This window comes from Maylandia zebra, linkage group LG2, assembly GCF_041146795.1.
Source record: "Maylandia zebra isolate NMK-2024a linkage group LG2, Mzebra_GT3a, whole genome shotgun sequence".
NCBI classification, from domain to species: domain Eukaryota; kingdom Metazoa; phylum Chordata; class Actinopteri; order Cichliformes; family Cichlidae; genus Maylandia; species Maylandia zebra.
The window spans coordinates 9,054,135-9,126,223 of NC_135168.1; the positions used below are offsets into that span (position 1 = coordinate 9,054,135).

The 72,089-nt window shown below is 41.7% G+C and overlaps 1 protein-coding gene and 3 long non-coding RNA genes across 4 annotated transcripts; 2 read left to right on the forward strand and 2 right to left on the reverse strand.

Annotated features, from left to right (window-relative positions):
- The first annotated feature begins 5,576 nt into the window (after window positions 1–5,576).
- On the forward strand, window positions 5,577–21,663 carry LOC143413405 (protein NLRC3-like). The gene is made up of 5 exons (XM_076876384.1): window positions 5,577–5,631; window positions 6,211–6,266; window positions 7,767–7,962; window positions 17,231–18,591; window positions 21,565–21,663. Exons 1-5 carry the CDS (start codon window positions 5,577–5,579, stop codon window positions 21,661–21,663), a joined length of 1,767 nt encoding a protein of 588 aa, XP_076732499.1.
- Window positions 8,748–12,238, reverse strand: LOC143413533 (uncharacterized). The gene is made up of 3 exons (XR_013094135.1): window positions 12,197–12,238; window positions 9,886–10,140; window positions 8,748–8,992 (listed from the first exon to the last, which is right to left on the reverse strand). It is a non-coding gene; the product is annotated as an uncharacterized LOC143413533 (long non-coding RNA).
- A 1,304-nt stretch (window positions 21,664–22,967) lies between the features above and the next one.
- On the forward strand, window positions 22,968–23,754 carry LOC143413534 (uncharacterized). The gene is made up of 3 exons (XR_013094137.1): window positions 22,968–23,101; window positions 23,308–23,481; window positions 23,658–23,754. It is a non-coding gene; the product is annotated as an uncharacterized LOC143413534 (long non-coding RNA).
- Window positions 23,755–53,735: 29,981 nt separating this feature from the next.
- LOC143420752 (uncharacterized) lies at window positions 53,736–60,406 on the reverse strand. The gene is made up of 4 exons (XR_013100466.1): window positions 58,776–60,406; window positions 56,682–56,787; window positions 54,300–55,232; window positions 53,736–53,974 (listed from the first exon to the last, which is right to left on the reverse strand). It is a non-coding gene; the product is annotated as an uncharacterized LOC143420752 (long non-coding RNA).
- Window positions 60,407–72,089: the final 11,683 nt, after the last annotated feature.

Here is a 72,089-nt window from a genome sequence, read left to right on the forward strand (position 1 = left end):
GTAATGATGGTGAGCTCCAAGAACTATTACTGGGAAGGGCAAAACCATGATCAAGAAGATACTGACTTCTTGCTGCATTATGGCACGCTTAGTGGGATTTACTCTGTAGGCATGTTGCTTTATTGGCTTGTGATCACCCACGTCAATATCATAACTTAGCACGTGCGTTTGAGTGGGGATATCACTAAAAAGAGTTGGGTAATGGTTAATGAGCTCACGGACATCAGTTTTGGCGGGATCAGACAGATGTGCTAAATCAAGTCAGCCAAAATTTCAGAGTTCCTCAGACGTGCACCGGAAACAGAGCTGTGCCTGTCATCCAACCCATCATCGCAGGGACTATATAAGGGTTGAGAGACTGATACTGACACGAAATGTCTCTTTCAAAAGATGTAGCGGACCACGCACAGTGTGGCCAAAAACTAAATCAGCTGGACTGAACCCCAAAGACTCCTGGCATGTCTCCCTGACGGCGAACAACAGTAGTGGCAACCCCTCATCCCACTCACGGCTTGACTCAGTGCAAAATTTGCGAAGCATGTGTTTCAGAGTTTGGTGGAACCTTTCTAATGCCTGACTCTCCGGGTGATACACGCTGGAAGTGTGATGGGTGGCACCGAGCTCTGTCATGACCTGGGCAAAGATTTTAGACATAAAATTTGTGCCCTGATCTGTTTGGATGGGTTTAGGCAGTCCAATGGTAGAAAAAAAACGTAACAAGTGCTTTCACAATCCCACGGGTTTTTAATGAGCGCAATGGAATGGCCTCAGGATAACGGGTTGCAGTACACATCATGGTGAGGAGGTATTGGTTTCCGGACTTTGTTTTTGGAAGAGGACCAACACAATCAACAATGACATGCTCAAATGGTTCCCCAACGACTGGGATGGGTTTTTTTTTTTTTTTTTTTTTTTTTGGGATGGGATGGGTTTTAACGGAGCAGCCGGAATTACTTGATTTGGTTTACCGGCCAGCTGACATGTATGGCACGAGCAGCAGAATTTTACTACATCAGATTTGAGACCAGGCCAGAAGAAGTAACGGAGGACACGGTTGTATGTTTTTGTAATTCCCAAATGACCGGACATGATGTGGTCATGTGCTAAGCTTAGGACCTGGCGACGGAATGACTGCGGAACAACAATTTGCTGCACTCCCTCATGGGTGCAGCCAGAACTGGGAGTCCAGTAGTGCATCAGCACCCCATCCTCAATGAGGTAGGATGCAGATTTCCCACACTTAGGTTCCTTCACATAAGCCCAACAGGATGACAAGCTTTCATCATTTTTCTGGGCTTCTACAGTGGGGCAAAAAAGTATTTAGTCAGCCACCGATTGTGCAAGTTCCCCCACCTAAAATGATGACAGAGGTCAGTAATTTGCACCAGAGGTACACTTCAACTGTGAGAGACAGAATGTGGAAAAAAAATCCATGAATCCACATGGTAGGATTTGTAAAGAATTTATTGGTAAATCAGGGTGGAAAATAAGTATTTGGTCAATAACAAAAATACAACTCAATACTTTGTAACATAACCTTTGTTGGCAATAACAGAGGTCAAACGTTTACTATAGGTCTTTACCAGGTTTGCACACACAGTAGCTGGTATTTTGGCCCATTCCTCCATGCAGATCTTCTCGAGAGCAGTGATGTTTTGGGGCTGTCGCCGAGCAACACGGACTTTCAACTCCCGCCACAGATTTTCTATGGGGTTGAGGTCTGGAGACTGGCTAGGCCACTCCAGGACTTTCAAATGCTTCTTACGGAGCCACTCCTTTGTTGCCCGGGCGGTGTGTTTTGGATCATTGTCATGTTGGAAGACCCAGCCTCGTTTCATCTTCAAAGTTCTCACTGATGGAAGGAGGTTTTGGCTCAAAATCTCACGATACATGGCCCCATTCATTCTGTCCTTAACACGGATCAGTCGTCCTGTCCCCTTGGCAGAAAAACAGCCCCATAGCATGATGTTTCCGCCCCCATGCTTCACAGTAGGTATGGTGTTCTTGGGATGCAACTCAGTATTCTTCTTCCTCCAAACACGACGAGTTGAGTTTATACCAAAAAGTTCTACTTTGGTTTCATCTGACCACATGACATTCTCCCAATCCTCTGCTGTATCATCCATGTGCTCTCTGGCAAACTTCAGACGGGCCTGGACATGCACTGGCTTCAGCAGCGGAACACGTCTGGCACTGCGGGATTTGATTCCCTGCCGTTGTAGTGTGTTACTGATGGTGACCTTTGTTACTTTGGTCCCAGCTCTCTGCAGGTCATTCACCAGGTCCCCCCGTGTGGTTCTGGGATCTTTGCTCACCGTTCTCATGATCATTTTGACCCCACGGGATGAGATCTTGCGTGGAGCCCCAGATCGAGGGAGATTATCAGTGGTCTTGTATGTCTTCCATTTTCTGATGATTGCTCCCACAGTTGATTTTTTCACACCAAGCTGCTTGCCTATTGTAGATTCACTCTTCCCAGTCTGGTGCAGGTCTACAATACTTTTCCTGGTGTCCTTCGAAAGCTCTTTGGTCTTGGCCATGGCGGAGTTTGGAGTCTGACTGTTTGAGGCTGTGGACAGGTGTCTTTTATACAGATGATGAGTTCAAACAGGTGCCATTCATACAGGTAACGAGTGGGGGACAGAAAAGCGTCTTACAGAAGACGTTACAGGTCTGTGAGAGCCAGAGATTTTCCATGTTTGAGGTGACCAAATACATATTTTCCACCCTGATTTACGAATAAATTCTTTATAAATCCTACCATGTGAATTCATGGATTTTTTTTTCACATTCTGTCTCTCACAGTTGAAGTGTACCTCTGGTGCAAATTACTGACCTCTGTCATCATTTTAAGTGGAGGAACTTGCACAATCGGTGGCTGACTAAATACTTTTTTGCCCCACTGTACTTTATCACTTTGAATTACGGTCACATCTTCTAAGGCACGAGGTTTAGTCTGTAGAAGGTTTATTGGGGAGGGGGATTTACCCTTCCTGGTCTGTTCCTTTCTTTTGAGAATGGGACAAACAGCAATGAGGTGTCCTTGCTCATGGCAATAATAACACTCTATTTTCAATGGATGAGGTGGTGGTACGACGGGTGTTCGTTGGAGACCAGATTTTGGGGCTAACAGAGGTTGGTGGGCTGTGAACAGGAGCTGAAAACACCCCTTTGTGTGTCAACACAAACTCATCAGCCTGTACAGAAGCGTTAGAAGAGTTTTAGCCTTCTGTTCGTTTAAGTAGGTTACCACTTTTTCTGGGAGTTGACTTTTGAACTCTTCTAACAACACCAACTCACGCAAGTCATCTAAGGTTTTTACTTTTGTAGCGTGACACCATTTATCAAACAGAGTTTTCTTTTCTCTGGCAAACTCCACATAAGTCTGGGTGGCAGATTTTTTCACATTCCTAAATCTTTGCCTGTAAGCCTCTGGCACAAGCTCGTATGCACGCAGGACAGCAGCTTTCACAATGTCATAGTCCAAACTGTCCTCAAGTGAAAGAGCTGTGCATACCTCTTGAGCTTTCCCCACCCATTTGCATTGACGTAAAAGAGACTATACATTCTTTGGCCAGTGTAGTGCACCTGCAATGCGCTCAAACACTGTGAAATAAGAGTCTACCTCAGTTTCTCTAAATGCTTGGACTAATTTGATGTGTCTACTTACATCAAAGTGTCAGTGAATGCATCGTGTGTGCTTCAGGCTCCATCTAGTGGACTGAAAGCAGAGCAGCTGATGGCAGCTTCCTCTGCCTCACACTGCTGTCTGACTGCATTCAGCTGACACTGAGATGAAGCAGGAAAGAAGCAGCTGATATTTGGACAGCACACATGATAAAAGGAGGATTTCAGCTGATGTGCACATGAATGATTTGTGTTTCCTCTGCAGGTAGAAAGTGTGTGTGAGCTGAATTGAGCAGCATGGATCAGTGTGAGGACAGAGAGGAGGGAGTCCCTCCCTCTAAAAGCACTCTGTGTGGGGAACATGAGAGCCAGACCAAAGCTCAGAGGTGAGATGACCATCTCTAACTGTCCATGACTCTTCTCCATGTCACAGCTCAGCACTCACATCACTGCTGCATCATTATTCACAGGAACCCACCTGGACCTCCACCCAGCTCTGTGTCCTTTAAGAGCAAACGGGTGAAGCATTTCTTTCGTAATTTAGGGCGAAAAAAGTCATCTGACGAAAAGTAAGTTCATGTCAGTATTAAAATGTTTGAAATTTTAATCAGCTTTTACTATTTAACAATTTATACTTTATTTATACTTTTTATGTAATGTATTGGACACATTGGATGTGACACATGTTTCATGTTCACTTACTTTTAGCGTCAATCAGAAACCACCCAGCTCTGTGTCCTTACAGAGTGATGCATCTAAAGGTCGTCTCATTCATTTTAAAGTCCAGCCTGTGTCTGCTGCAGAGAGGTGAGCTGTTAGCAACATGAACTCTTTGATTAAACTGCTTGATGTTGTTGGATATAAACTACAAACACGTCGTTCGCTCAGTCCCATTTAAACTGACTTTTAAAACAAGCCTTTGGTTTCTAAACAACTGAAAACTAATGAAAACTAATGAATAATGAAGTAAATGCAGAATAAACACAAAGAATGTTAAACGCTTCAATTCAAAGAGACTTTGAATAGTTTTCAGTCTTTAACTCAGCTTCTCTGCTGTAAATACAACTTTGGAACAAACATATATACTAAAAGCTAAGTGTGCACTAATATATAATAATATATAATCTATATTACTACTGTTAATGAAAATGTTTAATCAGACTCATCACAGGGTTACTGTGGATTAATTTGGATTAATCACGATTAAATATCATTTTTAATGTAAACTAATCAAATTTCATTTCATGAGCAAACAGACTCGAGAGAAAAGGGCAAATTTACACACTTAACATGTTTATTGAACATGTAAACATTGATTAACCTCCTGAATGAGCCGACCCCCCCAGGGACAGTCCTGCATGCTAATGATGGGCTCTGCTCTGTACCTGCAGGATTCTGTCAGCCACAAACTCCTCAGCTGATCCTGAATCTGAGCCCATCTGTCAAACAATCATTTTCTTCACAGGTCTGTGGAGGTGGCGCTGATCCTGCAGCAGTCTAACACTCTCTGTCACTCTTCTTCAAGTCTTTGACACGAGGAACCAAAACTATGTCATTAACAACACTAACAGGTCTGCAGTTTGTCCACTTGGCAGTTGTGTCATCGGTGCTTTGCATTGTTGTGATATTTTAAGCTGGAAGTGCTTCGGTGAAAAGAAAATTCCTTCTGTCACAATGTGCAGAATCCTTCATGTTGGTCGGCTGGTCTGTCTTGTTATTTTTTTAATACTCAAACTTTCCATCGAGAGGTCAGTGTGTGTTTGTCATCTTCCATATTGAGCTGATTGGTTCAGCTGCCGTCACTAACAGATGTGCTGCACATCTGCACGTGTGCAAAGGTAACTCTACTTGGACAAACTGCTCGAAGTGCGTTGATAGAAACATTTCAGGGATTTTGAGTCGTTCTGCTCTCCAGATGTGTCGTGTTAAAGGTTTTTATCATGTTAATCATGATAACAGATGAACCCCTAACCCTAACCCTACATGTTAATGTTGACAGCACTGGTAAATCCTTTTTAATGTTCTTCTGTCAGATCATTGATTAGACTCGACTCCAAATACGAGACTCAGAAAACTCAAATGAAAACTCAAATCAAAGCAATGAGAAAAGGACTTCTTGTGTTAGAATGAAAACATATGGAAGTGGTCAGGTTTCAAACACTCGATGAATCTACTGCACAGTTACATTCAGGGACCTTTGGCCTCCTGAGAGCATTAGTTGATGGTTCATCACAGTTTTACCTTCCAGTGAGTGAATTTATCAGTTTGATGAAGTCTCAAAGTTTCCTCTGAGCTTCTGCAACATCATCACTTCCATCACTGATGAAAGAAAGTTCATAGAAATCTTCAGAATCTGAGAGTCTAAAACTTGACAAACTTGATTCAGATGAAGTTATTTGAACAGAAACTCCTGGATCTTTATCCTGTGTTGATCTAATCCTTCATGGTTCCTCCACAGAGTGGACCAGCAGAGCTCAGAGGTTCCCAGTGGTCAGTCTGCCCAGCAGCATCAAACACAGCTGGACTCCATATTTATGGTCTGTACATGTACAACAACTACTGTTACATCTGTTCTGTTCACAGTCATCTCCATGCTGCTCTTTGGAGACCAGTGGATCGTCTGTAGGGCTGAGAACAAAGTACAAATACTTCATTACATAACCTAATTACTATTTTCAGGTATCTGTAGTTTACTTGAGTAGTAGCTATTTTTTACTTTTACTCTGTACATTTTTAAACAAATATCTGAACTTTCTACTTCTTAAAAGTAGAAACTTCCTCCAAAGAGCTACTTTCTTTTTTACTATTACTTTTAAGTTTAATGAGTACTTCAACTTTTACTGGAGTAGTTTTTAACCCTTTAAGACCTACCATAGAACCAAGTCCACCAGAGCTTATATTATACTGTATTTTTACCTGCTGTGGAGCCATTTTGGGAGCATTTCAAGTTGCTATACATCAATACAACCATTATAGCCCAGATTTTAATAATATGTATTCATTAAGTACATAGTAATTACATAAATTGCAAAAAAAAGTGCAATAAACTACAAAAAAATTGAAAATCGTTTTTGCTTTTTTAACATATATTTGTAGTTAGAGAAATTTAAGAGGCTTATCCCTCAAAACTGTAAATACAAAAAAGTTGCACAAAATAGTTTCCCACCACAGGAAATTTATTTTGAGTGTCTTCATAGTTTTATTTTTGAAATACACCAATTTTTATACACTGCAGGAAAAACGAAAATAAATATTATACTGCAAATTTGCAAAAAAGCAGCATATGCATCAAAATAAACTATTTCCAGCAGTGCAATATGAGTCCTAAGCATCCCAGAAACGACACAGAAAGGCATAAAGTCAAAGATAACTTTTAAAAAGACCAGTATATGCCCTGAGGCCCTGATCATAAAAAAGACTACATTTCCGCGAAAATGACGTCACTTCCGGTTTCGGGCAGGTAATGGCGGAAATGCAAAAGTTCGCGCTGACGTCTATTCCAACGTAGGAAGTGTTATGAACAGCTGATCGGATTGGCAAAGCGTGTTTCTGGAATATTATGTTTTTGTTCCTGCAAGCGCTTTTTATGCAGTTTTTGCAAAGCTTTATGTGGAAGGAAACCGTGACCTAGGACAAGCTGATGGCATAAGATGTAAGTACAACTCCTCCGGTTTCATATGCAAAAAAAATTTTTGCGCTAGCTTACGTGGTTGCAGTGCTACTGGGATTTAAAAATAGTTACGCAAAACAGAGCGTGTCCGCTCCGATCGGCTCTAAAGGGTTAACAGTAGTAGTTGTCCTTAAACACAAGTACAGACTTTGTGTACTTTGCTGATTCTTACAATGATTCAGTTCTGATTCACAAATTCAGTTTTGACTCAGTCAGAAATATTATAATCATGATTATTTATCTTGGATTTCACTGTTGAAAGAACCTGTAAACCTTGTAAAGTAAAAAGATTTAATTCCAAATGATTTGAGTCTTTCTCTGCAACTACAAACTCCGTGTAAACTACTGTGGTAAAAAAAAACAAAGCTGAGACTTCATCAGAGGTTAATGATCCACACTTTGTGTTTACATGTTATCATGATTACATGATTTCACTGTGATTGGCTCATTCATAAATATTCTGTTCCAGCTGCTGGAGGACAACATCATCACTTTTATGAACGAGCTGAAGAAGATCCAGAAGGTTCTGAGTCCAGATTACCCAGAATGCTTAGAGAGTCAGAGGGAGGATGAGGAGGAGAGGAGCAGAGAAGCACTTGTGACAATCACAGTGAACTTCCTGAGGAGACTGAAGCAGGAGAAGCTGGCTGAGCGTCTCTATTGCAGTAAGAGCATTTCTGTAAGCATTTAAGCTGATTGATGACTACAACAGTCATTAAACAACCACTGTTGTCCTACCGGGAGACTTCAACGCTCATGTGGCCAATGACAGTGAGCCCTGGAGGGGCGTGATTGGGAGGAATGGTGTCCTGGATCTGAATCCGAGTGGTGTTTTGTTTTTGGACTTCTGTGCATAGTGTATGTATAGTGCAGGTGGAGCACTGCTGACGTCGACAGAGAATATTGTTGGGCGGTGGAAGGAATACTTTGAGGACTTCCTTAATCCCACTGGCTCCTGTAGAAGAAGCAGAGTCTGTGGATGAGGGGACGACTTACCACTGTAAACCTGAATAAGTTCAGTGAACTCAACATTCATGATGAAACTGATTACATAATAATTTTTAAGTTAACTTAACTAAAAACTATAAGTTCACTGTAACTTAAAAAATAGGACCTGAATAAGATCAAGGAATTGAACTACCTCCAACCTGTAACTTAGTATTTAAGTAACTTTAACTTCACTAAACTTGTATATTTTATTATATTTGAACTTTATTTCATTACTAACTTAAATATTATAACTTATATAAACTCTAATTACTTATTAAAGCACACGCTAAATCGAACCCTTCATAGACAGGGTCTTTCTGTAAAGAAAGACAGTTTTGCAATTGCAAGTTTATTTACAACCACCTGCACAAAACTTTACATGCTTCTGCATTTAAACATGGTTTTAGTGCTTATTGTACAACTTGTACAGTGAAAATTTTAAACAATATAGTGTCACGGGTTGCTTAGAGGATCCACTCGCAGGACTCCTGGGTAGCATTCAAACAGAGACTGTTTATTACAGCTCTTCACCAAGTGTATGTACAGACAGTGAGAGGTTAGTGCTATATACAAGACGTGAGGGGCAGGGGTCCAGGGGTCCAGGGAAAACGGGGAAATCACACACACGCTCAGAACAGCCTCTCTCCACTCCGCTAGCGACCTGTCACTCCTTCCACACTCCACACGGGGTCGGGTCCGGGGAATCTAGGAACAAAGGAACGCGTTAAGTCTCTGAGACAAAGGCATGGGAAACTTGAGCTGACAAGAGCCTTCACAACAATCCAGGGTTGAACAGCTGATCTCCTCCTTCTAATATACCAGCTGGTCTGATGAGGCCCAGGTGTGTACGATCCGGGAAGGTGTGGACCGAGGGCGTGAACCCGCCATGAGTTCTGCCCCGGCAAAACAGGGGAGAGGAAAAAGAGAAGAGAAGGGGGGCTAGGAGTGAAGAGATGCTGATCAGCGCCTTGCCGATCCCGCAGGTCATGACATATAGTGCTTCAGCCTTTCCTTTGGCTCGCTTTTAAAAATAATTTTGGAAACAACATAAAAGTATCAGCCTGATGCTGTTATAAAACTAATAAAAGGCATTTTTATAAACATTTAAACAAAATAAATAGTCTCAGTCTACTCTTTAGCTTTTCCCTTAAACTTCAACATAAATAGTATTTTTATAACAAATAATATAGTGCATCAGTTTTTCTCCAGTTGTTCCCTTTTAAAACTTTTAAAAATAGAAACATTTAAAACAAAAAATATGTATGAGCATTTTCTTCCATGTTTTCATTATAAGACTAAGTTAAATAGAACACCCACTATATATTAAAAAAAAAAAAAAAGAAAGAAAAAAATCTATCTAGAGGCATGTTTGTCTCAGTCTGTCTCAGGCTAAGGAGAACAGATAGCAGCAGATGTCCTAAACCTACAGATCTTTGTATGAAACTTTACTACAGTTTAGTACAACTAGTCATGCGAGGCATCAACTTCATTGGAACAGTCTGAATTTTGCCAGCAGTATAGTGCCAGCACCTGTACCCGCTACTCTGGCAGTAAAAGATTGTTTTTGAAACAAAGAAGACATGGTTTCAACTGTTTACCATCCTCAAGGCCCATCAGGAGTTTCTGGATGAATGTGTTAACCAGGTTTTTTGGATAGTCCAGATGCAAGACATAAAACAATCCGAACAACAAGACAAATGCATCAGCCACTTGGGAATGTCGCCAACCACAAGCTCATCTTCCACTACAGCTGCTGCACTGACCGGACTGAAGTGCGTTGGGCTCGTACTGTTGACAATGGTCAGAATACCAACAGAGGTGTTGCTGATGTCTGGCTCTGGTGATTCTTCCATCTGCAAAAGACAAAAACAGTTTTGAATTAAAGACACAGATTTAATAGTTACACGGAAAAAAGATGCTTAATTATTATAAATTCCAACAGGGAAGGAATGTTTTCTGCAGCATTGGTTTGTGTGTATTTGTTAGCAATTTACACAAAAATGACAGCATGTGATTGGATGACATTTTCAGCTAAGGTCAGGAATGACACATAAAAGAAGGAATTAGATGTTGGGACTTATCTGGCTCACTGTCTGGATTCAAAAATCTTTCAAAGCCGTTACAACTTAAGACCAGCAAAGGGGAGTTCACTATTTATTTGCAACAGGATGTGCTGGAGTATACAATTGTTGGAGTTAATGTGCTCAATGCTTTCTAGTTAGGTTATATTGTCTGCACATTTGGATTATTGACCAGCACAGCTCTTAATTCCATAAACATTGGAACTCCTGTGCTCCTTTTTTAATACGCATGCTTCTGTTTCAGATTTGCAGACAATGAACCTAAGACAGGACCCCATTCGGCTTATGATGTCAAATTCTGCAGGCTCAGGAGAGACTCGGAGTCTCTAGGGAACCACCCCTCACGCTCCACCTCATGATGCTTAATCGACGTAATCAACCCTAATTTGATGCAGTGTGAAAAAAAAATGCACAGAAATCAATTATTTTTCAAGAAATATTAAATAGATTCAACATCTTTCTTCAACAAAATTGCAGACTGCACAGATGGTACCTTCCCAAAGGAAAAACTACTATAGCTTACTAGGGTATATTAGACTTAAAAGTCACTATATACAGTAATTGACTTCTATTCCTTTTACATCAAATTAAAACTTTGGGTGTCAGATAATTATTTATTAAAAGCTAGACATTTTAAATGAGAATAAGAAAGAAAAGTATGTCTTTGTGCCCCCTTTTCCCTTTAATGCCCTATTGCCCCCCCCCCCCCGGCTAAACTTTGCTAGATCCGCCCCTGCACAGTTACCAGCCGTCAGCTACGTAGAAAAAGATCCTGGTGTAGAAAGTAATATTAAATAAATTCTAACAACAGCTGATCAAGCTTAAACGTGCTGCTGTTGTTCAGCCGCTAGTTTCCTCTTTCTGGTGCAAAGTGGGCCAAAAACAAACAAGAGAGATGGACTCGCGACAGAAAAGCCGATCAGCTGATCATTAAGCAGTTTCATGATTGAAGTAGCAGCAAGAAGAGGCAGTCGCTTGTTAAGCTTAACGCAGGAATGCTTTACAAACATTCAGAGATGGACTTACACACTTGCTTTACTTCTCTCGGGGATAACTTAGTCGGAGATGAAATGCCGGGTTGCTAGCGAAGCTCCAAATGCTATCCAGACCACCGACAGGTCCCGCATGCCACAGCCGCTCTATCACGTGATGCATACTGCTCCTACTGCTAACGTTCTGAGGTGAGTTACGGCGTGTTGCAAGTTTTGCAAGGTGCTTTCGTGATATTTAATGGATCGGATTACATTTATTTTTCTCCGATATCCGATCCAGTAATTTAGGTCAGTATCGGACCGATACCGATACGTAATATCGGATCGGTCCATCTCTAGAAATGATCAGTGTAGTTTACACTAGTAGCCTACCCAAATTTAACTTTTACATATTTTTTGCCTTTTATATATTTAAAATAGAAAAATAAAATAATGGCAAGCAAAAATGTCCCTTTTTGTACAACATCTTAAATGTGTTCATGAAATTTTATTGGTAATGTAACCCTACATGTTTACAGCTTTTTAAACTTGTGCCTATAACGTGTTTTAGAACATATGGTTTGATAAGGAAACAAGTGGGCATAAAACAGTGATTTTCAAATATTTTACCAGCTACACAGTATGAACAATAAATCAACCATCGCCCAAATACCGTTTTTAGTATTAAGCAAACTGTCAGGTTAAGGCTGTGTGCAGGTAGGAGTGGAAGTAGAAGGACCCAAAGTGCAGACACTCGGAGGCGGAAAGTGGCTCAAAACTCAGCTTTTATTGCTGGATGGCAAAAAAGTGGCAAAATGTAACAGAAATCCAAAGTCCAAAAATCCAAATAAACTTACATGACCAGGCAAACGGAACACACAACATAAATGAGAGTAGATCACGACCCAGACACAAAGAAACACAGGGCTTAAATACACAGAGGGAGCAATCAGGGAATGAGTAACAGGAGGGAAACACAGCTGGGGCAAATCAGGCCTAACGAGACAAGGGGAAGCAAAACCAGACACATTAACCTCAGACATGGACTTTCAAAGTAAAACAGGAAACATAACACAGACTCACAGGCAGGCACTATAACAAAGGGAACAAAGACGTGGGACCTGGGGCCTGTTCTTCGTACCGCGCTAAGTGAGTTAGCTGGATGAGATTGTTGACGATTTCGCGTGATCCTGGATCGTTCGGTTTCCCGAAGCCCATCCGGGACTTGCTGTCATAGCAACAGAGCCGTAAGCGTAAACCTGCTCGGGAGCAGGTTTACTTTATGTAAACAGGATTAGATCGCGGCCACGCAGGTATGCCTGCGTCATTCATACGAAAGCAACAGCGATATTCCACCACTGTTTCACCATAAATAAATAACATCAATGTAACTAAAGACAATGCAGCACCTGATCCATTTATTGATTTCACACAGATAGATACAGGTCATTTCCTTAAAAAGGGAAATGTACTATTAACATTCTATTACATGTATGTGATTATTACAGATGTAATTCATATTTCAGAGTAGTAATTGCAAATTACTTTGTGTAATCAAGATGAGAGACCACGGCTATAAAAGCGAAGGTGGATTTGGGAAGCCTGTCGCAGCCATGTCCTGTCCGTATACGCGAGCCACCCATTGCGGAAGGTGCAAGATTGATAAGGAGAGTCCTCAGAATTCAGCGTATATTGCGGGACAGACAGGATCCTTTAGCTCAGCGCGACAGTGTGCTCATAGAGAGATATCGATTTTCCCGTGAGGGTATTATTCACTTAACCAACTTGTTGACGAGGGGGTGCAGGACCACCACCTGTCTTTTTTTTGCTCTGCCCTTTTCTTGGTTGCTGTTATAAACAAACAGATTATTTCAGGGTCTCTTTCCAAGAGACGAAAAGCAATATAAGTGATAAATATTACCATTCTGTAGAATATTCTTATATTCCACTTTTACTTGTTCCCATGTTCTAGTGGGTCCTGTTGTGGCTCTAATGTGAAAGGGGATATAATATAACATATTATAATATAATATAATGTAATATAATATTGGATAATTATCGCGCTTTGGGTGCCTTGAAAAGCGCTATATCAATCCACTCCGATATTATTGTTATGGCGCCAGTGTCCGGCAGCCTCGCCTCTGTCAGTGCGCCCCAGGGCAGCTGTGGCTACAATGTAGCTTGCCATCGCCAGTGTGTGAATGTGTGTGTGAATGGGTGAATGACTGAATGTAGTGTGAAGCGCTTTGGGGTCCTTAGGGACTAGAAAAGCGCTATACAAATGCAGGCCATTATTAAATTACTTACGAGTTTAATTTGTCAGCAACTTTCTGCCAGCCCTCGCTCCTTGCTTTTGCAGCCTTTGCAGTGTTCTCTTGCGTTCTGATTAAACTCTGAAACTCCTGAAATCCCTCACTCAAGAGTTCTTGCTCTGCTGCCGAAAAATACCGAGCCGTGCGCGCTCCGTCGACATTTTCGCCGACCAATCAGAGGGTTGCCGATCAATGTTTCCACTATCGATGCGTAGCCCCTTTTACGACACCCAGTGATGTCACATTACTGCGTCCAGCTGTACTAATCGTCAACAGCAGGTGTGTTCGGGGAACCGGATTAGCGCGCTCACGGTTAGCGCGATGGTTTGGTCTTGGATGTTTCATTTGATCTTGGATGTAGTGAGCGACGTACGAAGCACAGGGCCCTGGGCAGACACAGACACTGACTGGATGTGGGGATACAGCAGACAGGGAAGACAGCAACTATGGAACACAGACAGAAAACCAGAACACTAAAACTCTAACCAACCCCACCAGAGAACCTAAACTAAGAATGATCCCAAAACCCATAAAGCAAAGCTAGAATATAATGAAATAAAAAAAATCAAAGAACCAAAAACACAAAACACTGGGTCAACGACCCAGGGACCCTAACACAAACTAAAACAATAGATTTTTCTCTAAACCAGGGACTAATTCTAGATGAAAAACAGCTTTTGTAAAACATCACATTAAAATAGTGCGAGAAATTTTTTTTTATGTGTATTTTTTATGCATTCAAACCAAATGGGCTCGACGTAGGTGAATGTTTACTTGGCCCGGGAGGGATTCATATATAATTTTGCCGACCTGTATTTTGTCTTCTTCAGTACACGAATAATACAACAATATTAAAATACAATAAAAAAAAAAAAAGAAAGCTTACCTCGGAGCTTGTCGATAACTGTGTTTAACCCTTTAAGACCTACCATAGAGCCAAGTCCACCAGAGCTTATATTATACTGTATTTTTACCTGCTGTTGAGCCATTTTGGGGAGCATTTCAAGTTGCTATACATCAATACAACCATTATAGCACAGATTTTAATAATATGTATTCATTAAGTGCATAGTAATTACATAAATTGCAAAAAAGTGCAATAAACTACAAAAAAATTGAAAATCGTTTTTGCTTTTTTAACATATATTTGTAGTTAGAGAAATTTAAGAGGCTTATCCCTCAAAACTGTAAATACAAAAAAGTTGCACAAAATAGTTTCCCACCTCAGGAAATTTATTTTGAGTGTCTTCTTAGTTTTATTTTTGAAATACACAAATTTTTATATACTGCAGGAAAAACGAAAATAAATATTATACTGCAAATTTGCAAAAAAGCAGCATATGCATCAAAATAAACTATTTCCAGCAGTGCAATATGAGTCCTAAGCATCCCAGAAACGACACAGAAAGGCATATAGTCAAAGATAACTTTTAAAAAGACGACTATAGGCCCTGAGGCCCTGTAAAAAGTAAAAAAGACTACATTTCCGCGAAAATGACGTCACTTCCGGTTTCGGGCAGGTAATGGCGGAAATGCAAAAGTTCGCGCTGACGTCTATTCCAACGTAGGAAGTGTTATGAACAGCTGATCGGATCGGCAAAGCGTGTTTCTGGAATATTATGTTTTTGTTCCTGCAAGTGCTTTTTATGCAGTTTTTGCAAAGCTTTATGTGGAAGGAAACCGTGACCTAGGACAAGCTGATGGCATAAGATGTAAGTACAACTCCTCCGGTTTCATATGCAAAAAAAATTTTTGCGCTAGCTTACGTGGTTGCAGTGCTACTGGGATTTAAAAATAGTTACGCAAAAGAGAGCGTGTCCACTCCGATCGGCTGTAAAGGGTTAATGCTCAAATCCCACTTCTAGCTGTTTGAACGAAAAGAAAAACCACAACTCACGTTACCATGAGACAGCTAGCTTAGCCCACATTTACCCACATTAGGTGGTTATTAGGTTAATATGTAAAACATATTTCGCCAAAACGTAATCATTACCATATCACAACGCTTATGGTGAAAATAAGTAAACCACTGGCAATTTCCCAACAACTGGTACGTGGCTGCCACTGGCGTTTTAGTCTCAATTTAGGCTTGCATTAAAATAGGGGTGGATGAGGTTTCCTGAAGACTCTGGATGTTATAGGGCTTTCTTGGTTGACACGCCTCTATACAATTTTGCTAGGGGATTTCCTCCGGTACCCATTTTTAAGAAGGGGTCCCAAGGGTGTGTTCCAAATATAAGGGGATCACACTCCTTAGCCTACATGGGAAAGTCTATGCCAGGATGCTGGAAAGGAGAGTCCGTCTGTCCATCTGAACCTCGAATGCAGGAAGAAAAATGTGGTTTTCATCCAGGTTGTGGAACACTGGATCAGCTCTTTATCCTCTCGAATATACTTGAGGATGCATTGGTGTTTGTCCAATCAGTCTACATGTGTTTTGTGGACATGGAGAAGGCATTCAGCAGTGTCACTCTGAGTGATCTTTTGGGAGGTATGGAGTGTTTGGCCTGTTGCTAAGGGTATTTGGTCCTTATACATCTGTTGCAGGAGCTTGGTTAGCATAGCCGGACTTATTTCCAGGGGGTGATGGATTCTGCCCGTGTTACCCTTTGGCGCAGATTCTCTTTGTAATTTTTATAGACAGAATTTCCGACAAGTGGCGGAAGGGTTTCCCTTGGGTGGTCTCAGAATCTGATCTCTGCTTTTCGCAGATAATGTGGTTCTGCTGCCCTAATCAGATGATGGCCTCCAGCTCGTACCAGAACGGTTCATGCCTGATTGTGAAGTGGTGGAAATGAGAATCGGCACCTCCAAATCTGGGGCCATGGTCCTTAGCTGGAAAAGGGTTGAGTGCTCACTCCGGGACAAGAATGAGTTCCTGCCCCAAGTGGAGTTCAAGTATCTCGGGGCCTTGTTAACAAGGGACGGGAGAACAGACGGATTGGTGGTACTGCTGCTGCAGTGATGCGGACACTGTACCAGTCTGTCATGGTAAATAGAGAGCTGAGTTTTAAAGCAAAAGTCTCACTTGTTGATCTACATTCCTAACCTCACTTATAGTCATGTTGTTAGTGACCAAAAGAGCAAGTTTGCAGATACAAGCAGTGGAAATGGGCTTCCTCTGAAGGGCTGCTGACTTCTGCCTTAGTAATAGGGTGAGAAGTTCTGCCACCTGGGATGGCCTCAGAGTAGAGCTGCTGCTCCTCCACATCGAAAGGAGCCAGTTGAGGTCATTTGGGTCTGACAAGGATGCCTCCTGGGCACCTACTAAATGAGGTGTTCTGGGCATGTCCCACTGAGGCAGACCCAGGACACGCTGGAAAGATTATATCTCTTGGCTTGCCTTGGAACACCTTGATGTTCCCCCAGACAAGCTGGAGGAAGTGGTCATGAAGAGGGTTGTCTGAGCTTCTCTACCTAGGCTGCTGCCTCCTTGACCGGCCCTGGATAAGTGGAAAAATATAAATGGATGGACGGATGACTAGAACATTTGTTATTGTCTTAAGAGATGGACCAACATGTAACCAAATATCCACGCTTTAAAGAAATGAGACGTAATGTTTTGCATTCTTTTTCCAGAACATTTTCCTACGGTATGTCAATGTAACCTTAAATCTGCACTGAAGAAGAAGTTCCAGTGTGTGTTTGAGGGCATCGCTAAAGCAGGAAACCCAACCCTCCTGAATCAGATCTACACAGAGCTCTACATCACAGAGGGAGGGACTGCAGAGGTCAATGATGAACATGAGGTCAGACAGATTGAAACAGCATCCAGGAAACCAGACAGACCAGAAACAACCATCAGACAAGAAGACATCTTTAAAGCCTCACCTGGAAGAGATGAACCAATCAGAACAGTGCTGACAAAGGGAGTGGCTGGCATTGGGAAAACAGTCTTATCACAGAAATACAGCCTGGACTGGGCTGAAGACAAAGCCAACCAGGACATCCAGTTCATATTTCCATTCACTTTCAGAGAGCTGAATGTGCTGAAAGAGGAAAAGTTCAGCTTGGTGGGACTTGTTCATCACTTCTTTACTGAAACCAAAGAAGCAGGAATCTGCAGCTTTGAAGACTTCCAGGTTGTGTTCATCTTTGATGGTCTGGATGAGTGTCGACTTCCTCTGGACTTCCACAAAACTACAATCCTAACTGACCCTAGAAAGTCTACATCAGTAGACGTGCTGCTGATAAACCTCATCAGGGGGAAACTGCTTCCCTCTGCTCGCCTCTGGATAACCACACGACCTGCAGCAGCCAATCAGATCCCTCCTGACTGTGTTGGCATGGTGACAGAGGTCAGAGGGTTCACTGACCCACAGAAGGAGGAGTACTTCAGGAAGAGATTCAGAGATGAGGAGCAGGCCAGCAGGATCATCTCCCACATCAAGACATCACGAAGCCTCCACATCATGTGTCACATCCCAGTCTTCTGCTGGATCACTGCTACAGTTCTGGAGGATGTGCTGGAAACCAGAGAGGGAGGAGAGCTGCCCAAGACCCTGACTGAGATGTACATCCACTTCCTGGTGGTTCAGGCCAAAGTGAAGAAGGTCAAGTATGATGGAGGAGCTGAGACAGATCCACACTGGAGTCCAGAGAGCAGGAAGATGATTGAGTCTCTGGGGAAATTGGCTTTTGATCAGCTGCAGAAAGGAAACCTGATCTTCTATGAATCAGACCTGACAGAGTGTGGCATCGATATCAGAGCAGCCTCAGTGTACTCAGGAGTGTTCACACAGATCTTTAAAGAGGAGAGAGGACTGTACCAGGACAAGGTGTTCTGCTTCATCCATCTGAGTGTTCAGGAGTTTCTGGCTGCTCTTCATGTCCATATGACCTTCATCAACTCTGGACTCAATCTGCTGGAACAACAACAAACAACCTCCAAGAAATCTGAAACAAGAGAATCTGCAGAGAAACACTTCTACCAGAATGCTGTGAACAAGGCCTTACAGAGTCCAAATGGACACCTGGACTTGTTCCTCCGCTTCCTCCTGGGTCTTTCCCTGCAGACCAATCAGACTCTCCTACGAGGTCTGCTGACACAGACAGGAAGTAGCTCACAGACCAATCAGGAAACAGTCCAGTACATCAAGGAGAAACTCAGTGAGAATCTGATTGCAGAGAAAAGCATCAATCTGATCCACTGTCTGAATGAACTGAATGATCGTTCTCTAGTGGAGGAGATCCAACAATCCCTGAGATCAGGAAGTCTCTCCACAGATGAACTGTCTCCTGCTCAGTGGTCAACTCTGGTCTTCATCTTACTGTCATCAGAAGAAGATCTGGATGTGTTTGACCTGAAGAAATACTCTGCTTCAGAGGAGGCTCTTCTGAGGCTGCTGCCAGTGGTCAAAGCCTCCAACAAAGCTCTGTAAGTAAACATGAACTCATTTCTTCATTCTTAAAATCATGGGAAATAAATCAGAGGTGCTCAGTTCAAAGAACACTGCCTTTTAAGAAAAATTAAAATAATAGTCACTTAGTCAAATATGATACTTTAAATATTTCTCTCCAGCAGGACATGTCAGCATTTCTGAAATATTTTTTGTCTTTAACTCGAATCAAAGCACAATCCAGATCCAGCCTATAAGAACATGAGCTCTGATCCTTCAGCTCCTCTGACAGGTTTATTATCCTCAAGTTGTTCACTTGTCTCCAACAACCAGGAGTCTAACTCTGTTTTTTAAAGCAAATACTTGAGCTACCAGACTGCACCTACATCGTTTTCAGATGTTCTTATTTTAAGGTCTGGTTTGTGTCTCGTCTTTATTGCAATCCCCCATGTCTCTCTGTTTTTCAAATATAAATCTGTTACCTCGGTGTGGCCAGAGCAACATGGTCAACCCAAAATACAGACAAAAGTGAAGGAACTGAATATTACTAGACGTGAAGGCTTTATTTACACACAGGAACTTGATAATTGGAATTTTTAACATGAACTGTGAACTATGGCGGAAGTCAAGTACTTGAAGCTGTGAGCATGAAGTGGGCTCTATGGTAGGTTTCTGGAAATGGATCTTGGTTGATGGTAATCTGAGTCACTGTAACAGAGGTAGAGCAGCATCAGAAAGATCACTGGTGGAGTTTACAGTAAGTGAACGAGGTTATCTCCAATGTCTTACTTGGGGTTTCTGTAGCTCAGGAGGTAAAGCTGGTCTGATCTGACCTACTGATCGGAAGGTTGGTGGTTCGATCCCTGGCTCCTCCAGTCTGCATGTCAAGTATCCTTGGGCAAGATACTAACCCCAACTTGCTCTCCGATGCATCCATCAGAGTATGAATGTGTGTGAATGTACTTAGAAAGCACTAAGTACAGATAAAGTGTTTGTGAGAATGGGTGTGATTGGGTGGATGTGGCATGTTGTATAGAGCGCTGTGAGTACTCCGTGAGAGTAGAAAAACGCTATATAAGAATCAGTCCATTTACCATTTACTTGTCAGCAGTCGGAAAGCAACTTGGGGAAGGCAGGTGGTGAGGTCTGGGTGAGTACTTGTTAGCTTTGAATCCAGGCAAAGTGGTCCAGTAAGTCTAAGAGACGAAAGGCATTAATGTGGCTGTGAGTGAATCAAGAAGACCAGCATCCAGGAAAACGTGACTGAACTGCAAGGGTGAGTAGATGATCCGAGGATTAGGAGGTTAGCAGTGTTGTTGAGAGTGCTGATGTTATATTCAGCCTAGTAGATTACTGTCAGGTGTGGACAATGGACAGGCTGACCAGGCTTCACCCAAAGGCAGAAACCAGAGTCTAGTCTGAAACCACAGCCGCTCACACAGACAATAACAGCAGCATGACCCCCACTCCCACCCCCCCAAAGCATTCTCTTTCACTTGGCATCATTTACCTCTCCCTTCTCCAATTTCTGATGTGTCCACCTTTGCAATGATAACTGTGATCAGGGTGAACCAAAAAGGCGCTGTGGTGAACAGATACTTCAGTTTGGTGAATGCAGTTTCAGTTTTGGGGGACCAGATGCATGCTGAGACTTGAGTGGTGCAGCTACCTGACTATAGTTGCAAATGAACAGTTTATAAAAATTTGCTATTCCCAAAACCCATTGGAGATGCTTCTGGAATCTACAATGGGTACAAGGGGTAGGCCACTCTGTGAAAGCTTTCACTTTTGCCAGATCCGTCTTCACCTGCCCCCGTGCCAAAATGTAACCAAAAAAAGTTATTGATTAGGAATGGAATTCACACTTTTTTGCTTTGACATAAGGTTTATTCTCCAGCGAACATTGGAAAAATAGCATGGACATGAGACTGATGTTCCTCGCAGGTTTTGGGAAAAATTAGGATATCATCCAGATACACCAATAAGAACCTGTCAAGGAAGTCCCGGAGGACATCGTTAACTAATCTTGAAACATTGCGGGAGCATTAGTTAACCCAGGCGGCATGACCAAATACTCGTAGTCCCCCAATGGCATGTTTAAAACGGTCTTCCACTTGTCTCCCTGATTGATCTGGAAAAAGTGGTAAGCGTTGCGTTTTGTAAACCCTGTAGGGCTGTGAAATGGCCTGAAAGCAGAGCTAATGAGGTAATAGGTACTTATTCTTGATGGTAATATCACTGAGGCCCCTGAAGTAAATGCATGGCCAGAGAGAGCCATCCTTTTTCCCCACAAAAAAGAAGTTCCAACTTGAGATGACAATCGTTGGATTATGCCTGCACCGAGGGATTCCTTAATGTACTTTTCCATATCCGCACACTCAGGTCTAGACAGGTTATACAGCCAGCTAGAAGGCCGGGTGGAGCCAGAGAGTAGTTCTATGGTGCAGTCATGTGGTTTGTAAGGTGGCAGTGAAAGCGCTTTACTTTTGCTAAATACTTCCTGAAGATTATGACATTTGGTGGGCACAGAGGAGAGATCTAAAACAGTCTCAGTGTTGGTTGGTGGTTCCACAGGTTCCGGTGGACGGGCAGAAATATGGCAATTTGACAGAACAGACTCTGACCAGTCTAAGTGGGGGTTATGTAATTCTAGCCAAGGAAACCAGAGTATGAGTGGTTTGTGAGGTGCATGAAAAGAAAAAAAAAGGTAAGTGTTTTCTTGTGATTGCCAGGGGTGACAGGCTCTGTGCGGTGAGTTATGTGAGGGGACACTCGGTTATTTAATGACTTAGTGGGAATGGGTGGATTAAGGGCGCATAGAGGGATGTTTAACTGTCTCGCTAACACAGACTCCATGAGGTTCTGATTGAACAAGAGCCTGAAAGGTCTGGTTAACTAGTACAGAGACTTGGAGTTGCAATCTGGTTTTTTTTTTGTTTGTGTGAGTATCCTCCACCCTAATCCCCAAACTTACCAGTGGGCAGACCCTGGTGTGGAATCGAAAACATACAGGTTCATCATGAGAAGCATGCTGATCTTTCATGGTTTGATTTAGTGACTGAAAAAAAACAGCGGACGGTGGTTAGCACTGTTGCCGCACAGCAAGAAGGTCCTGAGCAAAAGTCTTTACAAACTCAACCAGGAAATCATCATGCGAGCAGAAAGAAAGAGGATGAGCAGATAGGTAAGCAAGAGAAACCCGCCAGCGTCCCAGGTTTCCAGAGAAGGTTCAGGTTCCAGGTACCTGAAAAGGGATGTAATTCAATTCAATTCAATTCAATTTTATTTATATAGCGCCAAATCACAACAACAGTCACCTCAAGGCACTTTATATTGTACAGTAAATCGTACAGTAATAGATACAGAGAAAAACCCAACAATCATATGACCCGCTATGAGCAAGCACTTTTGCGACAGTGGGAAGGAAAAACTCCCTTTTAACAGGAAGAAACCTCCGGCAGAACCAGGCTCAGGGAGGGGCGGGGCCATCTGCTGCGACCGGTTGGGGTGAGAGAAGGAAGACAGGATTTCAGCTCATTTCCTTTATACGCACCTTTAACAGGAAGAGTTTTATACAGCTAGTGTTTAAAATCCAGTGTTCCTCACAGTACACAGGTAATGAGCATAATGATTATTGAATTAATAAAATTTCTAAAATAATTGTTTTAGTTAATATTGTATCATAGTGTACACAGAATTATTAGCTTAGTAGGTAGAGTGGTCGCACCATGATCGTAAGGTCAGGGGTCGAATCCACCGAAGAGTTACCTTGTGGTACCCCTGAGCAAGGTACCATCAAGGTACCAAACATGTGCACTGGATTGGTAGCACTCATAATCTCATAGGTTAAAAAAAAAAAAAAAAGGTTCAACATATAAACAAATTTAATTTGATCACATATATTGTTTTTTTGTTTTTGTTTTTTTTTCCCTTTCTCTCACAGACTGAGCAGCTGTAACATCTCAGAGGAAGGCTGTGAAAATTTGTTGTCAGTCGTCAGCTCCCAGTCCTGTAGTCTGAGAGAGCTGGACCTGAGTACCAACAGCTTGAAGGCAGTAAAGCTTCTGTCTGCTGCAGTGGAGAGTCCACACGCCAAACTGAATGTTCTGAGGTCAGATCAATTTGTATTCTGTTTAGTTCTGTTTTTTTATATGTTTGTTTTTGTTTATATCTTTATCCAGTTATCCTTGTTTCATAGCATTTTTATTCATTTCAAAGTTAAACAGAAGTTTTACTAACCTGCTCAGCACAATACAATAAGCTATTGCACCCTGATTACACTTTAACAAAAATCTTTATTCATGTTTTTATCTTCAGACTTAATATCTGTGAACTGTCAGAGGAAAACTGTGAAGCTCTGTCCTCAGTTCTCAGCTCACAGTCCTCTAGTCTGAAAGAGATGGACCTGAGTATCGGAAAGCTGCAGGATTCAGGAGTGAAGCTTCTGTCTGCTGGACTACAACGTTTAAACTGTAAACTGAATACTCTGAGGTCAGATCAGAAAACATTTAGTTTTTAGAATTATTAATTAAAGTTCATCAATATGATGTTGTATCTTAGTAAGTTCATGTTTCCTTTAAAAATAGAAAGTCAAGACTTAACGTTGTGAAATGTATTAACAAGCTCTACATGAGTATTTGTTGTATAGACTGTCTTTTATTTTTCAGACTGAGTGGCTGTAACCTATCAGAGAGAAGCTGTGAAGCTCTGTCCTCAGTCCTCCGCTCCCAGTCCTCCAGTCTGAGAGAGCTGGACCTGAGTAACTCTGACTTGCAGGATTCAGGAGTGAAGTTTCTGTCTGCTGGACTAAAGAGTTCACAGTGTGCAGTGGAAACTCTCAGGTCAGGATTCAAACTTTCCCACAGATGATCATTTGAAATGTGACTTATATTATTGTATAAACAGGTAACTTTTACAGCTGTCAAGTGAACTTTTATTTACATTTGAGTGGATAATTGGACTCTCAATTACTTTTAAAAGTTGTTATAGTCATGTCTTTGTTTATTTAAAAAAAATACTTCATGTACTGCCTAATTTAAATTTAGGCTCCTTTGGGCCCATAATATATATATTTGATTTCTTTGTGAATGAAATTAGGAGGATATTGGCGACTACTGATTGGTTCGCTGTTTGTTTTTTATTCACAGTACTTAATTTTAAAGGCTTATTTTTCAAAATGAGATGTTTATCTTTTCGTCTACAACACGTGGAGCCACCAAATCTTCTTGCTTGATTTATTCATTACAGTTTGATTTAAAGAATATTAGACTCGTAACATAATAAATATATTTATTTCACTTCTTCTTGAGAGAAAGAAAGGGATGACTGGGTGAGCTCCAGTGGTTCATCCCAGCAGAGAGAGTGGCACACTGGGCTGCAAATCATCACAGTAGTAATGGCCATAGTTTGATAAAACATGCAGTCTTACCCTGTAGATAATACAGGGTTCTGGTGCCGACGTGGGAGAGGGGACTCACCCGGTACTAACTACATACTACTAACTACCTCATCCAGATGTCTTCCCTACTAACCCTGATAAGAAGTAACCGCAGTAGCCTTATAGGTCAAATCAGTTTCACCTGTTAAAGGTAGCTCTACTATTAATGGTTTCACTTGTTATTTCTGGGATGAGTTTAGTAGCCTGAACAGCTGCTTAAAGGAAAGGTTATTTTTATTATTGTTATTATTTAATTACTAAGTCCGGGGTAACCTGCAAGAGCTGTTTGCACAAAGAATAATACTCGGACTTTTAGGTTTTATCGTTTTACACAAGGTTTAAAAATGAATGTCCACAATTGAATTGCAGAAATTGTTATTGAGCTAATACTGATGTAGTTGTTCTCTTTGGTAAGGAGAGGTTGGAGGAAGACTGAGCACAGTCTGGCCTAAATATGCTCTTAATAATAATAATGGATTGCATTTATATAGCGCTTTTCATTCACTCTCACATTCACACAATGGTGGAGGTAAGCTACAGTTGTAGCCACATCTGCCCTAGGACAGACTGACAGAAGCGAGGCTGCCATATCGTGCCATCAGCCCCTCTGGTCATCACCAGTAAGTGGTAGGTGAAGTGTCTTGCCCAAGGACAAAACGACCAAGACAGAGAGAGCTGGCTCATCAGACAGACAAGCTCATCTTGTAACCTACTGGTTCGCTGGTCAGCACACAAGCTGACTAGCAAACCGGCTAACTAGGACACTGGCTAACTAGCACACAAGCTAACTAGTACACTGGCTAACTAGCACACCGGCTAACTAGCAGATCAGCTAACAGCAGCCACAAGCTGAAGGACGATTAAATGTAGTGGAGATATCAGGGATGACACTGGTGTGTCCGATTCACTCTTTAGCACTCCGTTCACTCCGGTGTGTCAGCCAGAACACCACTGAAGGCCAAATGATCCCAGCGTGTGGAACAAGGAGCTTAAGGTTTGGATTGAGGCACTTTATTGTTTCACTGATTGATTCTTGTGGCTGTGATCACTTGTGTGGTTTCTTACAAAAAGGAAGTACACAATACAAATACATGACAAATAAGATGAATAGATAAGTTACATATCCAGTTATATGTACGTACATATATGTACATACATCAGTATAGCTAACACAACCATATATAAGGTTAACGATCACAGTACTATAATGCAGTAATGTTAAACACAAAGGTGTATATCTACATAAATCTATCCTTTCAGTGATCAGAGTACTGTAGTATACTTCTACTACGTACACTATACAAACTGAACGGCATTAGTGTGACTTTAAGTTGCCATCAGTACAGACGAACTGATGGTAGTTGTACAAAATAAAGGCTTTGCAATTATTGTGAAGCGCGTCCAGTTAAACTAAGATCAGCTGATTACCTCATAACAAATTGTTTGCTATAGAACGCAGCTCCCACTCTTCATTAATATCATGTACTGTAACTCCCAAGTAACCATGGTTACCCAGCCATGTCCAGTAGTCTCCAGAGAGACCAACAGCTGGTTCTTGTTGCAACGCCATGGCTTTCATAGTCTCTCCTTTTTCTACAGCTCATGTGTTCTTCTTGTGATGGTGCGTCTTGAGGGAGGCTCATACATGCCGTCATTTGTTGATCCTAAGAACATTTCTCAGACCGACTTCTTCAACAACACTAATCGGCTTGCTGTTTGTAGCTACTCACTTCACTGTGGCGTTTGTTAGCTTGTCTTTCTTTGGTTTATCTAGACTCCTCCCACAAGCTGATCCTACGTAGTCTGCACAAGCCTCCCACTGCTGTTTGTTTGGGTGGTTTGCTTGTCAACAGCGTGTAAGGCATTTAAGTGATACTTCAGACATGAAGTACTGTGACAATAAAAAACCCAACTTTGCTTAAAAATAACTTTAGTTGTATCAACACTACCCTTTGGAATAATTAGACTTTGGTGACAAACTGATGTGATCTCCATGTTTCCTTTGTTGGACTGTGGGCGAGTGTCAGAACTGAATGTACTGAGTAACATGTAGAGTTTAAATATGTGTCAGTTCCAGTTTTAGAGCTCTAAACTGCAGCTATCATGTTAGGAATAAGTTAGGAATAGACAGGAACACTGAGCACACTGAGGTCAAATCTTTATTTATCCAGTTCATCTGTAGGCTGAGCTCAGTCCATCCATTTAGTGAAATGATGTTTAAAGGTCTCCTTGTTATGTGAGCGTGCACAGATCCTGAAGTAGAAAGCCTGGGTTAACAGAGAAATGATCATCACTGTGATGATGCTCATCGTCTCTGACTGGGATTTGAGGTTTTGTCAAAGTAGCAAACACAAAGAAAGCCTGGCTATGTTGGACTGGGTGTGGAAGCTGCTCCCAGTTTGAGTTCAGAAGACAGACTCTCTCTCTACTTTGAAGATCAGCTTCAAACTTTCCTTTTTGATAAAGCTTATAGTTCGAGCTGGATCAGGTGACCCTGAACCATCCCTTAGTTATGCTGCCATAGAGATGGATAACAGACTGATTGTTGTTTTGTGTGTCTGCAGTCTGTCAGGCTGTCTGATCACAGAGGAAGGGTGTACTTCTCTGGCCTCAGCTCTGAACTCCAACCCCTCCCATCTGAGAGAGCTGGACCTGAGCTACAATCATCCAGGTCCCTCAGGAATGAAGCTGCTGTCGGCTGGACTGAAGGATCCAGGCTGGAGACTGGACACTCTCAGGTATGGAGAATGTCTAATAGAGGAGGAAGACCTGGAAACATTTCCTGTGTCCTTCACTCACTTCCTGTTTGTTTCCTCCAGATGAGACATGAACAATCACACACGCAGGAATATTTTCAGGGACAGACACACTAGTCTAGCTGGATAGTACATGGATATTTATGTAAGGGGTCTCCAAGGAGTCTGTTTGCAGGAACATTAATGATAACTGATAAGTCATGTTGAGAGTTTCATTAAAAGTAGACGTACAGTTAGGTCCATAAATATTTGGACAGAGACAACATTTTGTAACTTTAGACTTTATATGGTCACAGGTGTACCTGAGATAGTGGGCAATGTGTACCTAATAAAGTGTCAGCCATGTGTATGTTTCCAATGCTGTATGTCCACAGTCACAGTGACAGTCAGTGACACTGACAGAAGGATGAAACAAGGCTGTGAATCATTTCAGTCTGTGTGTGTGACAAAGAGCCAGACAGGAGCAGCTAACATTTGGAAATGGAAGCTTACTGGAAACACTACATTCACGGCTGAATTCACAATAGATTTGTTCTCAAGTGCACATTTAGCAGCTAATGCTAATACTGTTTTCCCTTTGCTTTCTACAACTTGAGCAGCTATTGCTAATTAGGCCACTTTGCTCTGCTAAGGATTTGTGTGACCATGATGGAAACTCTGATAAGCTAATGCTGCTAAGCTAATGCTGTTTATGGGCCATGTTAGAATCAATATTGCATTGTCATTCTGTTGTTGGCTTTTCTACCTTTAAAACCCTCCTACCAGCCAAATGGCTTTTAGCTAGGCTTTAGCTTCAGCCAAGTGGAAGCTAAATTGGCTAGTCATTCATATGTAAATTAGGTTGTTACCTGGGAATTCTGGAGGGAGGGGAGTGGGGGGGGTGTGTGAATGAGGGGGTGGGGGAGCTGCTAAAAGCTGTGAACTTCCTTTTGTGTTCGTCTTGATCCAGGGAAATAAATCTCCAAAAGTCACCAACTTGGAGTGTTTCAGTTTGCCATCTTAGGGAGAAATCAACACACATGGGTGTATGTCCTTTGTTGCTGAGATTTATTGATAAAAACAGTACAAAAAAACCAACCATTTGTACACATATTTACAAATAATAATAAAAAGTGAGTGAGTACATTGATCAGATTGATCAGACCACTGGTATAATAAGAGCATATTTATCAAAGACCAGTGGTCTGATTGATCAGACCACTGGTAATCACAATGGACCACTGATCAATGATCCATTGTGGCATCAATCAGACCACTGGTATAATGTTGAAAATGTTGAAATGTACTCACTCACTTTTTATTATTATTTGTAAATATGTGTACCAATGGTTGGTTTTTTGTACTGTTTTTATCAATAAATCAAATTTACATCAAATTAGCATTAGCTGGTCATATTGTTATAAGGAAAGAGAAAACGGTGTTAGCATTAGCTGCTAATAATTATTGACCCCTAATTAGAATATGCCGCTAAAAGCAGCCTACTTAGCATTAACTCTTTACTTCATTGTTACCCAACGGAAAAGAGTATTAGTATTAGTTACTATCATTTTCAATAAGTAAGAGAAAACAGTGTTACCATTATTGGATAATGCTAATTCACATAAAATTAGCATTAGCTGCTCAAGTTGTTATAAGAAAAGAAAAAAACGTATTAGAATTAGCTGCTAATAATTATTCACCCCTAATTAGAGTTAGCCCCTAATGCCAGCCTACTTAGCATTAACTCCTGACATTATTATAATGCAGGGGAAAAGAGTTACCATTATCGGATAATGCTAATTCACATCAAATTAGCATTAGTTAATAACGGTAGACTTCGTATCATTAGCTGCTGTCATTCTTACAAAGCAAACAGTATGAGCATTAGCTGTTAATGCTTTTTCATCTAAAATTAGAATTAGCCACTTATGGCGTATTGTTAAAAAGGAAGAGAAAACATTGTTAGCATACGCGGATAATGCTAATTCACCTCAAATTAGTATTAGCTAATAACGGCACCTGCTTAGCATTAGCTGGTCACATTGTTATAAGGCAAGAAAATGGTATTAGCATTAGCTGCCAATTTCTATTTACCTAAAATTACCATTAGCCACTAATGGCTATCTACTTAACATTACCTCATCACTAATACAATGCTAATTCACATCAAATTAGCATTAGCTGCTAACATCAGCCTACTTAGCACTAGATGCTCACATTATTAAAAGGGAAGGGAAAAGTGTTAGCATTATCAGGTAATGCTAACTTGCATCAAATTAGCATTACCTAATAACAGTAGCCTTCTTAGCATTAGCTGCTCACATTGTTATAATGCAAGGGAAAGTAGATAGCATAATATGATAATGCTAATTCACATCAAATTAGCAATAGTTATTAACGGTAACACACATCACATTGTTAAAATGTAAGAAAAAACATTGTTAGCATAAATTAGCATTAGCTAATAACGGAAACCTACTTAGCATTAGCTGCTTACATTGTTAGAAATCAAGAGAATATGGTATTAGTATTAGTTGCCAATGCTTATTCACCTAAAATTAGCAATAGCCACTAATGGTAGCCTATTTAACAAAAACTTCTTAATGCTAAATGAAGTTAATTAATGCTAAATAGGCTTAACTGAAATGAAAGTAATGTTAGCATTAGCTGCTGATATTGTTAAAAGGTAAGATAAAATATTGCTAACTGCAGCGGATAATGCTAACACACATAATAATTAGCATAACCTAATAATGGCAGCCTTTTAAGCATTAGCTGCTTATATTGTCATAATGCAAGGGAAAAGAGTTGGCAAAAACATTGTTAGCATTAGTGGATAATGCTAATTCACCTAAATTAGCATTAGCTAATGATGGCTCCGTACTTGCATTAGCTACTGATATTGATATAAAGCAAGAAAATATGGTATTAGCATTAGCTTTTAATGCTTTTATGCTTCTAATTCTAAAATTAGAATTAGCCACTAATGTCCTATTTAACATTAACTCTTCACATCGCAGGGAAAAAGTTAAAATTGAATCAAAAATAGTGTTCACATTAGCTACTCGTATTGTTAAAAAGGAAGAAAAAACATTATTAGCATACGCGGATAATGCTAATTCACCTCAAATTAGTATTAGCTAATAACGGCAATCTACTAAGTATTATTTGGTCACATTGTTATAAAGCAAGAAAATATGGTATTAGCATTAGCTTCGAATTCCTTTTCACCTAAAATTAACATTAGCCACCAATGGCAGTCTACTTAGTATTAACTCCTCACTAATATAATGCTAATTAACATCAAATTAGCATTAGCTGCTAGCATCAGCCTACCAAGCAGTAGCTGCATACATTGTTAAAAAGGAAGGTAAAAGTGTAAGCATTACCCAATAATGCTGAACTCGTATCAAATTAGCTAATAGCATTAGCTAATAACAGCAGCTTTCTTAGTATTAGCTGCTCACATTGTTATAATTCAAGGGAAAAGAGTTAGCATTAGCGGAGGATGCTAATTCACTTCAAATTAGAAAATATGGTATTAGCATTAGCTGCTAATGGTTATTCACCTAAAATTAGAATTGGCCACTAATGGCGTCCTATTTAGTATTAACTCTTCACATCGCAAGGGAAAAGTTAAAATTGAATGAAAAATAGTGTTCACATTAGCTACTCATATTGTTAAAATGTACGAAAAAACATTGTTAGCATAAGCGGATAATGCTAATTCACCTCAAATTAGTATTGAGTATTTTAACACATTGTTAAAAGGGAAGAGAAAACGATATTAGCATTAGCTGGTAATAATTATTCACCCCTAATTAGAATTAGCCGCTAATTGTAGCATACTTAGCATTAACCCCTCACATCGTTATAATGCAAATGAGGCTAACTTACATTAAATTAGACTGCTGTTATTAGCTAATGCTATTTAGTAGTAGCTGCTCACATTGTTATAAAGCAAAGGAAAACAATATGAGCATTAGGTTCTAATGCGTATTTGCATTAAATTAGACGTAGGTGCTAATGGCGGCCTACTTAGCATTAGCAGCTCAGATAATGCTAGGAAAAAGAGTGTTAGCATTAGCCGTTCACATTGTTATAAAGTTAAGGGAAATAGTGTTAGCATTAGCTACTCACATTGTTAAAAAGTAAGTGTTAGCATTAGTGCACAATGCTAATTCACATCAAATTAGCATTAGTTAATAACGGCAGCCTATTTAGCATTAGCAGAAAAAATTCCAATCTTCTCAAATCTCTTTACTTTTGTTTTTTAACACAAAATATGAAAAATAAATAAACAAATTAAGAATTAATAAGAAAATAAATCAATCTGTAATACATAAATGAAATAATAATAAGATATTTTTAGTCAGTGAACTTATGTGTTTTTTTCAGTCTTCTATAGCTGCTGTATTTAGATTGAAATGTCTGTATTAACAGTTCTATAACCTTCTTCTGAACATGAATGGAACACTGTAGAAAATGAACAGTGTCGGTGATGTCTGTGGTCTCATCAAGAGCGACTGAGTATACACTGAAACATTTGACTTTCTCACACAGTTGGTCATAAATGTCACTTGACAGGTCAGAAATGCGATCTGCTGCGGTGTTGGCAGAAAGGCTGATGTTGCTAAACTGACCTTTCTTTCCTGGACAGACTATATTTGCAGCCTGCAATATGCACTTTTAGACAAATCCACCTTCTGTGAATGGCTTCCCTGCTTTAGCAATCATCTCACTAACCACGTGGCTCCGACTGCTGCATTATTCTCTTTGGTTGCTTTCTTGGAGAAATCTTGCTGCCTCAGTAGATCTGTTTTAAGACTGGCAACCCGGTTCGCTCTCTCGTCTCCCTGGTATTTTGCATCCAGCTCAGCATGTCTAGTTGTGTAATGACGTTTCAAATTGTATTCCTTGTGCAGCGCAACTTTCTCTGTGCAAATAAGACAGGTCGGGGTGCCCCTGTGCTCAACAAAGAAATATTGCATTTCCCACTTTTCCTGAAATTGTCGGTGCTCATCACCAACCTTTCTCTTCACCGCAGGCTTTGAAAAAGACATGTTTGGGGCTATGTGACATTTATAATTCTACTTGGTGTCACTGTCGCATTGAAGTTTCAATCAAGCATTTAGCTGACGGACGGGGAACGTCTCAACACGTAGAGAACGTCATTTCTGCTTCTTTTTCTTGCAACCGTAGCACGGCGATCGGCAGATAAAAAGCCGGTAGCAGTCTCCTTTGTTTTTACGCTCGATGTTCATGTCTTTCATGACGACACAAACACCGTGGCGTTTGCAGATGGTAGAAAGTGCAGGGATAGCGAGCGCAAAAAAGGCGACTGCTCACGGCGCCGGGCTGTTGTTACAGGAGAAAGAAGCGGAAATGACACCGTGACATATAACAAATAACATCAGCTGTTTCTGATGTTAGTTGTTTTGACTGCTTTTACATTATATTGAAATATATGTAATGTTCATGTTTGCTGCAATGCAAACGGAGTGATGCAAATAAAAACATCGAGCCACAAATTACGGTGCGACCCTATAATTAGTCCGGGTTACCGGGGACTGTTGTTGCCGATGAACAGGTGTCGCTATGTGACTGCAGACTAAATTGGGCTGCATTGAGTTCATGACTTTTCTTTTATCCGCCGCCTACGCATCACTGTGAGAGTTAATATGAGATCTCTCTCTGTGGAAAAATAACTTTAAATCCCACTGACGTGTGTATAAATCTATATACGTGTAACGTCCCGCTGGGAAGCAACCATTGACTGTAGAAAACATGGAGGATGCAACTGCTCCCCAAAAATGAAGCCAAAGCATCTCTATCGCCCCCTGGTGTCTGGCTGCAGTATAGGTCATAAACCCCGCCTCCTCCATGTTAGCGGATGGGACTGGGGTCAGACTAAAATAAATTAATCCTCCTTAGATAATTTTTTTCCAAAAGATTCTTACTTTTGTTTTCAATAGTTCTCATCACACTGATTTATGTCCGAGGGGTCTCGTCTCCCATAAATTTGATTCTAATTCCTACCGCGGTGATGTTAAATTGGGGTGAAATGTCATCATAGCAGCTTTGACTGACAGCTGCAGTCACGGAGAAACTTGCGTATCTCTGTTCGGGAATAGCCGATAGAGCGTAGGCTCTGAGAGGAGGGCCAGCATTTACGCTACGAAAACACGACCGAGTGTTTTAACCTGACAGCCTGAGGTGTTCTTCAGTAAACTGGACTACCCAACAGAAGGACCCGAGGCTCCGCTGCACTTTTTCGGTAAGTTAAACGTGTTTGTAAACTAATCTGTAATTACCGTCCTTAGGTAGCTCCAGAGACCTAGCTAGCTAAGATGAGCACTCGGCTGTCAGGGTTCGTTTAGCTGTGCAGGTGAATGAATTTACTAAAGAAATCAAGAGAAACGTCCCGGGCTGCTCAGTCAGTAATTACTGTTACTGTACTTTTATTACAAGTATTGTAATCAAATACTGTAAAAGCAACAGGCTGCACTCTGCTGCAGCTCCTGTGCAGAGCTGAATATTAAATATGTGCAAACAACAGCATGTTTTCAGTCTCTTGCCACATCTGTAAAGACAGTAAAAAAAAATTTAAAAGCTTGTACTTCAGTAACTCCTCATTAATCAGGAACTATGGATTAAAGTACTATAGTGTACTGTAATACTGAAAAAAATGTAAGAGAAGAACTTCAGATCCTGAGTGTGTGAGGACAGAAGAATCAGCTTTATTTCAATATTGAGGAATAAAATTTATATGTGAGTTTGATGGTTCTGTTCTCTTTGTGATTACAGGAGCTGCCCTCAGATTCAGACCTCAGCCCCACCCAGTGACAGCAGACAGATCATCCAACATGTTCACATGTTAACTGCAAAATGAACTGATGAAAACAGTACAAAGGTTAAACCACACCACACGTGCTGTAGTGAAAGCTGCAGCTGTTTTATTGATAAAGTTAAAGACAAAAAAAGAAAAGGATTAATCACCCATGTAACTGTGTCACATATATCAGCATTAACAGGACCTAAGTTTGTATCTCAGACCTGCACAGCTTCCGTTTTAAACACTTGATGTACTCAGCTGCATGAAGAGCACGTTTGAGTTTCTCTAACACAATTAGATAAAACCTGATGAAGGTCAAAGGTCGTCACTTGTATGTTGAACTACAAACTTGTGATCTGGAATTTTTTCACAGTTTTTTTACACATAGTGCGTTATTTACCATAAAGTGATTCAGAGTTATTCATACCAGAGTAACTAGAGAGGATCATATATTTTTAAATATATAACTTTCTACAGGACTGAATATCATATCTTTATATAAAAGTCTGGAGCCTTTGGGGAGTATCCGAGTATTTAGCCTGGAGAAATAGTTTGCTGCTTTATAAGAAAGCCCTCAGCAAAGCCAGAACATCTTACTATTCATCACTGATTGAAGAAAATAAGAACAACCCCAGGTTTCTCTTCAGCACTGTAGCCAGGCTGACAAAAAGTCAGAGCTCTTTCGAGCCAACCATCCCTTTAACGTTAACTAGTAATGACTTCATGAACTCCTTCACGAATAAAATTTTTATCATTAGAGAAAAAATTACCAATAATCATCCCACAGATGTAATATTATCTACAGCTACTCTTAGTACCATTGATGTTAAGTTAGACTCTTTTTCTCCAATTGATCTTTCTGAGTTAACTTCAATAATTACTTCCTCCAAACCATCAACGTGTCTTTTAGACCCCATTCCTACAAAACTGCTCAAAGAAGTCCTGCCATTAATTAATGCTTCAATCTCTAACGATCGGCTATGTACCACAGGCCTTCAAGCTGGCTGTAGTTAAACCTTTACTCAAAAAGCATCTCTAGACCCAGCAGTCTTAGCTAATTATAGGCCAATCTCCAACCTTCCTTTCATATCAAAAATCCTTGAAAGAGTAGTTGTCAAACAGCTAACAGATCATCTGCAAAGGAATGGTTTATTTGAAGAGTTTCAGTCAGGTTTCAGAGCTCAGCACAGCACAGAAACAGCTTTAGTGAAGGTTACAAATGATCTTCTTATGGCCTCTGACAGTGGACTCATCTCTGTGCTTGTCCTGCTAGACCTTAGAGCAGCATTCGATACTGTCGACCATAATATCCTATTAGAGCGATTAGAACATGCTGTAGGTATTACAGGTACTGCACTGCAGTGGTTTGTATCATATCTATATAATAGACTCCAATTTGTGCATGTAAATGGAGAGTCCTCTTCACACACTGAGGTTAATTATGGAGTTCCACAGGGTTCAGTGCTAGGACCAATTCTGTTTACATTATACATGCTTCCCTTAGGCAGTATCATTAGAAGACATAGCATACATTTTCACTGCTATGCAGATGACACCCAGCTCTATCTGTCCATGAAGCCAGATGACACACACCAATTCGTTAAACTGCAGGAATGTCTTAAAGACATAAAGACCTGGATGGCCGCTAACTTTCTGCTTCTTAATTCAGATAAAACTGAGGTTATTGTACTCGGCCCTGAAAATCTTAGAAATATGGTATCTAACCAGATTCTTACTCTGGATGGCATTACCTTGGCCTCCAGTAATGCTGTGAGGAACCTTGGAGTCATTTTTGACCAGGACATGTCCTTCAACGTACATATTAAACAAATATGTAAGACTGCTTTCTTCCATTTGTGCAACATCTCTAAAATTAGAAATATCCTGTCTCAGAATGACGCTGAAAAACTAGTTCATGCATTTATTACTTCCAGGCTGGACTACTGTAATTCATTATTATCAGGATGTCCAAAAAACTCGCTGAAAAGCCTTCAACTAATCCAAAATGCTGCAGCAAGAGTCCTGACAGGGACTAGAAAGAGAGAGCATATTTCTCCTGTTTTGGCTTCCCTTCATTGGCTTCCTGTTAAGTCCAGAATTGAATTCAAAATCCTGCTCCTCACATACAAGGTCTTAAATAATCAGGCCCCATCTTATCTTAATGATCTTGTAGTACCATATCACCCTATTAGAGCACTTCGTTCTTGCTCTGCAGGCCTACTTGTTGTTCCTAGAGTATTTAAAAGTAGAATGGGAGGGAGAGCCTTCAGTTTTCAGGCCCCTCTTCTGTGGAACCAGCTTCCAGTTTGGATTCGGGAGACAGACACTATCTCTACTTTCAAGATTAGGCTTCAAACTTTCCTTTTTGCTAAAGCATATAGTTAGGGCTGGACCAGGTGACCCTGAATCCTCCCTTAGTTATGCTGCAATAGATGTAGGCTGCCGGGGGATTCCCATGATGCATTGAGTTTTTCCTTTCCAGTCACCCTTCTCACTCACTATGTATTAATAGACCTCTCTGCATTGAATCATATCTGTTATTAACCTCTGTCTCTCTTCCACAGCATGTCTTTTATCCTGTCTTCCTTCTCTCACCCCAACCGGTCGCAGCAGATGGCCCCGCCCCTCCCTGAGCCTGGTTCTGCCGGAGGTTTCTTCCTGTTAAAAGGGAGTTTTTCCTTCCCACTGTCGCCAAAGTGCTTGCTCATAGGGGGTCATATGATTGTTGGGTTTTTCTCTGTATCTATGAAGCGCCTTGAGGCGACTTTTGTTGTGATTTGGCGCTATATAAATAAAATTGAATTGAAATTGAATTGAATTGAATTGAATTATAACATTACACAAAGCAAAGGTCTCATCACAGTGTTGATGAAATGCTTTATCCATCCATGTTTATCCATCTCCTGGGGCGGGCCTACGGAGGAGTGCTGAAGATTTCCCTGTTATGGAGCTGCTGGTGAAGATCATGAGTCCTGCTTGATCAATGCGATGAGCTTCAGTCTTCCTGGTGTTTCTTAAATGATGCCTCTCTCAGTGTGTCAACAGAACTTATGTCACAGGACAGCTGTGATGAAAGAAAGAGGAGAAGTTTCTCCAAACCTCTGGACGCAGGAAACCCAGCTTGGTCCTGATGGTCTCCCTCACTAGTTTCTCTCCAGGGTGAATGTAGCTGTTGATATAATATGGACTCTATTATTAAATGAAAAGAACAAATTAGACTACACTACTGAAACGTTCTGCTGATTTTTTTAAAGTCTCCATGTTACCAGGCTGTAGAGGGCACTGAATATTTAAACAGTTTTAGATCAGTTACACTCACAGCCTTATGTTAAAATCTCAAAGGACAGCGTTATATTTTTGATATTAACAGTAACTCTGTGCCTCTGTAGAGTGTGCGGCTGATCGCATCGCTGTCTAAAAATGGATAAAAAAAACATAAGTGTTGAAGACTATTAATTCATTCACTGCCATTGACGTCTATAGACGTCAATGGCAGTGAATGAGTCAATGGGTTTAACTCATTCACTGCCAATGGCTGGCAGTGAATGAGTTAAGAGTAGCAGGTGTGTAACATCGCTAACTAGCTAGCAACAAGCCTCCAACACAGTGCGTATGCTAGCGGCTAATCTAACGATTTAACAACAGAGTGATTTTAGAACTATAAGTGTCATGAACCGAAGTTCAGCGCACAAGCTGGTCCCAGAAGCAGAGCCAACACACACAGGAGTACGAGAAAATAAATTTTATTTTAACTGAAGGTGTCCCGGGAGGGTAGAAGGAAAAAACGCGTGAAACTAGAGAAACCAAGGGACCGGGAGATGAGTCGCGCAGGAACACCTAAAACGGGACTGTGGGAGGCTGCAAGAGAAAAAGGAAAATAATTATTGGGGCGCGGGGAAATAGTAGCATACGTGGGGGAAAAGTATGAGTCTTACGGTGACAGCGGGGCCGTGGGAGCCGGAGGGAGGGGTGAGGGTCCGCGGGGAGCTCCAGGAAAATCGAGGTGGCGAGTACTGAAGGTGATCCAAATTCCAGACGGGCAGGTGGACAGGCAGGTGGCTCAAAAAACCACGCAGAGTTGTTATCTGAGTGCACAGGACAGAATTAGCGCTAGCTCAGACAGATGAGTTTTAACAATCGCTTTCCCGCAGGTGTACGTTACAGCTGTGAGACGACTACGGACTGGCGTGGAGCAACAGGCTGGGCTGGATCAAATAGTCCACCTGATGATCGCCTGGGATGGGGTGCAGGTGTGGAGTTAACAGCCACGCCCGTGGGCGTGGGCATCCCATCAGCTCCTCGGACGCCGGGCCGCGGACCATGACAATAAGATGATAAGCTGTGTGTCTTTTTTGTAACAATGACATGGTTGTATTTACCTTAATTAAACGAGTCGTCAGCAAACCAGCAAAAGAACTCGAGCAGCCGGGCTACGTAAAAAGTGTAGTGGGGCGTTTTTTGCGGTCACGTCCAGCTGGTGTGTGGGCGGGAGCGTTACACAGTCGCTCCACCTCAAGTCACTACTGCGCAGACTTTGGCTCCAAATATGCAAGATGGCAGCCTCCACAAGCGTGATATTTTGGCTTCATTTTTGCACAATGGTAGGAGGCGGGGTCGCGTCGTCCATGTTTTCTACAGTCAATGGCAGCAACTTAAAAAAAACCCAACTTTTTTGTGTTGTGAACGCAGCGCGCTGGGGCAAATGTCGGCGTTTGCCCAATAGAAAGCAGGAAGCCAGCCAGGCACAGGAAAGAAAGAAACACTCCAGGGCAACGCAGCTGGAACTTTGACTCATTGAGAAATGTTTCCCTGCTTGCATCAAGCCCGGCTGGTGTCCCCTGAGATCCATATCCCACCCTGATTGGTGGGTTAATTCAGCTCCGCCCACAACACTGTAAGGTGTCATACATTATCAAACTAACAAAAAATTTTCATATTAAGGTGGGGCCAAAAACTATCGTCCTGCAGGCCGCAATTGGCCCGCGGGCCGCGAGTTTGAGACCCCTGGTGTAGGAGGACACCTGCTCTGTGTCTGGTTAAGTATAAGAGCCCTTTGTTAGGGGGACCGCTGGACTCTTAGCACCAGCTTTGGGGTCACAGGGTCACATCTGGAACACACACACACACACACACACACAGACACACACACACAGACACACACACACAGACACACTCACACACACACACACACACACACACACACACAGACACACTCACACACACACACACACTCACACACAGACACACACAGACACACACACACACACACACACACACTATGCACAGACTGGTACTCTTTGTTCATACCTGTGTAAGACGTCATAATGAACTTGTGCATATTCATGTAAGCTCAATAAAGAGCAGTGTTACGAGGGAGCAGACGAGAGCGACTGAGGTCAAGTGAAGGAACGGCGCTGTCACAGTTCTCTCCCTCATCAATTGTCTGGTTCCAGCGGTGGGTCTGTGCTAGACGACCCATCACCAGCTTTTTCCACTGGTTACCAGTACGTGGTAGAATCCACTTCCAGATCTGGTTGTCTTTAAATCTGTGAATGGATTGGCTCCATCTTATCTCTCTTTAACAAAAGAATCCAAGTGGAGCCCTCAGGTCTGCAGATAAGCAGCTTCTGACCAGAACTAGACGTAAAAACAGAGGTGAGCTTTATCGATGGCTGCAGCCAAACTCTGGAACAGTCGCCCTTCACATCAGGTCGTCACCAACACTGGACATTTTTAAAAGCCGGTTGGAAACACATTTGTACTCTGTAGCTTTCAATCCTGACCAGTCTTTATAGTCATTACTGTGTATGTTTCCTATTTTCTCTCTACTCTGTGCAGCACTTTGGCTCAACCTGTTTTTAAATGTGCTGATAAATAAATGTAGATTCCTTTGAATAAAACAGTGGAGCCGAGCTTTGAGCTCAGTGTGTAACAGTGTGTGTGTGAGAGCCATGTAATGTCCATGTGTGCATGCTGACTGTGCTGCTCTGACCCCCCTCCTCCTTTCAGGGTGGAGCCTGCTGGAGTCCGATGGTTGAGACCAGGTCTGAGGAAGTGTAAGTGTGTTTTTAATGGGATTCATGAAAACAAAGCAGCACACATTCAACCATCTTCATCATGTCAGGAGTCATCATCAAAGTGTCAATCAATGAACAGATGATGGATCAATAACTGCAGCTGGATTGTGTTTGTTCTCTCCATCAGATTCCTGTCAACTCACAATCGACACAAACACAGTGAACACAAACCTCCAACTGTCTGACAACAACAGGAAGGTGACATGTGTGAAGGAGGTTCAGTCATATCCTGATCATCCAGACAGATTTTATGTTTGTGAACAGCTGCTGTGTAGAAATGGTCTGACTGGTCGCTGTTACTGGGAGGTCGAGTGGAGAGGAGGCGTTGATATATCAGTGAGTTACAGAAGCACCAGAAGGAAAGAAGACAGAGTTGACTGTTTGTTTGGAAACAATGATCAGTCCTGGAGTCTGTGCTGTGATTATAATGGTCCTCGTTATGTCCTTCACAATAAACGACAAACATCCATCTCTTCCTCCTCCTCCTCCTCCTCTGTCTCTAACAGAGCAGCAGTGTATGTGGACTGTCCTGCTGGCACTCTGTCCTTCTACAGAGTCTCCTCTGACACTCTGATCCACCTCCACACCTTCAACACCACATTCACTCAAACTCTTTATCCTGGGTTTAGACTGTGGTATCCTGGTTCCTCAGTGTCCCTGTGCTGAGTGGAGTGTAAAGAGTGTCTCCTGTTACAGAAACACTCTGACTGTTGAACAGATAGTTCAGTCTGTACATGTCTGTCTCTTTCACTCACAAACACGTTTTCAGATTCATGGATTCAATCAGTTGATGTTTGAAACTCTTCTAAATGATTCCTTGTAAACTTCTTCCTCTTCAGTCACAAACAAACAGGAAGTGATGTCACATGTGTTCCTGTCCACACAGCAGAATGAGTCTATTGCTGACAGTGATGTACAAACAGAGTGAGCATTTCTGAGGCCCAAAATAAACTGAGTAGTTCACTGAATGAACAATGGACTGTGAGCTCAGTTCCTTCATCATTAGTATGGATTATATATGTATATGTATTATATTAGTATCATATATATCAGGTGCTGCTGCTTTCAGTCATTGTGCAAATGTGCTGTTTGTAAGCTTGTAAAGCTGCAGTCAGCTGAGACTGAAGAAGTCACCTGATCAGTGAGCAAACGTTTCTGAAAACGTCCAGATGAACAGAATCAACCTTTTGGGATCAGCCAGCAATGCAGCATCATTGTTGTTCAGCTTCAGAGGTTTGCAGGAATGAACTGATGACCAGAAACAGCTGCAAAGTCCAAGAAAATACCAGCTGGAGTTCAGCTGCATTTGAAGAAGTCAAAGAAAAGTAAGGATGGCAAAGGGCGACGTTTTCTTCCAAAGAGCTGCAAACATGGTCGACGCCTCATTAGAAGAATCATCTGGACATTTGTGAGGAACTCTAACCAAGAAAGCAACGTCACACAGATCCAACAGACAGTTTCCATGACTGCAAGTGTTGAGTGGAAAAATGCTACATTGCATTATTGCATCCTCTCACCACAGGAGGCGCTGTTGGCACCACTGATTGCTGATCAGCTGTTCTCTGATGATCTGATTGATACTGTGAATAACGGGACTCACTGAACTCTGTGACACAGTGAAGATTACAGAGTTTAACTTCAACATCTGACTGACGTCACACAGACAGAAGGATGAACCAGTGAGGCACAGAACACAGTTACTGGAGATACTGGATCAGCTCCATGTGAACCTCTGATGGAGAAGCTGCTGAGCCAGAGAAACATCAGGACATGACAGCAGCTGCACTTATCTAACAACATGTAGCAGAGCTGATCTATGTTAGAGGATCTATCACAGCAGCTGAAGCCAAAGTCCAACACTGGATACCAGCTGAGCCTGTGCTGAGTGTAGTGTTACAGGAAAAGGGCAGAAACACTGGTAGCTCCCAGTGATGCTGACTGGGGCACAGAGCTGAATGATGCAGCATCAGGACACTGTTTCAGTCTGACTGACAGAGAAACCTGTAGCTGTATCTACATGTGAGGCAGAGGCCACACAAGCAGCTTTCTATGTTTCACAGTGACTGAGATCTTCAGTGGGGGTGGACATGCTCCTGTACAGACCTCTGAGGAGAACCAAGGTGCAGTCAAAGAGTCCAGTCTGTCCTCACAGATGTGAACATGTGCTTTCATCAGGTCTGCTGTCAGCTAGCAGGCTCACATCAGAATCACTGTTCCTGAAAAACACAGTCTGTGTGACATCATCAGTCAGCTGATGGTCCCAGATCTGAATGGTTTCTGTCTCTACTGAGGAAGTCAGAGAATATCACTGAGGTGTGGATCAGGTCTGAGTGAGCTGTGGAGGGACAGCTTTAAACAGTCCACAGGTCTCACGTCCTGCTCAGTCTGGTAGCAGATACCTCGTATTGTTCCAGATGTGCTGACATCAGCAGCAGCACAGCTGTGTGATACCATGAATCTCAGTTATTGATCCAACACACAGTAAATACAAAGATCAGGATTTCTGAGAGTAATCATTATGAGTCTGAACACATGATCACTGAATGTTAGTCTCCACAATAATAAGCTAACACAAGCAAACACAGCTTTCAGCTCTTATTTTGAAACTGGCTTATTTAGAGAGCTGTGATGTGAGCGTGCCTGGCTCTGAGGCACTTGGGTCAGCCTCTGTTGTTTAGAAGTGTTACAGACTGTGAATGACACAGACCTGTCAGTTTCCATGTTTGTCTGTAACACAGCTCAGGGGCTCCATGCTGAACGCATCCATCCAGTGTTATTGATCCAGGACTGATACCAGCATTGGGATCAATACTACAACACACAATCACATGTGTCCACGTGATGCAGTTTGAAGAGCAATCAGATGTCTCTGTATGAGGAGGCGGGGTCACAGGAGGTTCACAGAAACTCTGCAGCAGCATCATCAGCTCACATGGAAACTTTGATGATTCACTTCTGTGGTGTTTTTACAGAAACACGTCACAAAATTAGCTCCACCTGTTTTGTGAGCTTTGAGTTTCTTGTCTTCATCCTGGATTCTTGTGTTGCTGTTTTTACACACAGCAGATATTTCCTGGTTGCTTCCTTGATGACCACATGAAGCTTTCTGAAGCTTGGATTGAAAACGCTTCATTACTCAAAGCTTTCCAACACAGGCCTCTGTGCTGCCATCTGGTGGACAAACATGTGAAGTGCAGCGTGAAGCTACAAATGAAACTGCTTCAGCTACGTTTATATAGAACATACTATAACCTATATAATGTGGAGATCGGGGAAATTATTTTGTTGCTACTGTTAATAATCATCATCATTACCATTGCATTAATAATATAATCTACAGCATTGATATTGCATTCAGATGTTTAAACATTTTGGTACCCAATTAGCCTTTACTACAGGTGCAGTTATAACCACTTTAAACTGTTGAGTTGAATCTATGATCTTAAATGCTTTTGAATGCTTGTTATAATCTTAAGTGTGTATGGGCTGATTCTGTTGATTCTGAGTCCACTCTGTGCAAAGTCTTGACAGGAAACTGCAGGTTTGCAGAGCGTGCTTTTGCAAAAGTGAAACTAAAAGCAGAGTGTAAGTGCAGCTGATTCTGAGGAGCTGTTTGGATGATGCTATTTGAATAACCAGGTTGTTCATTATTATCTTTTATACTTTTATATTCTTTTATTAAGCTTCTAGTAGAGGTTCTTGATTAAAACATTTATTCAATATACTACATATATAGTTTTAGTAAACTGCTGACACATGTGAGAGTGGCCTCTGTTTGACTGCGAGCGTTAGTAGGTGAGAGGTGACACAGAGTGCCAAGTCAGGTCGTGACACACACACACATAGTAGATACATTCAGTTATAGGTGAGAGGTTAATCATGTTTGCTTGCAACTGCGGGCGTGCAGAAGTGGTATCTTACTGCAGAGCATGGTCTGTGGTTTTGGAGAAGCGGCAGTCAAAAGGTTGACAGGAAACATCTGCCATGAAGATAGAGATAATGTTCTTTTCAAACTGTGTTAAAAGTCATTGTGGTTTTGATTTGACGTATGTATGTATGTATCTGTGTGACGTTGAAGGGGCGTCATTAAATTCAAACCCCGATGGTATAAAATATCTGTTTATGCTTTGATTAGTCGGAGATCAGCGCTGTCTGCGTACGGCGCTGGTCCCCCCACGCCTGTGTTCATTAAAATCAATTGTTTGACCAAGCTCTTCTGGACCTGGTTGTTTGTACTCTCCTTCCTCAATATTTGAACCTTAACAATAACTATATGTATAGTGTATTATGTAGGTGTTAGAGCTGGGGGTAGAACTGCTGATGGCCTGGTTGTTATTTATGTTCCCCATGGTTCACCAGCTCTCACACAACATCAGCACCAATGATCCACGTCCTTATAAACCTCTGAATCAGGTCCTGAAGCAGTGACGTCCTGAGTGAAGACCTCACTGATCACATGACTCTGGTCACCTGGACTCAGTGTTTCTGAAGCAGTGTGCTGGGTTTTTAAAAATACGTGGCTGCTGCCTGATGTTGGGCCCACAGAGGAAGACGACTCACTCGCTCTTCTTCACTTCCTCCTTAAACATGTGGAAGGAGAGCAAAGTGCTGCCAGACTCTTATTTCTGACAGGAACAGAAGAAACCACAGCAAACTGGTCCAGTTCTTCGTCTTCATCACAATCTGTTTATTTCTGATGGTGTCTTCAGTCTGAGGTTTGAAGTTTCCATGTCTGTGTGATGTGTGGTGTGAAGGCTGCTGGTTAAACTGGGACTCACTGTTTAAAGCACTGAGTGCTCATAGAGAGATGCTCCATGAGTCCCAGTACAGACTACAAACATGGTGGAAACTTAGCTTTGATATCCACACACTCTGCACGTCTGTGAGTAACTGTGATGAAGATGTGCAGAGATCTGTGTCCAAACAGGAGAAAGACTGTAAAGACTCTGTGCTTCTAACAGCCTCTGTTAACATATGTGAGGCTGTTTGTTGTTGTTGCCATGGAGCTTTGCACTGTTTGGGTCAGCAGGTCATGTGATCAGGTTTGTTCTGCTGGACAATGGTTCAGTGTCAGGTTTGTTTGCATTCATCAATAAATATCTAAATAAATCAAAGACTCCATGTTTGTTCTTTCATCATGTGACCTCTGCTCATCCATCTCTGTGTGTATCAGGATACATTTGGTTCATAATACACAGAAAAATCAGAGTTATTACCTGTAATAAATGTGAAAGATTCCTGCAGTGATAACCAGGCAGGACTGAAACACATCCAAGCTGTCACCACGGTAACAGCACCGCCCATCCACAGGTGAGGGGAGGAGCAAAAAGAGGGACTTTGACCATTTTATACTAAAAACACTCAACTAATGTTTCTAATATGAAACAAATAAGCCCACATTAATGTGAGCGTTTATTAAATAATAATAATGATGATTTCCTCCTGATCTCATTTCCACAGCAGAGAAAACTGTGGTGTATATTGAGGTGGAGGGTGTGGTCTGTGGCTCAGGTGTAGAGTGAGGGTGGGGTGCACCACAGCAGCATGCTGGGACTGCTGAGGGTGGAGGAGGGAGTGATGATGACATCAGAGCTGCAGCACAGAGACCAGTGAACACACAGTCTGTTCATCTTTGCATAGATACAATATACAGCACAATATTGAATGACAGACACGCTGTGGGAGCTTCCACAGATACACTGACGTCAGCATCCAGAGTCCTCCTGCTGCTCCCCCCTCAGAGCCCCGTGATCAGCACCAACACATTCAGTTAGATGACAGAGTCCAGCTGCAGCTAGAATCAGCTCCCCTCTGTGAACAACAGCACAGCGTCAGTGTTTCACACTCAGTGAAAGGAGGAAACAGCAGAAGAACACCATGTGTGCTACGTTTCCCAGGACACACTACAAACTGCACAAATACAGAGCAGCACGTGGAAGGACCTGGAGCTGCATTTACAGAGCTGCAGACAGCGTGATGTCCTGTATGGACAGGTGGAAGGAACCAAGTCCTCAGCTGGAACACTCGTGTTTGTCCACAGACAGGAAACACAGCAGGAAACTTCCTCACAGAAGTGCAGCTCATGGATAACACACTTCCTGTCAGTCAGAATGAGGCTGCAGCCAAACACAGAAAGGTGTTTTTGTCCAGATGAGCCCAGAGAAGAAACACGAGTGTTCACAGACATCAGAAGCTCAGAGAGGTGAAACATGAGGTTGGAGTCCTCGTCAGCATCCAGAAGAGCTGCTGTGAAACCCTGAGTACTCATGACAGACTCTGATGGCACAAACACATCATGATTCAAACAGAAAGACAAACATGGAGCTCCTGATCCTCCTGCATGAGAACAAGCTGACATGAGCGCTGTGTCTGAGAGTGTCTCCCTGTCACAGTGACAATAACACAGCTGCTGCTCACAGTCATTAAACTGACCTGAGGTCAGCTGTGCTCCTTACATATGAACCATGTGACCTCACATCAGTGCTGTGGATGACTGTAGTCATAGAAGAGTAGAGCTGTAGCAGGTGGTGTGAGGAGGAGGTGGTGTATTCTAGTTAACGCAGTACTGAAACACTCCAGCAGAGGGCGCTGTTAAGTCCTTATTGTAACACAGTTACTGTGTGCAGTTAGACTTCATACATAATCTGCACTTATTTCCATCAGACATGCTGTCAGGAAATGATTGGTTTCTATACATTTCTGTTGGATTATGTGTCCACAGGTGTTTGTACTTTGTGCCTTAATAAAATGACGGTAAAAGGCCCCGCCCATATCCTATCCATGTCTTATCATGCAATGACTCTGTGAATGGACTGGAGAGGGGTTGTGGTAGAGTCCTCCGTCAGGAATGAGATGTATGTGTCGACTTTTTATTCTCCCTTAAAAGTATTATGCCATAAATGCTGCACAGGGCAGCTCTGCTAACAGGTTATGGGCCCAGACAGCAGTAAAGAGGAGGTCCTGTAACTGCCAAAGGAAGGGCAGTGTTTCCTGAAACCGCAAGATACCGGCAGGTGTTAAAAGTTTGGCACGATTGAGTGAGTAAGCGATTTTGAGCATCATGAGCAGACGCACGGCAGAGTCGGGTAGTCGATATTCCTGTTTGCAGTTTGATGGAGATGAAAGGAAATATGAGATATGGGAAACAAAGTTCCTTGGTCATCTCAGACTACAAGGTTTGAAAGATGTCATCTTGAAGGCTGAGGGTGATGGAGAAGCTGAAGGTGAAGATGATGACAAAAATGCAGAAGCATATGCAGAGTTGATACACTTTCTAGATGACAAAAGTTTATCGTTAGTTATGAGAGATGCAGTTGATGACGGACGGAAAGCTCTAAGAATTTTGAGAGGTCATTATGCAGGAGTGGGCAAGCCACGGATTATAAGTCTGTACACCGAACTTACTTCTCTCACAAATGAAAGGAATGAAAGTGTGACGGACTATATTATCCGAGCAGAAGCAATTATCACAGCGTTAAAAAATGCGGGTGAGTCATTAACTGATGGACTTCTGATCGCAATGATAATGAAAGGACTACCAGAGACGTTTAAACCCCTGATTGTGCACGTTACACAGAGCGAAGCAAAAATCACATTCTCAGAGTTTAAAGTAAAACTCAGAAGTTATGAAGAAACCGAGAGAATGCGTGCGGCTGTAACTGATGACAACGTAATGAGGACAAAAGTGCAATTAGACCAGGATTCTACTTTTTGGCGAGCAGACGACCGAAGATCAAAGAATAATGAGATTGTGTGTTTTAAATGTGGACTAAAGGGACACACTGCAAGAACGTGCCGATCCAGAGTATGGTGCAGTTTTTGCCGGAGTAGTACACACAAAGATGCGACCTGTAGAAGGAAGCTGAGACGGGATGAAGCGAGAGGGGTTATGGAGAAGGACTACGCGTTCAGGACGGGCTCCGAACCCCAGAGGGTCCCGGACGGCAGCCGGGAGATGCTGAACAATCAGCTACTGGTGGATACGGGAGCGACGTCACATATCTTTACGAAGATCGAGAGTTTTAAGACTTTTGATGACACATTTCGACCCGAGGCTCATTGTGTAGAGTTGGCTGACGGAAGGCGGAGCAGAGGAGCTGCAAAGCGGTGAGGAGATGCTGAGATAAGTATGATTGACAGTAAAGGACGAAGTCACAAGGTAACATTGAAACAAGCACTCTACATTCCATCGTTTCCACAGGACATTTTGTCAGTAAAAGCAGCTACTAGTAACGGAGCCACTGTGGTTTTCAAACATGGGGACAGTTTTCTTAAACATGTTGATGGAACAAAATTCCCTATATGTGAACATGAGAGACTGTTCTTTATAAATACTGTGCAAGAGTTTGAGGAGAAATGTAATGGATGTTTTGATATGCAAACGTGGCATGAAATCCTAGGACACTGTAATTATGAGGATGTTCAAAATTTGCAAAATGTCGTCGATGGAATGGACATTAAGGGTAAAATCAACAAAAATATGCAATGTGAAGCCTGTATACAAGGGAAGTTTATCCAAACTAGGAACCGAGAACCGGATGAAAAGGCCAGGGCAGCATTAGAGTTGGTACATACGGATTTAGCTGGTCCGATTACGCCAAACTCTAAAGAAGGGTTTAAGTATGTTTTGTCGTTTGTTGATGATTATTCAGGTGCAACATTTGTATATAATCTGAAACACAAAAGTGATACAACTCAAGCAACTGAAAGATTTATTGCAGAGGTGGCGTCATATGGGAAAATCAAGTGCATTCGTTCTGATAATGGAACTGAATTTACAAGCAGACAGTTCAGAGATTTATTAAGTAGACACGGCATTAGGCAGGAAACTTCGGCGCCATATTCGCCTCATCAAAATGGAACAGCAGAGAGGAACTGGCGTACACTTTTTGACATGGTGAGATGCATGTTAGTTGAGAGCGAATTGCCAAAGTCTTTATGGCCATATGCAGTACAAACCGCGGGAGTGATTCGGAACCGATGTTTTAACAAACGCACAGGTCAGACAGCGTATAAGATGTTAACTGGAAAAAGACCTGATCTTTCTAGAATGAAGAAATTCGGATCATTGTGCTATGCTTATAAACAAAATAGGGGAAAACTGGATCCAAGATGCGACAAAGGTGTTTTCTTGGGATATGACAAAAACAGTCCAGCATATTTGATCTATTTCCCAAAAACCGGGAAAGTTGAAAAGCACAGATTGATAAAAATACTAAATCCCGCGACAATGGATCAACAAACACAGAATGATCAGATGTATGAAGATGAGGTTTATGAATCCAGAAAAGATGGTGAACCCAAACAGACGAAGGATGAGGATATTCCAGATGGTAGTGAAAGCAGTCAAACTGAGTCCGAGGTTAAAACTGATGATAAAGTAGATGCTGGAGCTACACGTTATCCATCCAGAATTAGGCTGTAGCTCAGGTGGCAGAGCAGGTCAGCCACTAATCAGAAGGTCGGTGGTTCGATCCCAGGCTGCACCCTGGCTGCATGCCAAATATCCTTGGGCAAGATACTAACCCCGTGTTTGCCTACTGGTGGTGGTCAGAGGGCCCGGTGGCGCCTGTGTCCGGCAGCCTCGCCTCTGTCAGTGCGCCCCAGGGCAGCTGTGGCTACAATGTAGCTTGCTATCGCCAGTGTGTGAATGTGTGTGTGAATGGGTGAATGACTGAATGTAGTGTAAAGCGCTTTGGGGTCCTATGGACTAGAAAAGCGCTATACAAATGCAGGCCATTTACCATCATGGAAAACCAAAAAGCAGACAACTACAGCATTATCAACTTGTGAAGCCGAATACATGGCATTAGCAGCAACAATTCAGGAATGTATGTATTTGACTTATTTGATTCAAGATCTTGATGAGTTTGAGTATGAAATACCTATGATTTTGGAGGACAATCAGGGAACAATCGCTTTGTCAAAGAATCCAGTGAACAGACAAAGACGTAAACACATTGATGTGAAATATCATTTTATAAGGTCAGCTGTACATGAAAGAAAAGTGCTCATTGATTACTGTCCAACTGAGTCAATGGTAGCAGATATGATGACGAAACCAGTCTCAAAGTCTAAGTTAGACAAATTCTCTGGATTCGTGTTTGGAATATAAGATGTTTTTTTTGGAGGATTGTTTTCCCCCCCCCAACCTGTGTACAAGTGGGGGTGTTGGATTATGTGTCCACAGGTGTTTGTACTTTGTGCCTTAATAAAATGACGGTAAAAGGCCCCGCCCATATCCTATCCATGTCTTATCATGCAATGACTCTGTGAATGGACTGGAGAGGGGTTGTGGTAGAGTCCTCCGTCAGGAATGAGATGTATGTGTCGACTTTTTATTCTCCCTTAAAAGTATTATGCCATAAATGCTGCACAGGGCAGCTCTGCTAACAATTTCTAAACACAAAACCTCTTCACACTTCTAACATGCACATTTACACAACTAAATGGCAGTATTGATGAAAAGAAACACATTCAACAAATCCATTTAAACCTTAAAACAAACAAAAGGAAGCATCTCTATGGACAAACAAACCCCTCCACTTGGTTTGACCTGCTGATGTCATGTGTGACATCAGCAGGACTTTAAAATGAGGAAATGCCGGGCGGGCGTTTCCCCACACCTGACCCTCATGAAGACTGAAAAGACAAACAAAGTAAGAACAAATGACTTAATCTGTAACATAATAAAATGTAAAGAAACATGTAACTGAGTATTCAGCTTCATTTGCAGAATGTTTGATTTGCCAGCAACTGAATGCTTCCACACACAAACCCGGCATAGTGAGTGAAGCAATGTTACTTAACAAATAGCAAATCATAGCAAATACATAGAAACAGAATAATGTGTTTAATATGCAAAAGAAGAAGAAGAAGTAAACACATATGGGACAAATGGAGACCATTGCAGCTCATCCACCAGTGGGGTAAAAAGAGCAACCAAGAAAGTGGCAGCCTGCACGGCCACAGATGTGCTGCAGGAGCTAGAAGCTCTACCCATGGAGAAACTCCTGGAGAACCTTGCTAAGCCTAACAGGGGACAGGTACTTCTGCCCAACCTGGCAGCCACAAAGTGAACTCATTTAGGTAAAGATAACCACATGCACCTAACCAGCCTGCACCAGCCTGACATTTCTTCCTCCTAAGTAAAAACCAATGGATGGATTGAACTTAGAGTCTCAGCTCAGTTTTCTATTTTGACCACCTACACCCCAAGATACTCTTTTAAAAAGTGTTGTTTTCAGATCCCTTTGAAGTTCATAAAGGGCCTGTTCATTTTCATTCAGATGTTTTATTACATAAATGTTACTGTTTTCTTTTGATTTATGCTCCCACTACACTGCACCTCTACAAACAACAATGCCACGGACTGTCAGCTGCTTTTACATGCTGTGAACATGAGTAGGTTTGATCAGAGTTTCAATTATCAAAGAAAAGACAAACTGAGCAAAAAGAAGGAAAAAAAGACCAACTTCTTCCCAACTGACAAGAAAAATACTCGTCATGTTTTCATAATAAAGGATCAGGCTCCCCATTTATGACAGCTTGGACCAATAATGTATGTTACACTGATGCTACTGTAGAGACAGGGTCAACATCTCTATTTAAATATAATTAATATACAAAACACAATAAAAGTTATACATGAATTATTCATTATTTTTCACTATTGATAAAATTCATGTATACTAATCAAAGTTATACATGAGTAACGACATTATTAATAATGATTAATAATAATAATTCTAATGCCAACATGATGACTGTTCATAGCTCCTGCTTTGAAATACTGAACTTAAACATTGACCTGATGAAAGATCACAATTCACAGTGGCCCACTGTCAGAATCATTCTGAATATAAACTCATCGAGTTAATCTGAACCTTTCTCAAATGTGCTGTGAATAAATGCTGCTGCAAGCCACTGTGGGAAAGCTGTGTTATTATCATGGAAACATCTGTGACACATTCACAGAGGACGAGGACACAAAGGGACGACACGCAGAGGCTGTGTTAAAGTCAAAAATCCAAATCTTTAGTCCTAAACAGGCAGTGGTTACAAACAGGAAGACGAGCAGTCCATTAAACAGTCTACAGGGTCAAACATACAGAGAATTCAAACAGCTATTAAAAACAAATAACTGGACACTGAAAAACTTCAGTGATGTGTGAGGCACCAAAGGGAAGCAGCTGAGTATATTCAATGAATTCTCTTCAAATACAAAGACAGAAACTCCTACAGGCAGCATGCAAACTGAGCAGGATACACAAAGATCAGAGATTACAAAAGAAATCAGAAAAGGATTTCAAACTTACTGAGAGCAAGGCCTCTGTTACAAATCTGTCTAATAGAAAAACATGCTGTACAGATACAATACGCTCAGTGTTCATGGTCATTTAAAAACTGGCTCTACCTGAACCACTTCAATATTTTATGAAGTCACTGAGTCGACCATTTCTACAGTTTGTTTTTTAGCTTTTTTAAGACGAGCAAAACTTTATTTCACTTTGGGTTAGCTGGGATAAGTGATGGATGGAGGGAATTTTACTTCAGCCACAGAAATCCTAAACAGGAAGGAGGAGCAGAGTTACAGTGGATCACTATCCAGCAGGGAAACAAGGTTTATTTCAATTTCTTGGCCATGAGTGAGATTTACTGAGTGGGCAAATTAGGGAGACGACACCATCAGATCCCGAGCCCTCCATGTGTTAATCAAGAGACGGCTGCTGTGCTACATCCATAAATAATGAATAAATTAGGAGCTAAAGCTGAAAGGACAGTTTATTTGTACCATCTTCACGTGAACACATTCAAGAACATCACAGATGAAGAAACATTAAAAACTTCCACACTACATAAAGCAAGAAAAATAGTTTTTCTTTCAGGTGGTTTCAGAAAAACAGAAACATCAAACATCTCCAAGACTCTCTTTGAAAGAACTAAAAACCTTTGTTCTCATGGTCCAATCATGAGTGAACTCCCCGATGAAGCCTTGTGTGCTAAAACATGTCAGAGTTTTAAAGGTTAAACATGAGTTTCCAAAACGTTTTGCTGGAGAACAATGAACTATTTGACTGAGTTTCAATCATTTACAGACGAGCAAAACCAGGACAGAGAAAAAAGGACAAAACTGACTCAGTAAAACAACAGAAAAGAAGATCCCATGTAGATCTGTATTATGTAGAAGTTCAGCCCAGCAACCAGTTCAGTTCAACACAAGTTTAAATGATTCTATCTGAACTCTGTGGAGCCTGATCTCAAGCTTTTTGAGTCCGACACAGAAACCAGAGGATCTTTCTGTGTCTTCAGATTCACTGTGATCCAGTGATGGGAGTGATTTCAGCCCTGAGTGATCGCGCTGATGTTTGCACAGAGCAGACAATGAGGTGAATGTTTGGGCACATTGGTAACAGTGAAACAGTTTATTAGTAACGTGGGATCGTTTGTGTGCAGAGTATGAACTGAGATTCCTGAAGCTCTTGTCACACTGGTCACAGCTGTAGTTTCCTTCCATGTGTGTACGTTCATGAATGTTACGACTATGTGACTGTGAGAAGCTTCTCTCACAGTGTCTGCACTTGTGTGGTTTCTCTCCTGTGTGGACTCCTTTGTGTGTTTTAAGCTGACCTGCAGTGGTGAAGGATGACCCACACTGATCACAGATGTGCTTTTTAACCCCACTGTGAATCAGTTCATGTCGTTTTAACTCACTTGGTGTGGTGAAGCTTCTCCCACATTCTTTGCAGTATTTCAGTTTGTCTCCAGTGTGTCTACGTTGATGTACTTTTAGGGTCTTTTGCTGACTGAAAGTTTTTCCACAGAGGTCACAATGAAAGTCTTTCCCACCACCACAGTGATGACAGGGTTGAGAACTGGATCCATCTGTGTCGCTCTGCTTCTAAACAAAGACACAAAGACAGTGTAAGTCAGTCCTTCAACATTTGTATCCTGAACGTCGCCTGAAATAAAGAGCATCTCTGCAGACGTCCAACTACATTTGACTGTTTCAGTTAACACACTCAGTTTACTGGGCTGCAATAACTACAATACTACCACCATAATACAACAGTAATACTAAAATCATAACTGAAAGGAAAATCTGAATAATCACTCAGAGCTGCTTTTCCATGCAGTAGAATTGCTAACATGCTAACACAGTTTAATGAGCAGAGTTGTTCCAAACAGTCAGGCTAAAATGACAAGATAACAATATAAATACATACCTCACAGTAGCTGCACTTGTAGAGTCTCTTTCTGGTGTGGATCTGTTGGTGTTGTCTCAGGTGATGTGGAGCTTTAAAAGTCTTCTCACACAGGTCACATTGATAAGGTTTCTCCTCAGTGTGGGTAAACATGTGTCGTTGTAAGTGTGCGTCTGTTGTAAACTGTTTGCCACACTGTTCACAGCAGTACACATCATGTCTGGTGTGAATGCGTAGGTGTGTATTTCGGCTCTCTCTCCGGCTGAAAGTTTTTCCACAGATGTCACAGGTGTATGCCTTAATTCCAGAGTGGGTAACTAGATGACTCTGTAAGTGGCTACTGCGAGTAAAAGCTCTGCCACACTGATCACAGCTGTACGCTTTAACTCCACTGTGGATGAGCTGGTGTTTTTTTAGGGAACCCTTCAAGGAAAAAGACTTTCCACACAAGTCACAGCTGAACGGTCTCTCTCCAGTGTGGATGACCTGATGCTGTTTTAGTGAAGCCTTCAGAGTAAACTCCATCCCACACTGATCACAGCTGTATGCCTTAATTCCAGAGTGGGTAACTAGATGACTCTGTAAGCTGCTACTGCGAGTAAAAGCTCTGCCACACTGATCACAGCTGTATGCCTTAATTCCAGAGTGGGTAACTAGATGCCTCTGTAAGCTGCTACTGTGAGTAAAAGCTCTGCCACACTGATCACAGCTGTACGCTTTAACTCCACTGTGGATGAGTTGGTGTGTTTTTAGGGAACCCTTTAAGGAAAAAGACTTTCCACACAAGTCACAGCTGAACGGTCTCTCTCCAGTGTGGATGACCTGATGCTGTTTTAGTTTAGCCCTCAGAGTAAAACCCTTCCCACACTCGTCACAGGTGTGTTTTTTCTCTCCCTTTCTTCTGTGAGGTTTGTCGGCCTCCTGAGAGCGCTGACTTCTGGCTCTATGTTGGTTCTGCAGTGACAGAGATACAAACAGAGGCAGTGAGTGAAATGCAGTCGTGGAACAAACTCAACCTTCAAACTCCATTAACACTAGTTTTAAACCTGAAGGTGGAGCGTGGCACCAAACACCTTAAAGGGCTCTTATCCCCACCTGCTGGTAGTTCTAACACATTACATCCAACCTGCTGTTAAAGATAATTCATGACTGTTCAAACACTAAAATCATGCCCATCCCTCCTGATTGTACACACACACACACACACACACACACACACACACACACACACATTATTTTATAATTTAGATTATTTTGTTGTTTCCTATTACATATTTCTATAATTTGTATAGATTTATACATAATTATTCAGTGATAATAAATCCTATGTTTGTTTATTCTAAAGGAACCCCGTTAGCTTCCACAACAGATGTTGCTCGTCTTCCGTCAAATACTCACATAAAATATTACACAATAAAGTGGATTCAAGATATCCACATAATTTCACTCTTACATCCACAGTGAGGTTTCACAATTGTTCAAATATAAGCAATCAATAATAATAATATCAATAACATTGAGGCACATTACACAAATTTCAAAAACAAATCATGTCTTACAATATTTACAACAACTAAAAGCTCTGTAAATCGGCTTTTAAGTGTTCATTGAAGTTTTGAATAATTCTCTAATTTTTTAAGGCAACTTATTCCACTTAAAAGTTGCTCTAAATGTAACAGTTTTACAAAACGTTACTTTTAACTCGAGCATTTACTAAATTGCAGCTTGTTGAAAACTGTGTAATATGATGATGTATTTCATCTGGATACTGCAGCTGAGCAGAATAAATGTGGTGTGTTTAACAGAATTGCTTTCTTTAGAACTACAAGTAAGCCATAGAATATTTTAGCCTGTACAGGAAGCCAAGAAAGGTTATTATGCATTTGATCAATATTAGTATAGTATGAACATCTTCACACTAATCTGGACGCCTTATTCTGGACTAACTGAAGTCTGTTAAGATCTGTCTTATTAGCTGCTGACCAAATGATTGAACAATACTCCAGATGAGACATTACTAGTGCATTAATGACATCTTTCATAATGAAGAAGTGATACACAAAGAGCATTTCATAGCCATAGCTATGCCTTGTCGGCAGAGTTATGTGACATTAGTGATGTTTGTACTTTCAGCGTTAACTTGGTTTTAAAGCCTTTAAAATATACGCCGTTCAATAGTCGACCTTCATCTGACAGAGAATGTGATGATTTTGTGGATAATTAAAGTCAGTCATATATCCACAAACACAACAAGCTGAAAGTCAGTGATGCTGCTCGGTTTGCAGTCCTGAACATCACGGCACAAGCAGGATCCACTGCACTGTTAATGTTAGCTGTGTTCAAATGTTCAAATGTATATGGTGATAAATATCTTTGGTCATATGGTCCTGCTCTGTCTGTCACCTTCTGTGTTGAGCTCATTGTTTCCTCTGTAGTGGCTGAGCTGAGTCCAAGTAGCTGAAAATGTTCCTCTGCTGCTCCGTCAGACTCTCCTCCTCCTGCTGATCAGCTGGGACACAAAACAGATCTTTGTTAGGCTCCACACTGCACTGAAGAGTCAAAGTGTCTCATATGTTCATCTGACAAGTAAAAGAACACATTTTTGTTTCCCGAGGTGGGCAACTTGTTGGAAACAAACACAAAAGGTTTGAGCACTGATACCTGCCATTGCTGGCATTGAAAGATGCAACGCCAGCAATGTGGATTGTCAAGACTCAAACCAATCATCAAGCAAAGACAACAGGGATCATTTGTTTCTGTTTATTTAGCATTCACAGCATTTGTAGTTGCCTTCTGTGCAGGGGAAGTCCACGCACACTGTGTGGTACCGCCATCCGCAGAAGGTGCATTCAACCTCTGTAAGAGAAACGAGATTGTCTGAGACTGAAATGATATTCACTAAAGAAGTGGTGATTTGTAAAACTTCACATTTTGATCCGGGACGTACTCTGCATAAAAACAAGCGCTCACTCTTCCTGCTCAACAAATGACAAGGGCGGAGCCTTATACCACGTGATACAGAAGCTGTGCCGTGTGATGCTAAAATTAGCAGGGAAACAACAACGGAGAGCACGTCAGGGATGACGAGAAAGTGACAGGAGAAAATCCGTCCCGGTCAACCACCCAAACATCAATAACGGGAACCTTATACAGCGCTTCCCTATACACGTCAAACTCCCGCAGGCACAAAGACATTACGGAGGCTATCACTTATCACCTGACCAAAGATATGGCTCCATCAACACTGTGCAAAACGAGGGATTTAGGAAAACGATCAACACCCTAGACAAACGCTACACAGTGCCGTCCAGCAACTATTTTTCTATTGTTGCACTACCTGCTCTGTACACGCAGCGTCGAGCAACGGTGGAGACGGAATTTCAAGCAGGACAACATTTTGCTGCAACAACAAAACGTGAGACATTTGTTGTTTTATGTTTATTTATTGTTATGAGAGAATCATGATCTCAATTCTAAGCCAAAAAATCGTGATTCTCATTTTATGCAAAATCGTGCAGCCCTAACATTAACTAACATTGGTTTGAATTTTGCGCTCCAGTACAAACACAAATCCCCCAACCCGAGGATCAGCACAATTAACCTAACAGACCTACACCTTAGTTCACAGATTCACTTTGTCTAAGGTTGATTTCTGGGATTTCACACAACCCAGGATTCAGATCGTGAATCCATGATGGGCTTGGATTTACATCATTATAAATGAAATGCGCTCTACTTGGAAGCAGCCGGCCCCGCCCCTTTTGACGGGTTGTGTGAGACTTTAAATCATCAAACTGTAAATTATAAATTTAAATTGTTATTGATCCTTTACCCCGAGTCCTAAAGTGTAGATTTATTTTCTTACTCTTCTTATATTTATTGTTTGTTTACTTGCACCGCTGTAACTGCAGCCTCGTCGTCTCGTCTCTCTATATGCTGGACTGTCTGTAGCGGAGATGACAATAAAGTTTACTTTGACTTCAGCAGCGCGCAGGCGCACCGAGGGCTCTCGCGCTCACTTTATAGAATTTAGAAAAAACATCGGTGCAGATTATAAGTCTGTATCATAATATCTGTTTGTTGTTTTTATTTTGTTTTGCGAGTTGGTTATTAGATGCCGCTCCAGCCAGCCAGAGACTCCCCGCCGCCACGCCCTCTCCTCCCTGTGCCTCCAGCAGCAGGCGCACCTCGCAAACGGAGGGCGCCCTTACTCCCAGCAAATGGCTGATAGAAAACCGATCGGTGCCTACGAATTCCCAATATGCGCTGGCATGACGTCGGGGAAGCATGGGTACGACCGATTATTTTATTTTTTTCTTGCCCGTGATGCCCCCCCCACCACGATGCATTCTATTGGTTTGCACACTTACACACACCCAGCTGTGGTTTCCTGTTTTGCTGGACTCTGGAGAGCCCCGCCTTTAACGCTCTTCTCTCACAGAGAGCAACAGAAAACTTGGAAAAACTCCAGATTGACTGAACTCAGTTCAAAGTTACCTTGACACCTTTAGATGTGAGACGTAGTGATGGTCCGCTTGAAGCTGACGCTCCGGTGCGTGTGTCAGAAAGATCAACGCGCTGCTTCAGAAGCACCGTGTCGAGGCTTGATTCGTTTGGCCAGAGTCACGTGATCAGTGACGTCTGAAGCTTCGTTTAGAACGTACCTTTTTTTAAATCGAACTTTATTGCTCACAGCACAGTTATTGATATAGCAGTAAAAGAGTCAGTTAGGTCAGACTAGAAAGACAAAACTGCAAAAATGTGTTCAAGATTAAATTTAGAAAAGCCACATATAAAATTTCGCCCAACAACTAAAATTAGACTGGAGTGATCAGAACCATGTTATTACAATAGCATGTCTGCAACACTAGAGCTCAATGCAAGATTAGTTTTAAGTTGTTTCGTTATACTGAGCCGAAGACCAGCACCAACGGTTGTAGTCGGCCAAGCTATCACTTACATGTGCTACAGTCAGTCTCAGCAGAGGGAAAGGGGAATGAAAAGCCAGCAGAAATGTTCATGTCCAGGCTCTCCACAGAAGAATTAATCCTTAGAAGACGAAACCAACAACAAATAACAAATCCACGGAGTCCATTCGCGTCGCGGAGTCAGCTTCTCTCTTTTTCTTTCTCCCAAGCGGAGCAGCGGCACACCACGGTATCCAGAAATTAGTCGGGTCCCACCTGAGCTGAGGCTGCGGCCATGGCTGGAGAAAACGTCCGATCGTCCGCAAAACTGGGGGGATTTCCGAGACAGTTCACGTGCTAGAAGAGAAGAATCCTCGGCGGGATGCAAAAATCGTCTGAAGTCCAAGGGGAAAAAGTTCGGGCGCCAGTTGTAACGTGCAGTGGAGATGAAGCCAGCCGCGGAGGTGTGCAGGTGGATAGCGAATGAGCAACAGCTTCTGACTTTCCAAAAAGTACTCATTTATTTACAATATCAAAAATAAAAGTGCTACCTCTACCACACATTACTAAAGAGCACACTAGTCCGCGTACACACGGGAGCATCCATTACAGGAGGAGTGCGAAGAAGAACAAAAAGGGGGTGACACCAGTCGTGAGACAGGAGGCGCCGCCATGTGGTGATACACTGCATTACAATAGCAACTGTTACAATATAAATATTGTTCTGAGAGGCTTTTTGTTGGTTGAGTCTGAAATTGATTGTATGTACAATTCATATCCTTATAAAACGGCAGAAATATGGTGTTTTATTAATAAACTTACATTTATGGATATAAAATAGCTAAAAGTATTAACAAATTTTTTATAATAAAACATTTATCATTCTTCCTGGGGAACTTAAAGAAAAAGAATAAAACATTTTCCATCGTAAAGAAAACTCCCTTAAAATATGGACAATAACAAAACTGCTAAATTCTTCCAGAATCTCTGTGTAGAGGAACCAAAAGAGATGTGCCACAGTTTCTGGATGATCCCCACAGAAAGTTCAATTAGTATTTATGTCTCTTTTAAATGTTACCATATAGTGACTGGCTGGGTAACATTTATGAAGAATTTTATATGAGATTTCCTTCACCTTGTTCACAATTAGATATTTATGGGATCATCCAGACTGTCTTCCAGGTGATATCTGGAACATGTCGGTTCCAGTAAGATATTCTATATATGGGAGAGACATGATATCTTCTTGGAATAAGTCAAAGTCAAAGTCAAAGTCAACTTTATTTGTCGATTCTGCCACATGTACAGGACATACGGAGAATAGAAATTGCGTTACTCTTCAATCCCTAGATAAATAGCAAATGAACATTTAAATATATTTAAATATAAAAGTGATTAAAAAATGCAAGTAAAATAATTAAAAAGTAAAAATTTAAATAAATACAATTTTACATATAACAAGAAAGCTATATAATATACAATATAATGGGTAAGTGACATTGAGTGTAAACCAGGCAGAGTAGTGCAAATAGGCAAATAGTGCAAATGGAGATTTAGTAGTGTACGGTAAGAGAAAGTGTAACAACAAAGTCTTATGAGGTAATGGCAGTCCAATGATCCACAAAGTGACTGGTAACTGGTGCAGGCCAGTGAGTGATTCAGAGAGTGTGTGTGTTTGTGTGTGTGTGACAGAGTTCAGTGAGACCGTGGAGGAGAGAGGGGAGAGGGGGCAGAATCGGGAGGGAGTTAAGCTTCCTGACAGCCTGATGGATGAAGCTGTCCTTCAGCCTGCTGGTCCTGGCCTGGAGACTCCGCAGTCTCCTCCCCGACGGCAGCAGCTTGAAGAAGCTTTGCATTGGGTGTGTGGGATCAGCCGCTATGCAAAGGGCTTTTTTAGTGAGACGGGTGCTGTAAATGTCCTGGAGGGAGGGGAGAGAGACACCAATGATCCTCTCTGCAGCTCTCACTATGCGTTGGAGGGTTCTATGACAGGACGCATTGCAGGCTCCAAACCACACAGTGATGCAGCTCGACAGGATGCTCTCGATGGTGCCTCTGTAGAAAGTGTACATGATGGGGGCTGGAGCTCCTGCTCTTCTTAGTTTGCGGAGAAAGAAGAGACGCTGCTGTGATTTCTTGGCCAGTGCTGTGGTGTTGTACGTCCAGGAGAGATCCTCTGTGATGTGCACACCCAAGAACTTGGTGTTGCTCACTCTCTCCACAGACGCTCCGTCAATGGTCAGAGGAGCATGTTGGGTGTGCATTCTCCTGAAGTCCACAACAATCTCCTTCGTCTTCTCCACATTCAGAGAGAGATTGTTGTCAGCACACCACGTGGCCAGGCGTCTCACCTCACTTCTGTAGTCGGTCTCATCCCTGTTGCTAATGAGACCCACCACCGTTGTGTCGTCCGCAAACTTGATGAAGAGGTTGGAGCTGTATGATGGAGTGCAGTCATGGGTCAGCAGAGTGAAGAGGAGGGGGCTCAGCACACATCCCTGCGGGGCCCCCGTGTTTAAAATGATGGTGCTGGATGTATTACTCCCAACCCGTACTGCTTGAGGTCTTCCGGTGAGGAAATCCAACAGCCAGTTGCACAGTGAGGTGTTGAGCCCCAGCTGGACCAGTTTTTGAATGAGCTGTTGGGGGATTATGGTGTTGAATGCTGAACTGAAATCTATGAACAGCATTCGAACATATGAGTCATTTTTGTCCAGGTGTGTGAGTGCCGAGTGGAGTGCAGTGGAGATGGCATCATCGGTTGAGCGGTTGGGCCGATAGGCAAACTGGAAGGGATCCAGGGAGGGGGGCAGGACAGTCTTGATGTGTTGCATGACTAGTCGTTCGAAGCACTTCATCAGGATGGGAGTAAGTGCAACAGGACGGTAGTCATTAAAGCAGGAGGGAGATGACTTTTTTGGAACCGGAATGATTGTGGTGGCTTTAAAACATGTGGGGACGACAGCCTGGATGAGTGACATGTTGAAGATGTCTGTGAAGACATCAGTGAGTTCCACTGCACAGTCTCTCAGTACACGACCAGGAATGTTGTCAGGACCCGGAGCTTTACGTGCATTGATCCTGCTGAGGGATCTCCTCACGCTGTCCGGTGACAGAGTCATCACCTGGTCACCAGGAGGGGGTGGGGTCTTCTGTGCAGTGGTGCTGTTTTGGACTTCAAAGCGAGCAAAGAAAGTGTTCAGCTCGTTCAGCAGGGGGATAGTGCTATCACAGGTCTGTGGTGGGGGCTTGTAATCTGTGATGGTCTGAATGCCCCGCCACAGGCTCCGTGAGTCTCTGCTGTCTTTGAAGTGATGAGATATTTTCCTGGAGTACTGTCTCTTAGCCTCTCTGATGCCACGGGAAAGGTTGGCCCTAGCTGTCCTCAGGCTTGCCTCGTCTCCAACTCTGAAGGCAACATTCCGAGCTTTCAGCAGCCTGTAATAAACTACGTATTCTCTTATTGCTGTTACCAAGTTCCTGTGAAAAGCAGATTTTTCCCACTGCTGACTCAGCTGGATCAGGGAGAGTGACTGAGGCAGATATTGAGCTGTCAGTGTTTTTATATAACATTAAAGTCCCTGAGGGTATGGCACCAAGCACCATTGAGAATTCCCCAACACTGTTTGACAAGTTTGACGAGCATCTTGACTTTTGGTCTTTGGATATTAACAGTCCTGGATATGTGACTTCTTGTTTAACAGAAATGTTACAGAGAGCATTTGCAGTGCAGCCTTTAATTGCTAGTAATTCACATTTTTTTTAGATTTCGACATAAAGCAGATGCCTCAGAGAAATCACTAATAACACTAAGGGCTGGACGGATTTGATTTGCATTCTTCAAGAAGAGTGTGGTGTCATCAGCTAGCTGGCTGATAATGAGCTCCTTATCAGCTGTGCTGATTCCTGGTATAACAGGTCAAATCTCGGGGTGGAGTCTTAATCATTTTAATTGAGCTATTGCCATTCGTGTACAAGGTTTTGATAGCTTTACAGAAAAATGCCAAATTTTTCCAAAGAGTGGAAAATAAATTGATGTTCAATTGTATCAAAAGCCTTTTAAAAATCCAGGAAGAGAATGAAGCTATAGTCAGATACCAAATCAGAGTAATCAAGTAGATCTAAAACCAGTCTCATGTTCTTAGAAAGGTGTCTGTTTCTCATAAAGCCTGATTGTGTCTCATCGATAATTGTGTCCAAGAACTCTTTCATTCTGTTAGCAAGTACTAAAGCCATAATCTCATAGTCATCATTGAGCAGACAGATGGGTCTCCAATTATCAATAAGAAGTAAGTCTTTGTTTGGCTTTGGAATAAGTGTTATGAGACCCTGAGTAAGAGTAGGAGGGAGGATGTTATTCTCTACACTTCCTATGAAAAGCTGCAGTAAGAACGGAGCCAGGAGATTAGAAAATGATTCATAAAACTCTGCAGTTAAACCATCTGTGCCGGGAGATTTGTTGGCCTTAAGTGCAGAAATAGGATTACAAACGTCCTCCACAGTCAGAGGGCTGTCACAGTGACTTCTATCTTCCACAACAATAGTTTTTAGGTTTTTAATATTATTGAGAAACAACGTTGAGACATATATATATATATATATTCTACTTTTCTAAATGATTGACTATTTCAATGGAGAACCTAAATGACACGGACCCGTGTTTGTTATTACATATCTCTATTTTGAATGTGACAAGTCTATCATTGCCTGTTATTCATAGGTATTAACAGAGTTTTTGGCCTTTTTTTCCTCTATAACAGTTAATTGACTCTTTACAGTGGCCTGCTATGGTTAATAATAACATGTTCAGTCATGAGTGAAATCAAAGCTTTTCTTCACTTTAGCATTTAACATTCCCAACAATATAATGTGATACCTTAATTAAAACACAGCTAATAAAACACAATTTTCTTAATGCAAACATCAGTGACTCAACATTAGCAACCAAAGGGTTCAGTCTGCAGCTCACACTCATGTGAAGCTACAGCCTCCCCCTTTAGTCTCTGTCATTCTTCTGCTCCTGCACAAACAAAGCAAGACAAAACCTCCACCCTTCTTCTACAGGCTGGGTGAATTGTTGTGGACATTCACTAATCCTAAAGTCGGCACCGTTTTTGTCTCAGTATCAAGTCAGTTAAACTTTTAGTCGTCAGTCCGTCACAGTCCAGTCACATGCATACATCCACACACATTCATACCAGATATTGCTGATAATGGAGTCTCGCGCGCAGCCTATTCGAGCCTCCATCACCAGCAAGATGACGTCATCATTTTAAAGGAAAACAGCTCCTTGTTTTTGGACTGGATTGACTCGCTGCAATCCTTTTAGGCTCAGGACTTCTCATGTGATCAATATCACATATAAGTGAATTTCTCCAAAGCCCATTATAATCATGGAGAAAAACACTTTGCCACTGTTTCCAATACTGGGGCCCATTGCAAACATGTCCAAGCATAAAACCATCTTTCTCTCTCTTAGAGAAAGAAAACAATCCAAACCTCACTGATAAAATCAACCTAGTGTCAAGCAAAACCCAAAAATCAACCAAAACTTCACCAGAAAGTTTTCCTCCCTCCCGGGACAATATTGTGCAGGAATACAGGCACCGTAACTCCTTTTGCACTGACAAAAACATGTTGGATTTACTTGATTCAATAGTGGACACTGGTTGCACACAAAGGTTTTGCTTTGGCAGAAACTTAAACAACTGAGTTAAATCAACACAACCTTTTCATATTCAGTAAACCTGCATGTTGTGTTCATAAAACACGATTGAAACATGTTCAGATGGAGTAAGTTGAGCTCCTGGAACATTTTAATCCTTCAATTGAAATTGAATGGGTCTACAACAACTACCATCCTCCTATCTCTATCCTGGTTGCAGCAGGGCTGGGAAATAACCCTGAAGTGATAGGTTACCAGGCAGGGTACACCCTGGACAGCTCACCAGTCTATCAGATAGAAACATACAGCCGTTTACATTCATGGATAATTTAGCCCAGGACCTTCTTACTGTGGAGCAACAGCACTAACCAGCATGCCAACAATGGAGGAAATACAGGAAAGCTATGATTTCCTGTATTTGAGGCAGAATTCTTTTGTTCTTGCCCTTGACAGGTTAATCCACAATAAATAGCAACAGCATGCATGTGGTGTGTGTGTCGTTGTCTGCCTCTTATAACTCCAGTGATTTTCCTGTAGTTTGAAATCTTATGCGGTGTTGACACAATAATTTGTTGTAAACCAGGAAATTCCCAACTGTGGTAGAAAGCACAGCTTAGCCTTAGCAAATGTTCAAAGAAAAGTCGTCACTTCCTGATTTCTGCTTCACTGATAAATATTGTCACACTGGGGTTTTTGCAAATGATATCAGTGAGCACTGTGTGGCAGCTGGAGTCAGACAACTGAAGCTCCCACAATCAAGACCACAAACAGCTTTCAAAGGAGATTTGAAGCTTTTCTGGCAGCAAGCTTCATGATTTATGGGACTGGAACTGGAACAGAAACTACCTGATCACCAATGGTGAGCTGGCATGGAATTATTTTTATGACATTTTATCAAAGTTATAAATAAGCATGCCCATTAACACATAGTGAGTGAGCATGTTGTCTTCCCACGCAGTGAACAGCGGATGCTAATGTTTTTGTCACTTTTTACAGAGTCAAACTCAAAGTAAGGTCAGTGCTTCCACGCTTTAAACGCTGCACGCTCACACTCTCTCCACACTCGATAGATTATCCATTGTTCATCTGCACACAGCTGCGGTTTTAGTAATGCAGTGTGCTTACGGGAAAGTAACAGTAATCTAATTACCTTTTTTGCAATAGTAATCCCTCACTTTACTCGTTTCTTGGAAAAAGTAATCGGATTACTGCCCATCTCTGGTCGGAGCTGTGCACTTGTGGGTTCAACCTTGTGTACACGTTTATCTTTGCTGTGTGTACTTGTACCTCTGAGTGGAAGCTGAACTCTTGAGTTCGAGTATCGAAGCATCAGCTGTGACGTTAAAGTCCAAACAGCTCGTTCATTTGACGTGCAAATGAACGAAGGTAACGCCGTTTTCATGTGGATGTGTCACTGAGACACTTTCCACATCCACAGCTCACAAAATGGGAAAACTATAGAAGTATAACAATGAAGAAGTTACTATGTTACGGGTCCCAAGGATGAAGACCTCGATGACAAATATGTTACCTGTAAAAGCAGGTGAAGAGCAGAGTAAGGAAGACACGATGCGTCTCTGCTTTCCTCCAGAACGTGTCTGAGTCTGATTTATTTCACACAAATAAATGCTATAAAACACTAAAAATGAGCTTTCAATATACTGTTCAGCTGGTTCCTCATTCACATCAATGACATTTACTTATTTCACAACATCAGTGAAATATACTCTTTTTAACTGGTTCAGTTTCTCAAGTTCACACTTCTTTCCATAACAGCTACATCCTTTTATCATATCAATAAACACATCACATTGTCTTCTGCAGTGTCTTACTGGCTAAACAGTTCTATTCAATAACAGCATTGGTAAATACATTACATTTGTTCCCTCCAGTAATTTACTGGCAAAATCACTATTTAGTGCATCATGAAACACAGCTTGTTGAATCAACCCATGAATGCCTCTGTTAGCTACACAGAGTTGCTCAGAGTGCTTGTGTTACACTAGCTAATCTACTCAGTCACTTTAACAGAACTATTAACATTCACATCTCACAGAACTGATTTGATTGGAGCATTACAACACGTTTGCACAGAGCATAGGAGCGCACTGACTCTGCTTCACGAGCGCTCCACCTAACGAGCGGGCTCGCGGTGCGGTCGCGCGGGACACTCCTCTGGTTTTCTCCCGTGTTTACATATAAATAACTTTGGCGGACCGCCTTAACTCTCCCATTCACATTAACGTGGGTAACCATGGTGACAATAAACAACATTTTCGGTGCGAGCACCGTGTACCGACCTGTAAAAGCAGGTGAAGAGCAGAGTAAGGAAGACACGATGCGTCTCTGCTTTCCTCCAGAACGTGTCTGAGGAAGCAGCGGAAGGTGGGCTCCACTTACTGCTCCCCGAAACCCCGGAGCAAGCACCAAAGTTCCGCCCTCACTGCTTTCTAACATAAAATGAATCCCTGTTACATGGATTTTCTATCCTCTTAAAGAAACTGAAAATAAATACATATAGCAATGAAAAATGTCCCGTTACATGAGTGTTTTACACAAAATAATATTCATGTGGTCATTCCCTCACAGGGGTGCCACAACTACACTGCTGTTTTGACAGAGACACAGTGTGTTTATCTAACTTGGCTGAAGCCAAAGTTCTCCAGACAAATTCAGTCTGTTTCTGCCAAGTGTGAACTCACTGGATGAGCGCCAGATACACAGAATCAAAAAGGGATAAATTACTTTTCTTATGTCAAGTTCATGTCACTAACAGCTTTGCAGGGTATAGCAGTCTGTACCTGACGCCGGTCATCCCACGTAGTCTTCTTCGTACCTTCTAACTGACAGCTGGTCAATAAACGAGCTCCATAAACGCTCCATATTCACCTTTACATGGAATATAAAGGGAAAAGAAGAAACACAGTGCTGTGTCAGCGTTAGACATATAGATATATCCTTGCTTTTAATACATTTGAAGGTGGGTGGGAGAGGTGCTTCTCCGCGTAGTCTACGGTCTCTTTGGGATCCGTAAAGCTTTTCCTCACATCACCATGGGTCACTAACAGCTTTGCAGGGTATAGCAGTCTGTACCTGACGCCGGTCATCCCACGTAGTCTTCCTCTCATATTTGCAAATGTGGCTCTGCGTTTCCAACAGAGGGAGGGAAATCTGGGAGGATGTTTATTTTAAAAACCCTGTGGTCTGTGGCCTCACAGACCACAACGGCAGCAGACCCAGCCTCACAAACCACAACAGCAGACCCGACCACAACAGCAGACCCAGCCTCACAAACCACAACAGCAGACCCAGCCTCACAAACCACAACAGCAGACCCAGCCTCACAGACCACAGCTCCAAATGCTACAACCACACAAGCCTCAGCTCCACAGATTACAGCCCAGCAATCTACAGCACAAACCATAGAACCAACAGTTGCAGAGAAATGTAAATAAATATAATATTTTTTTATTTTTAAAAAAAGGACTTTTGTTCCTATGACAGTGTTTGTTTCAGTACTCTGTAGATCATGGCATAGGAAATTTTACACCTTTAAAAAGATTTTGTTAGGTATATTTCCTAACAGAATATTTAAATTTAATAATATGTTAATGCTTTAAAAAAACATTCATGGGGCAAAACATTATAGAAAACTTGTAAAAGAATGTAAGCCACATGTGTAAAATTACACAAATGAAAAAGTGAGTCCTTCAAAACTGTGAATCTTTCTTTTGTTGTTGTGTAACCCAGAATGTTCATGATTTATATTGTATATCTGATGTACACTAAGAGTGAAAAGTTTGGACACACCTTCATTTTAATGTTGCTTCTTAATTTCCTTGTCTATTTTGTAGATTCATTGTTGATTAGAACTCGAGGCATCAAAACTATGAATGGACACATATGGAGCTGTGGAACAGCCTGCCGGAGGAGCTCAGGGCCGTAGAGAACGTACATGTTTTTAAGAACAGGCTCAAGACCCACCTTTTTAATTTAGCTTTTACTTAGCGTTTATTTATTTTATGCTTATTTATTCTATCCTGTCATTCTATTATTAATTTAGGCTTTACCTAATATTTTTTGGTTTTATTCTTATTAATTTTTTAATCTTCTTAATCTTCTGTGTGTGTGTGTGTGTGTGTGTGTGTGTGTGTGTGTGTGTGTGTGTGTGTGTGTGTGTGTGTGTGTGTATTGAGAGTGTGGGGAGTGAGTTGGAGGGTGGGGTGGGCTGCTTTTAACTATGTAAAGCACTTTGTGCTACATTTTTTTTGTATGAAAAGTGCTTTATAAATAAAGATTGATTGATTGATATGGAGCACTAACCCTAACACAAATGATGTAGTAAACCAAAAAGTATGAAAGAATCAAAAATATTTTTTATATCTTAGATTCTTCAAATTAGCCACCCTTTGCTTTGATCACTGCTTTGAACACTCTAGGCATTCTGTCAGTGAGCTTCATGGGGTAGTCACCTAAGATGATTGTCACTGCATGAAAAGCATGAACACACAGAAAAACACTGAATGGGAAGGTGTGTCCCAAATTTTGACTAGTAGTGTATGTTCTTCATTTTCTTATTTTCTAAAATTGCTGTCATAAATGCTGCTAGTGACATAGAATGCCCACTACAAGAAGTATATTAATGTTGTGATGATGACTGCCTGCCAGCAACAGTTTGAAAGATCAAATACTCTTTAAGACGCTGCTTTTAACAGCCCAAAAATTGACACTATATTTTAGAGATAATAAAACTAGTTTTGGAGGAGAAAAATAACATTTTTCCAGAAACGGTTATGTAATAGTAAAGGCCACAGGTGCAAGCCTTGAGCCTGAGTATTTTAAAATATAGTCATGTAGCTTCAACTAAACATAATTTTAAAAATTTGTTGTAATAGGTGTTTCTGCAGGAAAAAAATTTGATAGGGGCCAAGAGCTTTTCTATTGCTATGTATTTAAATTTCTTTTCTTTCATTAATATGAATTTATTTAAATGTCTATGTAGAACATTGTAAGTGTAACTTTACCCCCAAATAAAAGCAAATTTAAGTGCTCTTTTTTTTTTTTTTTTTTTTTACAAAATACAATGTTAAACCATGTGCCCATTTTATCAGCGTCTTAAAAGTATTTACCCTGAAACACGTCTTTTGTCAGACACTACATAAGAAATTATGCATTTTAAATTTTGATTTACATTTAGTCCTGCTGACTTATCTCTTTTTCTTATTACTTTTTGTAGATATAATGGATGCCTGGGCTGGAAAGAGTCCTCACATTCTACTCTCCAGAATTGGTGCTTACAAATTATTCTACTGGGATATCCAACAAATTGGTACAGTGATCTAGATGTAGATGTTAAATTAAGAAGTCTAAAAAAACCAAATGGTCTCCAAAGTTACTGTACTTATTGGTTATACTGTGACTTATTTGGCAAATATACCCTTTGTGATAACAAAGCCAATATGGATTACAGATGGGGGGGGCACACATTTTGGCAGCCGATGCCACACAGCCTGATAAAATCTGTATCCCTCCATAACTTTTGCTGTGAATAAGACATCTTCTCCAAAGTTACTGTACTTATTGATTAGATTGAGATATATTTTGCAAATGAACTCATTCGTGATAGCTTTGCTACAAAGTGTAAACCGAGTGTCAATTCACTGGAGAGCGACGTGTTTCCATCTGGTTTTACAGTATTATAGTATCAAAGTCTTTTTCTAGACAAAGTATTCCCAGCAGGTTATTTCAGTGTACAGTATAAGGTAAACTGTCTTCCACACGGCACATTACAATGTCACGAAACTAATATTAAATTCATCGAGTCTGCTGTTTTCCAGCTTTTACTCTTTATCGCGTCGACTGCAGATCAGTGACAAGTAGCGTACAGAACGGAGCTGGGCAAGTGGCTCCTCCTACTTTGCGCACTCCCGTGAATGGGGAAACAATTTTTGACGGGGGTAACTACTTTGGCACAACAGCGTTCTGCCGTCAAGGGCGATCATTGGTTAAATGTGATCATGTGACTGATGCAAGCCAGATCCTTTTATTTAGCAAAACTGTGATTAATAGTTAAATATTATTGTTGAGGGGCACAGACAGGACTCCGCACGCACACATTAAAAAATAATAATAATTTTTTTTAAAAAGTTGCCTCAACAAAAGGGCACCTTGGGCACCCATCAGGAAAGGGGCGGGTGCTCAAGCCCCTCTAGCCCCCCCCTCTGCACGTGCCTTCCTTTAAAGGTTCTTCAATGAACCACTGAAAGAAATGGTTCTTCAAAGAACCATTGTTTGAAAGGTTCTTTGTGGCACCAAAAAAGGTTCTTCTATGGCATCAGTCTAAAGAACCACTTTTGGTTCCAGTTGGCACCTTTATTTTTCTGAGTGTGGGGTGGCAAGTGCCACCCTAAAATGATCTCTTGCCACCCCAAGTGCCACCCCAGTTTTGCATATGACAGTGTTGTTTATTAAAATAAGATCGCATTAACAGTTTGAGCGTAGTTACAGTCAGCAGTGAATATAAATGCTAAAACTGTATATATTGCATAGTGTCGTCCCCCCCCCCCCCCCCCCCCCCTGCATCAGTAACAAGTGGTTCAGCCCATAGCAGGACAGCTTTTTTCTTGTTTTCAGCAGCAAGCGATGCTTATGATCGTGCCAGAGCACATTCTGAACAACACCATGGGAATTTTGGATTTTACACAGGTGGGTGGATGTTACACTGTGGAAATGGAGGAAGGTGAGTGTTATTAACCCTCTGTGGTCCACGGACATGCTGCACCTCCAAATCGCATGACTGATGTAAGCTGCCATAGCAACAAGCTGCAGCAACGCTGAGTCTCTGTTTCAGCCACATTGAAAGTTCAGACTTCAAAGTTTTTAAATTTTAATTACAGGCCAGTAAATCCAGAGTTATGATCATATATATATCAGCCACGCTTTGTTCTAAACACTGTCGTCACGTTTGTGTGTGTTTTAAGCGTTTTCTAAGGACAGCGCGAAAACAGTAAAGAAAGGAAAAAATCCACGTTTCCTATCGGTGGAAAAATGCACCATGTCGACCAAGAAAATTTCTCTAGATCCGCCCTTGGTCTTGCTGCCACAGATGGAGCTCCCACAGCCAGGGGAAGGAGTACTAGCAGTCCAGAAGCAGCGGCCAGCCAACCAATGCAGAGGCCGGCCACTTCAGAGAAAGCCAAAGACGGGACCCTGGACCCCAAGAACCACCCGACACCTGGG

Excerpts from the sequence above, each read along its gene's own strand:
- LOC143413405 (XM_076876384.1), top strand. The coding sequence starts at position 5,577 with ATGATAACAGATGAACCCCTAACCCTAACCCTACATGTTAATGTTGAC. Across the intron at positions 5,632-6,210 it reads TGTTAATGTTGACAGCACTG|TCATCTCCATGCTGCTCTTT; the intron begins GTAAATCCTTTT and ends TTCTGTTCACAG. Across the intron at positions 18,592-21,564 it reads AACACTTCTACCAGAATGCT|GTTCCGGTGGACGGGCAGAA; the intron begins GTGAACAAGGCC and ends GTGGTTCCACAG.